The sequence below is a fragment of the Hevea brasiliensis genome, chromosome 15 (genome assembly GCF_030052815.1).
Source record: "Hevea brasiliensis isolate MT/VB/25A 57/8 chromosome 15, ASM3005281v1, whole genome shotgun sequence".
Taxonomy (NCBI): Eukaryota; Viridiplantae; Streptophyta; class Magnoliopsida; order Malpighiales; family Euphorbiaceae; genus Hevea; species Hevea brasiliensis.
The window spans coordinates 54,177,249-54,238,456 of NC_079507.1; the positions used below are offsets into that span (position 1 = coordinate 54,177,249).

General features: G+C 37.3%; 4 protein-coding genes across 7 annotated transcripts; all 4 read left to right on the forward strand.

Moving 5' to 3' along the window:
- Positions 1-25,618: 25,618 nt before the first annotated feature.
- Positions 25,619-26,109, forward strand: LOC131174058 (uncharacterized). Its single transcript, XM_058137101.1, has 2 exons — positions 25,619-26,023; positions 26,101-26,109. Exons 1-2 carry the CDS (start codon positions 25,619-25,621, stop codon positions 26,107-26,109), a joined length of 414 nt encoding a protein of 137 aa, XP_057993084.1.
- A 9,643-nt stretch (positions 26,110-35,752) lies between these two features.
- LOC110656613 (AUGMIN subunit 6) lies at positions 35,753-43,791 on the forward strand. Its single transcript, XM_021813484.2, has 13 exons — positions 35,753-36,068; positions 36,193-36,249; positions 36,409-36,503; positions 37,023-37,173; positions 38,654-38,779; positions 38,873-39,029; positions 39,425-39,485; positions 39,569-39,857; positions 40,522-40,647; positions 41,320-41,481; positions 41,577-41,829; positions 41,952-42,428; positions 43,130-43,791. Exons 1-13 carry the CDS (start codon positions 35,853-35,855, stop codon positions 43,168-43,170), a joined length of 2,211 nt encoding a protein of 736 aa, XP_021669176.2. The 5' UTR covers positions 35,753-35,852; the 3' UTR covers positions 43,171-43,791.
- Positions 43,792-45,621: 1,830 nt separating this feature from the next.
- On the forward strand, positions 45,622-54,592 carry LOC110656610 (serine/threonine protein phosphatase 2A 57 kDa regulatory subunit B' theta isoform). 4 transcript variants are annotated; one of them, XM_058136061.1, is made up of 4 exons: positions 45,622-45,876; positions 46,048-46,169; positions 46,523-47,932; positions 53,673-54,592. In XM_058136061.1, the coding sequence occupies exons 3-4, from the start codon at positions 46,718-46,720 to the stop codon at positions 54,030-54,032; spliced, it is 1,575 nt and encodes a 524-aa protein (XP_057992044.1). In that variant the 5' UTR covers positions 45,622-45,876; positions 46,048-46,169; positions 46,523-46,717; the 3' UTR covers positions 54,033-54,592. The 4 variants fall into 4 exon arrangements, with proteins under 4 accessions (XP_057992044.1, XP_057992043.1, XP_057992042.1 ...); XM_058136060.1 differs by having other exon boundaries at positions 46,064-46,169; XM_058136059.1 differs by having other exon boundaries at positions 46,092-46,169.
- Positions 54,593-55,507: 915 nt separating this feature from the next.
- On the forward strand, positions 55,508-59,974 carry LOC110656612 (probable carboxylesterase 11). The gene is made up of 2 exons (XM_021813483.2): positions 55,508-56,727; positions 59,050-59,974. Exons 1-2 carry the CDS (start codon positions 55,838-55,840, stop codon positions 59,585-59,587), a joined length of 1,428 nt encoding a protein of 475 aa, XP_021669175.1. The 5' UTR covers positions 55,508-55,837; the 3' UTR covers positions 59,588-59,974.
- The last annotated feature ends 1,234 nt before the right edge of the window (positions 59,975-61,208 follow it).

Below are 61,208 nucleotides of genomic sequence, written 5' to 3' on the forward strand. Positions count from 1 at the left end.
CTCTCTGATGGAAAGGTCGCCTAAAGGTCCAAGTGCCACATGCGATTATCTTGAATGGAGGGCTGGCAGGGACCGAGAACACTCAACTGTAGAATTCGAAGACAGCGACCCTCGCTGGAACGTCCTATTAGAAGAAGCTGATAGTCATTTGATAAACTCACTACAAAAGGCAAACACCGAAAACTCGCAACTACAAGAACAAATAAAACAGTTGTAGGACAAACAGCAGATTCTCAAGAGGAAAGTAAGAAGGCTCAGGGAAAAGGCAAGGGCCGAAAAAATGAGTTTTGAAGAGCAAGAGATACGGTGGGAAAAGGAAAAAAAACTCTCTCCACGCTGTAATGAAAGAAGTAGAAGCACAGAATAGTAAGCTTCAGGAAAAGATGAAATACCAAGAGATACTCGTTGAAGAGTATAAACAGGAAAACAAAAAGAAGGAGCTCAAATTAAAAGAACAGACACTACTCATCAACGATATCTTGAAGGAATGTGCTAAGGAAAGGAAGGAGAAAGAAAGACAAGCTGCATTCTATCAAGAGCTGAAAGAGAATGTTGACCAGCTGGAGAGAACGATAGCACAGGGAAAGCAAGAACTCCTACCTGAATCCGAGTATGCTCTAAAAGCATTCAACCCTGCCAAACAAGAAGAAAGGTTATATGAGTATCTCAGAAAATGTCATCTCATTATAAAAAACCTCCCAGAGCCTAGGCCGATGTAAAGAATACGGTGTACAAATTATTCAGTTAATGAAATGATTTTTGGACCATTGTTTAGCAAATTGTGAATGAATAGTATGACTCCCGTAGGAACTCCCTCGCTAGGGTTATGTGAAAAATTGAATGCGCCATATGGACAGGTATCATAAATGCGCATTCAATCCGGTCATTCACAGTCAGACTATTGAACGATGCCATGATAAAAGTGATGCAGTTATCCTTCAATAGATTTCATTTCTGGCTCTCAAATGCCACCGTATCCTTCGTCCACATCAGGACCCTATTTAATTTTGATTAAAATTCACTAAAAATTTCTTTTTTCGACTCATTACAGAAAAACAACATTGCTTCGAACAAGGCAAGTCTGACCAAGCACGCGATTCAACCCCAGCGAGTGTACTTAACAAGATCCCGGACAAAGAAGATAATGGAAGACCAGGAACAAGTACAGAACCTACAAGGGCAAGTGTCTGAACTTAAAGACCAGGTCTCAGAACTTATGAGACTAATGAGGAAAATGTCCCAGAATAAGCCAGCTTCAGACCTTAACCTACCATTACCTCCCCCACCTCCTACAACAGTTGATTCTCACTACGCTTCAACCTCTTTCACTTTCCTGCCATCAATCCCGGATCCGACGGTCACTGTCAACCCGGTTCCACTAAATAATGAACCTCCTTTCTCTTATTATCCAGCCATCCCGAATGCCGAACCATCCCTTTCGGTCCCGAACCCTCCAATTCATTTTGCCCCTCATTTCCCAGTTGGGGGAGTACCTCACACAATAGGAGGAGAAAGTAAGATGAGAGAAAATGAGAAGCTGTCCGCTCTGGAAGAGAGATTGAGAGCTATAGAGGGCCTGAATATGTATGGCTCAGTTGACGTGGCATCACTAAGATTAGTACCGGATGTGGTGGTGCCACCCAAGTTTAAGATCCCTGATTTCGACAAGTACACAGGGAATTCAGATCCTCGCATTCACTTGGCCACCTATATCGCCAAGATGTCCTCTATGACAGATGATGACAGACTGTTAATCCACTTCTTTCACGAGAGCCTCTCTGGAGCAGCCCTGAGGTGGTACGTTGATTAGACAGAGGCATCGGTGCGCTCTGAAAGGATTTAGCGAGGCCTTTTGAAGCGGTACAAATTTAATCTGCGATGTGGCCCCACAAGGAGGGATCTTCAAAATCAGTGCGAAAAGACCTAAAAGCTTCAAGGAGTATGCCCAGAGATGGAGAGAAAAGGCGGCAGAAGTACATCCCCCGGTGACCGATAATGAGCTATGCTCTCTATTTATCGAGACTTTGAAGCCTCCCTACTTCAACTTGATGATTGGAAACACTTCCAACAGCTTCTCTGACATCATCCAGGCGGGTGAGAGAATTGAGGCCAACTTAAGAATGGGACGACTGCAGGAGTCAGCTGAGAACCCTACAAAGAAGACTGCCAATTTTGGCAAGAAAAAGGAGAGTGATGTGCATTCCATCACTCAGCAGAATAATTACTCCCCATTTCCCCAAAATAATTACCGGCCATATCCTTCCTCTCATGGCCAAACCATCGCAAACATTCCGCCTCCTCTCCCAAATTATCCACACCCGCGCCCACAATATCCCCCACCTGCAAATTACCAACCAAGACCACCTCCTCCTCCTGTTCAACCAAGACCACCACAAAACAACCCAAGACCTCCAAGGAACCCTGATCCACCTCTTCCCCTCCCTCTCAGTGAAATATACCGATACCTTATCGGTATAAACCAAATTGTACCAGTCCCCTTAGGCCCAATCCAACCGCCATATCCCAGGTGGTATGATGCCACTGCCCGTTATGAGTACCATGGAGGGGCACAAGGGCATTCAACTGATAACTGCGGGGCACTCAGAGGGAGAGTGCACGCTTTAATCCGAAATGGGTGGTTGAAGATCGAGGGAAATGGTTCCCTCTCCAATGTTACCTCAAATCCATTGCCCAACCATAATGCGGGTAATAGAGTAAATATGATAGAGCCAGATGGAGAGAGGTTGGCACCAGAGGTAGACGAGCTCATCCCTCACTTTGAGGGGATTTTTGCCATGGCAGTAAGAGAAGGCTACCTTTGCCCCCGGATATCAGGGTCGGGAAAAGATACGGGATGTCCTTACCATGGAGGGGCAGCTGACCATGAGCTGCGAGATTGTGAGGGATTCAAACAAGAGGTCCAGAACTTGTTATCCCTCAAAGTTCTGAGATGCCAGACAAAGTCAAAGACGGAAGGGGGAGTGAACACCACTAGATTCAGCCAAACTGCTTCTACCTCCAAACCCAGAATCACCTTCTCACCCCCAGTAGCCTCACCGCGATGCAGTTATCCGAACTCATGACTCCACTGTCACCAATACTCACGCTGTCCCCTGGAACTATAATTTCCAAGTTTTCACTCAGGGAGCGTCAAGCAGTACATCCGCTCCTAATCTTGCCTCACCTCCGGCACCACCAAAACCATGTTTTGCTCCTCATGAGCATTTCAGAATGACTTATCTTTGGACCTACAGAACATTACTCCCCAAACCAGTCCTCGGCCGTTATCGCCACAAAGCCCTCTCCACTGAGCAAGAAGTCGAGTTTATAACTCGAAGTGGGAGGTGTTACGGGAACGAAGAAAGAGAAAAGAGGAAAGGGAAAGTAAAAATGGGAGAGTCATCAAGAAATACAGAAGAGGAGGTTGAGAAAGCAGGGGAAGTAGACCCTGCTGAACATAAAGAAGAGGAAGAACTGCTGCTCCAAATAATGAAACAGAGTGAGTATGATGTGGTGGAGCAGTTGAGGAAGACACTGCCCGAATTTCATCATATCACCGATCCCGAGCTCGAAGTCCACCGACAAGCCTTGCAGAGAATCTGGATCGGGCCTTTGTAAACCCGACATCACACAGGCGGTTTGAGAAGATAGTAGAACAAATTCAGGCATCCAGCTTTGTAGCCTTTTCTGAAGAGGAGATAGACCCTGCAAGCTTAGGGCACAATAAAGCTCTGCATGTAACTGTGAAATGTAAGGGTTGTATAGTGGCCAAGGTCCTCATTGATAACGGATCAGCCCTCAATATACTGCCTAGCGCTACCTTAACCAGGCTGCCGGTCGACCAATCATATATACGTCAGAGTGCTATGGTGGTAAGAGCCTTTGACTGGTACCGGAGAGAAGTCTTTGGGAGACATTGACTTGCCAATCCAAGTCGGTGCATGTACTTTCAACGTCACGTTTCAGGTGATGAACATTGAGCCGACTTACACTATGTTGTTGGGGAGGCCTTGGATCCATTCTGCGAACGCCGTTCCTTCAACTTTGCACCAAAAGATCAAATATATTATGGACGGCAAAATCATCATGGTGAGAGGAGAAGAAGCCATATTAGTCACCAAGCCGCAATCACTCCCTTATGTGGAAGCGGCCGAGGAGTCGTTGGAAAGTTCTTTCCAGGCCCTTGAGTTACAAGACACCGGAAATGATAAGGCTATGGCTATGGTGGCCAAAGTGATGTCAAAGAATGGATATCAGGAGGGCAAAGGCTTGGGCACAGCATTGCAAGGGATCATTGAGCCGATACCGGCTATCTAGAAGATAGGCCATTGCGGATTGGGTTATGAGGAAGATGCTCTCATGGATGGGCGATTCTGGATGAGAAACAGACTTCGAGATCAGAGATTCGACCAGGAAATCGGGAGAATGAAAGTAGTCCCGAGAATTACCGATGTATTCACTAAACCGGTCATTGAAAATCCGGCAGATGTGGAAGAATCACTTGATGAACCATCCATTGATGTCATCCACCTGGATTCCTTGTATGAAGCTCTGGTCTCGCCAATAGCTGAGGAGCAAGAACTGGACAACTGGACGGCGGAGGACATCCCTGTACTCAATTTCGAGTAAAGTACGTTTGGTTATCTACACTTGATCATTTTGTCCATGGTGACAAGTGTAATACTGTAAATGGACCTTTTTCTTATGGCATAAATATTAATGAATTAATAGCGCATTTTAAATCTAATTTTTCCTTTCCTTTTGAATTCCATCCATATAATATGTTCTATTTTCATTAATTCAGGACCATTCATCAATTAACACCTAATAATCCAATAGACTCAGAAATTCCTCTGGTTAATTTTGAAACCCCCATAACTGCCATTACTTCAAGTGATTCTGAGGAAGACCTTACAAAGGAAAGTAATGAAAAAGGATGAACCCTCCCTAGTGCCTTGTGGAGACGAAACACGCACCATAAACTTAGGCACAGAAGAAGTAAAGAGGGAACTTAAGGTTGTGGAGAGTGAGGAATTGGGAGATATGATCAGTTTGCTCAGAGAATTCCTAGACATATTTTCCTGGAGCTATGATGATATGGTTGGTTTGGACCCCCAGATAGTGGCGCACAAAATTCCCCTAATTCCAGGGACAATCCCGGTAAAGCAGAAGCTAAGAAGAATGAATCCCGACACACTGCTCAAAGTTCAGGATGAGGGCAAGAAACAGTACGACGCTGGGTTCATAGAAGTAGTCAAATATCCCCAATGAATAGCTAACGTTGTCCCGGTAATGAAGAAGAATGGGAAAGTTAGAGTGTGTGTTGATTACAGGGATCTTAATAAAGCAAGTCTAAAAGATGATTTCCCTCTCCCCCACATTGATGTGTTAGTAGACAATGCTGCGGGATTGGGCAGGTGCTCATGCATTGATGGGGCATCTGGGTACAATCAAATCCCAATGGATGAGGAAGACAAAGAGAAAACCGCTTTTATCACTCAATGGGGAGTATTTTGCTATCGGGTCATGCCCTTCGGACTGAAGAATGCTGGTGCCACCTATCAGCGCGCCATGGTCACATTATTCCACGATATGATGCATAAAGAAGTGGAGGTGTACGTGGATGATATGATCATCAAATCCCGGGGAGAAGAAAGCCATGTGCAGGTGCTGAGGAAAGTATTTGAGAGACTCAGGAAATATCAGTTGAAACTGAACCCTGCCAAATGCATATTCGGAGCTAGATCGGGAAAGTTGTTGGGATTCATAGTGAGCGAAAAGGGAATAGAGGTATATCCAGACAAGGTTCGAGCTATTCAAGAGATGCAATCCCCAAGAACAGAAAGGGAGGTGTGCAGTTTTTTGGGAAAGTTGAACTACATATCGAGATTTATTTCTAATCTCACTGCCAAGGCCGAGCCTATTTTCAGACTACTCCGGAAGAACAACACCACCCAATGGGATTCAGTTTATCAAGAGGCTTTTGAGAAAATCAAGCAGTACTTGTCAAACCCACCAGTGTTGGTTCGCTTGATGGCGAAGACCTCTCGATCTGTATATGGCGATCGGCAAAACTCCATGGGGTGTGTTTTGGGGCAACATGATGATACCGGCCGAAAGGAAAGGGCTATTTATTACTTGAGCAAGAAGTTCAATGATTGTGAGTCAAGATACTCTTTCTTAGAAAAGACTTGCTGCGCATTAGCCTGGACAGCGAATCGCCTCAAGCACTACATGCTGAATCACAAGACATGGCTCATCTCCAGGATGGATCCTATCAAATATGTATTCGAAAGCCCATTCGTGCCAGGAAGGATAGCTAAATGGCAGGTCATACTCTCCCAATATGACATAGTCTATATGACCCGGAAAGCGGTGAAAGGTAGTGTAATCGCTGACCTCCTAGCAGAGAATCCTATCCAGGGTTATGAAGCTCTGGATTTTGAGTTCCCTGATGAGCACATTAATGAAGTAGACTGCGAAGAAGAGGGACCAGCCGATGTATGGGAAATGTATTTCGACGGAGCTGTCAATTTGTCCGGTAATGGAATTGGAGCTGTGTTGATATCCCCGGATGGGAAACACTTTTCGATAGCCATTAAGTTGAGATTTGACTGCACCAACAACGTCGCAGAATATGAAGCTTGTGTGAGGGGTCTACAGGCTGCAATCAAAATGAAAATCAGGAAGTTGGAAGTATATGGAGACTCAGCCCTGATTATATACCAAGTCAAGGGAGAATGGCAAACCAAGGATCCCAAGCTAATCCCATATCAGAAATACTTACTGGAGCTGATTAAGAAATTCGAAGAGATCTCTTTCACTCACCTTAGCAGAGACAAGAATCAATTTGCTGATGCTTTAGCTACTCTAGCCGTTATGGCTCAAATCGAAGAGGGTCAGATGATTCAGACATTGAAGATTAAAGCAAGAAATGAGCCAGCATATTGCTTCATGATTGAGGAAGAACCCGATGGTAAACCTTGGTATCATGACATCCTAGTCTACATCAGAATCAGAGAATTCCCTCCAGGGGCCAGCAGAAACGAAAGAAGGATGATTCGGAGATTAGCATTGGGATACTTCCCCAGTGGTGAAACCCTATATAAGAGAGGGTCCAACGGTGAACTGTTGAGATGTGTGGATGCAAAGGAGGCAAAGAAAATCCTTTTCGAGACGCATGAGGGAAACTGTGCAACCCATGCCAATGGGCACATGATGGCTAAGCAAATCATGCGACGGGGATATTTTTGGACCACAATGGAAAAAGATTGCATCGAGTATTTCCGGAAGTGCCATAAGTGTCAGATCTATGCCGATCCGATAAATGTGCCGCCTCACAAATTGTTCAACCTCGCCTCACCATGGCCTTTCGCAATGTGGGGCATCGATGTGATTGGTCCCATTAATCCCAAGGCATCCAATGGGCACAGATTCATCCTTGTGGCCATCGACTATTTCTCCAAGTGGGTCGAGGCGACATCATACGCCCATATCACGCAGAACACGTTTCTCAAATTCCTCAGAAACAATATCATCTGCCGACATGGTCTCCCCAATGAAATCGTCACTGACAACGCCAAGAATCTGAATGGTCCGAAGATTCAGAAATTGTGTGATCAATACAAAATCTGACACCTCAATTCCTCCCCATACCGTCCCCAGATGAATGGAGCGGTGGAAGCTGCGAACAAAAATCTCAAGAGAATAATCCGAAAAATGACGGTCACGTATAGGGATTGGCATGATATGCTTCCCGACGCTCTCCACGCATATCGAACCTCTGTAAGAACCTCAACTGGGGCAACTCCATACTCACTGGTTTACGGGATGGAAGCGGTATCACCTTTTGAAGTCGAAATTCCTTCCCTAAGAATTCTGAAGGAATCAGGGATTGATGAGTCGGAATGGATCCAGTCAAGGTTGGATCAGTTAAACTTGCTGGATGAGAAAAGATTAACAGCGGCATGTCATGGGCAGTTATACCAGAGGAGAATGGCTAAGGCATTTGACAAAAGCGTTCGCCCACACGAATTCCAACCCGGGGACCTAGTTCTGAAGAAAGTACTGCCGAATCAAAATGATCCCCGGGGCAAATGGTCACCAACCTACGAGGGACCCTATGTGGTTAAGAAGGCATTTTCTGGAGGAGCCTTGATCTTGACCCACATGGACGGTGAAGAGTTTCCAAGGCCTGTGAACACTGACACCGTCAAGAGATACTATGCCTAAAAAAAAAAAAAAAAAAAAAAACTAGAGGTGAAAACCCGAAAGGGCATTTCTAGTCATATGGACGAAGGGGAAGTGAAAACCCGTAAGGGCGCTTTTCGGGAAAAAGTCAAAAACGGAAGAAGAGCATTTGAAAAGTGGGGTCATAGGTCAAGTCTTGCAACTCGTCCTCCATTAATCTTTGGCCTTCGGGATTCTGTTAAGTACACTTCATTGGGGAAGAACTTCTTGTGTCGAGATTAGGCTTGCTTTGTAAGTGCAATTTAAATTTCCTGTTATCAACCTCTGGTTCCTTGATCTAAGTTGATTTTAATTTCCTGCAATTTACATTTCCTGCTATCAACCTCTGGTTCCTTGATCTAAGTTGATTTTAATTTCCTGCGATTTAAATTTCCTGTTATCAACCTCTGGTTCATTGATCTAAGTTGATTTTAATTTCCTGCGATTTAAATTTCCTGCTATCAACCTCTGGTTCCTTGATCTAAGTTGATTTTAATTTCCCACAATTTACATTTCCTGTTATCAACCTCTGGTTTCTTGATCTAAGTTGATTTTAATTTCCTGCAATTTAAGTTTCCTATTATCAACCTCTGGTTCCTTGATCTAAGTTGATTTTAATTTCCTGCGATTTAAATTTCCTGTTATCAACCTCTGGTTCCTTGATCTAAGTTGATTTTAATTTCCCGCAATTTACATTTCCTGCTATCAACCTCTGGTTCCTTGATCTAAGTTGATTTTAATTTCCTGCAATTTACATTTCCTGTTATCAACCTCTGGTTCCTTGATCTAAGTTGATTTTAATTTCCTGCTGTTTAAATTTCCTGTTATCAACCTCTGGTTCCTTGATCTAAGTTGATTTTAATTTCCTGCAATTTAAGTTTCCTGTTATCAACCTCTGGTTCCTTGATCTAAGTTGATTTTAATTTCCTGCAATTTAAATTTCTTGTTATCAACCTCTGGTTCCTTGATCTAAGTTGATTTTAATTTCCTGCAATTTAAATTTCCTGTTATCAACCTCTGGTTCCTTGATCTAAGTTGATTATAATTTCCTGCAATTTAAGTTTCCTGTTATCAACCTCTGGTTCCTTGATCTAAGTTGATTTTAATTTCCTGCAATTTACATTTCCTGTTATCAACCTCTGGTTCTTTGATCCAAGTTGATTTTAGTTCAACTTCTGTTGCCAATTTTTAGGTCACCAACTTAAGTGTGCTTTAGCTCCCTAACTTCGAACACCTAATCGTCCAAAATATGAGTCTGAATCTTTACATAATTCCTACACGGGAAATTTTCCCTTTAATAGAAATTATGTAAAGAGGGGCAGCTGTTGACACCATATTTTGGCTGATCCCCAGAATCAATAAACCTTGAAACCGATCCCCAGAATTAATAAACTTTGAAACCGATCCCCAGCACTAAATTTTCCTTTGCCAGCCAACTACATTTCCGACCTTTCTTTACCATATTACGATCTCTCTTCACAGAGAATCGAATCAATGCTAAGCCCTCGTATCATCTAAGGTCTTGCCAAGTCGCTCACCGATCTCTCAAGCTAATTGTCAAATTTCCTGACCGGTCGATTATATTCCTGATCTCTCCTGTCAAACAAAATTGAATCAATACTAGATCTTTATGTCACTGGTCTTATTGCCGATCTCTCATTTTAAGTTTAGGAATAATTAAGATTCCAATCCGATGTAATGATGATCTTGATTTTAAGTGGGTTCACCAAATTTCCAATTTTAATCAAGTCCCGATTAACGTTGATTCCCTATCGATCTCATGCTCATTATGTTTTCCGATCTCTCACACTTAGGTTAATAATCTCTTTCAGTTACTTCGATGTACTCAGACAATCAAGTATTAAGTAATTTAGAGATTTTCCGATCACAATCATTCATTGAACAAAAGAGGCATTCCATTTCATTTCAAAAATTGTACAAGTCATTCAGCTGGAGGATCACCCCCAGTCTGATCTACATTTTGTCCGTCTTCTCCCTCACCCTCCTCCTCACTATCCTCACCCTCGCCTCCGGGAGCCAGGTCGGCCATCCAAGAGAAGTCCTCCTCTGGGTAACGCTCGAGCCCGCTAAGAGATCCTTGTGAGCATTCACGTAAGCACCGGCTATTCTGTCACCATCTCTTCATCTTTTGCCTTAAGCTCCTCGGTAAGATGAGCGACTGAGCGACCGTTGGCCGAGCGCTGGACTTCTCTAAGAGCATGATCCTCTCGGCCTGAACATGAGTGCTCGCCAGCTTATCCTCATAGTACTTCATCCTCCCATCAATTTGAGATATGTAATCTTGAGCGGATGAGAGTTGGGATCGGAGGGATGCCACTTCTTGACTCTTCCTTTCGACTTCTTGACTCTTCTTCTCGACCTCCTTACCCAGGCGGTAAGCCTTTTCCCGAACTATGTCTTTGGTTCACGTGCACTCTACATTCAGACTCATGGAGCGGGTTAGGATGTCGTCAAGATTGTCCGGAGACAGTCTGTCCCGATCCTCCCGAAGGCAGATGGAAGACCCCAAGACTTTGGCAAAATCGGGGTTCTCCTGAACAGTCCGGTTGTTCTCTAGAGAAGTGATCAGCACTTGGGCGCCACGAGAAGAGGGCCTCGCAGGAGGTCGAGAATGACCCCCTTCTGTGCTTGGAGCAACTGGAGGAGGTGGAGCCGGCTCTTCCCGTTGAGGAGGAGATCGGACAGCTTCTGTGATTGGTGGCCCCGAAGGTCGGGGCGGGCCTCCTTGCGTCTCCCCAGGTTCATGACCGGGTGTTTGAAGCAGTGCCGAACGCTTCATCTCTTTCACCTTCCGGGAAATCACCCTTTCTTTCTTCAGCTTCCTGGAACCCTCACCACCCGCCATACCTGCACAAAAAAGAGGTCAGTGAGATCGCTAAGGTCCAAAGATCTGAGAAATAGAAAATACCGATGCCAAGATCAGAGAGCTGAAGCCTGCGACTTTCACCCGTGATCAACTCCATCGTCCAATGATGCAGCTCGGCAGTCACCGCATCTAAACAGGAGTACTTTTGAGTGGCAGCTTGATTCTTCAGTTCCATCACTATTAGGTTTTCCTCCTTGTTCAGGGTAATACGCTTCGGAATCAAGGGCCCCTGGTGCCACCAGCTACGGGGAAAGTCCTCAAAGCAGGTCGGATTTTTGCTCCTCAGAATGAAGAAGCGGTTCTTCCAATTCTTAAGGGAGGAGGGCAGATCGGTAAAGAGCCCGCAATGAGGCTTCGCCTGAAAGAACCAGTGCTCGTCGTCCTTTCGGCGAGTTAGCCTGTGCAGTTCGGCGAACACCTTAGCCGTAGGTCTGATTCCCTTAGCTCGGCACAGGCCTCGGAAGGCTACCAAGATCCGCCATGAGTTAGGATGAATTTGGGCAATGCACACTCGGTGAAATTTTAGGACCTCCTTGAAGAAGTCGTCCAGAGGGAACCGAAGACCTGCCTTTAACTGTTCCTCGTATACCATAACCATGTCATTCTCTTCAAAGGAGTGATCGGCTCGGTGATCGCCGTGACACTGGATAAGTTCATATGAATCGGGCTCAATGTTGTACTTTTGGCTAAACGATTGCAGATCGGATTCTTGCAAAATCGATGGCAGCTCGTCCATAGGAAGATTCTCCCTCCCTGAAGTAGGTGCATGCCTTGATGGTGCGATCCGCCCCCGAGCTGGAACGGAGACCCTAGGAGGTTCTGGTTGTGCGCTCGGCCCGACCACCTCTTCTTCTTCAGACGACCACGAGAACTGAATGGAAGGTGGGCTTGCCGCTCTCTGACCTTTGGCGCCGCTCATTTTTAAGGAAAACAAAGAACTTAAAGTTAAAAGAAGGATTAAAACCCTTACCGGAGCTTGAACAGAGTCGGAAGAGCTTGAAAAAACGGGAGAGTTTGGAATTGCTCGCGAGAGACAGAAAATGACATACAGGAGCAAATGGCTAACCCTTTACCCCTATTTATACTCGTCCGAGCATTTAATGCTCACGATGTCCCAGGCAAAGCATTGGTTAACAGGATTCGTCAGCTGTTCTGACACGTCTCTCGAACACTCCAAATTCCATAAAGAGAACGGCTAATTAGAGATCGGCATATTAAGATAAATGTTTCGAATTGCAAATCAGTTAAGGGTTGTTCAGTTAGGAACCAGATCGGATAAACACATCAGAGATCGGAAAATAATCAATGCAATAATAATAAGATGATAATTGACTTTTATTTCCAAAAGATCGGATTACATCATTTGGGCGATCTCTAGGGATCGGAAGATGGGAGATCAGCATGAGAGATCGGAATAGGAGCGTGGGAGGGATCGGAAGGCAAAAAGAATAAGACAAATCCCAAATAACTGTCGTCAGAATCAGAGTCGAGGTAGTTAAAGCGTGGCAGACGAGATCTCCACTGCACGCCTAAGAATCGCCTAATCTTGTGCAGTGCGTGGTATGTCATGACAGTCCTATACATCCCAATCTCCACCGTTGATCTTACTTGTAAGGACAAGCTCGGAGCCCTTGGATCAAAGAAGAAGACGACAAGACCAGCGCCTTTCACTCCCGGCCCTCGGATCGCCTCGGACAAGAAGATTTGGGACCGTCAGATTGAAAGAAGAAAAGGACAAATATTCTGAAGAGTGATCTCAGCCATTCATTTTGATTCTCTTTAATTCCTGAACATCCGATCATGTCCTTCGAAATCTTAACCCTCCATCTCCCTCAAAATAAATCCTGACCCTTCATGAGGAGCACCCGATTCCTATAAATAACTGCATGAAAAACTGTTCAAGGGACGGGCAAAAAAAGGAGAGGTAGTTATTATAGCGGAAGAACTCTGAAACTTCATTCAGTTTTTTACTCTGCTACTTAGAAGTGTTGATTAGAAGGACTTTTGAAACTAGTTTTCTGAAGTGTTTTCTTGAAAAGGATTCTGAATACTGGAACTCTACATTTTCAGTTTGTTCATTATCTGGTCACACTCTCACTTTCAGCCCTTTATCATCTCTGTTTTCATTCCCATTGTCCAAGCTCAACTTCATTCCACTCGGTTTTTATCTTAATCTGATTGCATTTTAGCTAAGCACCCTTTAGTTCACGATTTAACATCACCCTCGTGCTAATCACCATTGCCTTATCACTATTTGTCACCCTGTAGTTATTTCAATAGATTTGGCTCCTTACAGGTAAGAGCTCATATTGCTGTTTTGTTAAGTATTTACGTTTACTTTTCGCACTTTCTTTGTTCTTCTTACGTATGTGATTTTCTCCAAAGTTCATTTTGTGCAAAAGAACCCCAAAGAATGTTACTCTCGAGTTATCTCTTTAGTGATCAGTCCATCATTTTATTAATCTTCATCATTTCTGAATGCAAGTTTTCTAGCTCCTAGTATCGTGTAAGTGGTTGGGTAAAACGTAGGTAACTGCAACTTAAGGGTCTTTTTTAAAAGAGAGCACGAATAACACGTCGGAAAATAGCCAAACTATTAGGCGTGACGTGGCAATTCGGCAAGATGCCATAAAGTGGAATAAAACCAAAGTAAACGAAACAGAATAGATCGGACATTAATAGGTATTGGTAAGATGACTACATGGAAGGTCAGTAAATCAAGTCTAGTATCCCCCGTTTAGTCACAAGGTATCAAGAAGCCTTATCCCCAGCATCTTTGAATGCCAGAATCCTTAGCTTTAGGCTCTTATGACATGTAGCTGAAATGAAAATTCAGGAGATTGGAAAAGTCCCTTTCAGGCTCCTGTTAATCTAAAAGAGATTGGAGGAGAGTTCCTATCCGGTCTCAACTCAAAATTTTAATAAACATTAAATAGAGATCGGAGGAGAGTTCTTATCTGGTCTCAACTCAAAATTTTAATAAACGTTGAATAGAGATCGGAGGAGAGTTCTTATTCGATCTCAACTCAAAATTTTAATAAACGTTGAATAGAGATCGGAGGAGAGTTCTTATCCGGTCTCAACTCAAAATTTTAATAAACGTTAAATAGAGATCGGAGGAGAGTTCTTATCCGGTCTCAACTTAAAATTTTTAATGATTTAAAAGAGATCGGAGGAGAGTTCTTATCCGGTCTCAACTCAGAATTTTAACAAATATTAAAGAGTTCGGAGAAGAGTTCTTATCCGATTCTTAAATTAAATTTTAATAAAATATTCCTTTCAAATAAAATTAACATACAACAGTAACTCACTAAGGTTGTCTCATTTACTTATGTATCTGGGTGATCCAAATTTAGTGAAAAATCAAATGTTCCTTTAGTCAAAAGGATTAACATGTCCATTCAAGCCCTCCTAACTAATGCAAAATTAAATCTGCTTACCCTTATTAAGGGACGAGGTGGGGTGCCTAACACCTTCCCCACCCGTTTACGGACCCCGAACCTAGAATCTCTGTCTTGAAGTGGTTTCATTTCAATCTATTTTCACAAATGGTTTTCTTTAGTTTCCCTCAAAACTAAGGTGGCGACTCCTCACTTTTTCCCACTTCGGTGAGGGTTCGTTCAGGCGACCGCAAAACCCCTTGCGACACCATACTCTGTAGCGTAACTGACTACAAGAGAGGTACTATCTTTACCACATTACCACAACTATACAAGGCTATCTGCTCTCTTTTTATATTGTAAACTTTCTTATAATGTCATTTCGTAGGCTACGAATATTATTCATAACCTCCAGTCTCCCTTAGGGAGTAGAACCGTACTTATGCTCCACTATCACACAAAAGAGATGCTATCTTCATTAAACTTTAGGTAATATATCCACCGTAATGCCAACACTACCAGCGATCTCATACCGGAGACCAGATAATTATTACACTGCAACTATACTAAAAATATCTAGTCTTGTGCTACTTATGCTATAACTCTGCGCTCAAGTTAGGATACTGAGTTATTGGCTTTAGTTATCGCTCAACTACGACCTTTGATGTTCTATTTCTAGGGTCTTAAACCCTAACTAGGAGTTTTCCTAACTCCTCTGTAGAAATAAAACTCTGTCTTGACATAACTATACCAAAACAGAGACTGTTTGCAAATACCCTCATCATGATGCACCACAGAGAAGCACGCAGCTCTACACAATAATCCCATATCGATACTGTAATTTGTAGCTTATAGCACAAACATCGAGAATATTGCATAATTACTACAGTACATCCCAAAAGACCAATTTCCCAATCTTTTATATCTCTCAGATTTACTGATAATATAACATTCTATGATTGGGCTATCCACTAAAGACTGCCAGTAGTGATACCCTCACTCCCATCTAGGACAGTTATATTACCAAAAGTCACCTTTATGTCCTCGTGCCTTGCACTATATAGGCACACTACTTAAATCCATACTAACTGAAATATAGCATTTCTTGGAGTATGTATTCCCATGGCAGACCTCAACACGTCTGCTAACTTTAGTTCACATCACCATGTACTCCACAAAAACTATGACACTAAACTGAAGCACTCTTAATTGCCCAAGGAATAACGCAAAATTTAGAAACAAGGAATTATAGAAGAAAATGAAACAAGGTCCTATACTCTACATGTGACCTTCTAAAAAGACTCCTTTTACACTCCCAATTATAATCTTTCCCATGAATCTAGATCCTAAACTCTGATACCATTATTGTCATGACCCGATCCCATGAACCGGACTGACACTAGGACCTGGGCCAGCATAAAGCCTCTGAGGCCCGTAGCACTGTTCCCAAATCCATGACCAGGGCCAAAAACTGAGGCCCAATATGTGAATAAAATATAATAGAATATTACATTTTTACTGAGTCAACCCAATCCAATAACCATAAAAAAACTAAAGTCAGGGGAGCCCAGCTCAACCCTGATACCACCATTTACAAAAATTTTAAATATCATAAAAATTTGTATTTAATAAAACACCAAAACTAAAATTTATATAGTACTTGACAAGATTATTACTAGTGCTAACTCATGCAGAGTTCTAGATTACAATTTTGGAAAATGATAACACAAATAAATAACTATTAATAAACCTGCGAGGAAGGAAACAGGTTATTCTGAAAAAGAACTCCTCCTGTAGCCTGGAAAAATATGGTGAATAGGAGTGAGCGTTCGACTCAGAGAGTAAGATATTGATTTTAAGTACAATTTTTATAATTATCTAGCACTAATGCATCCCTAAGGATGAGATGCAATACAGATCCTTATATTCAGACAATTTCAAATAAACACTGAAACAAAGAATAATTTAGAGCACTCACGCACCCGTGTGTCACATCAATTTATATATAATATGGGAGCTGATCCCCTATATAACTCTCTTAATCCAATGCCTGCTAGTGAGATCAACTCGAGCCGGACTTTCTCATAATAATCCAAATGCGAGGGTTAGCGAGATCAACTCAAAGCCGTACTCAACCCGACTTATCACAAAAGGGACTAGGCCCCAAGCAAGACTAGCTCAAGCTAATTTGCATGTCCTACTCATATTACCAGTACACCACACATACGCTGACACACATACACAGCTTCAAATTATCCTAAGGCGACACGCACATCCATATATCAAGTAATAATGTAACACAAAGTGTGCCTATGATAGTTAAATACATATATTTATATGTGATGTATGGGTATGCTTTGAATATAAAATAATATTGAAATTATAATTAAAATCAATATCTACTAACTGGTTAACCGGTGACTATGGTAGTAGTTGGGTGGAGGAAGACGGCTGACCCTGATCACCTATACAATTATATTATATTTTCATTAGTACTAGCTTAAAATAGGTCATTAAAGAGAGAAAATACACTCTAATTTATACAGAGTTTCTCTTATAGCTAGGACCTACCCAACTTGTACAAGAGTTTAAATAACACTTCTAAATCACAATTCCCACATCCATATCCCATCAACATCACATGACCCCTACTGGGCCCTCCAAACCAAGCAATTGTAACAAAATTAAAAAAAAAAAATACTTTTCAATCTCTAAAACTAACATTTTGTAAAAATCACTAAAATGAGCTCTAAAAATTCTAAAATTTTGTCCCGCGATCCTTAACAAGGTTATAAATCTATTGCAATAAGAATCATAATTTTATAATCACTTAGGAATATTTTATGAATTTTATTCTAAATCAGGTATTAGGCAAAAGTGGACAACTTGGAGTTCACGTTTATCTATGCCAAATCTGATACCTGGAACACATCTGAAATGTTTGAAAATGTTAGGATTAACTGTAAACATGACCCCTTTCTAGGACAGCCCGCCAGACACTCAGACCGAGTTGAAAACTCGATCCTGAGGCCGGTGAGCTATCACCGATCCAATCGCACCTAAATTAAGTTAAAAAATTGTCAATAATTATTATAATTTTTTTTAAAATTTTTGAGAATTAAAAAGGCTTAAAAATCTCACCAAGCGATTTGAGCCGTCTGTTTATTACCTTTTTCAAAGGGTGTCCGATCAGAGCGGGGTTGTAGACCCTTATTTTGTGATGAGTATGTGCATTGAGGCCGTAGGAAACCCGATGATGAAAAATTATATGACTGTAAGATGTAATTGGAGGCATAGAGCTGAATTATTAATTCCATGGCATGATCTTGAAAAAAATAAAAATAATAATAAAGTTTTGGGGAAATTAATTTAATTAAATTTAAATAAAATTTTATTTTGTTTAAATTTAATATGGGTAGTTCTTAAATAGATCTAATTAAGTTTAATTGGGCTCTATGGGCCTAAGAAAGCCTAGTTAGGAATTTCAAATGGGACCCATTTAATTATTTTCTAAAAATTAAAATAACAAAATATCTCTCTCCTCCTTGGCCCCACTCTCTTCCTCATTCCCTATTGGTGCCTTCCATTTTTTCCTGTCTTCCTATTGGTTGAAACACCTCACCCATATCCCAATCTTATTCGAATTCTGCAATCGTAGTTGTTTAAGTCATCTAAACTTTATCACCCTAAGACTCCAAATCCTACCACACCTCTTCCTCATTTCCTATTGGTGCCTTCCATTTTTTCCTGTCTTCCTATTGGTTGAAACACCTCACCCATATCCCAGTCTTATTCGAATTCTGCAATCGTAGTTGTTTAAGTCATCTAAACTTTATCACCCTAAGACTCCAAATCCTACCACACCTCTTCCTCATTCCCTATTGGTGCCTTCTATTTTTTCCTGTCTTCCTATTGGTTGAAACACCTCACCCATATCCCAGTCTTATTCGAATTTTGCAATTGTAGTTGTTTAAGTCATCTAAACTTTATCATCCTAAGACTCCAAACCCTATCACACCTCTCTCCCAAAACCTTATAAATACCCTACTAGAGAAGAGAAGAAGGGGAGGATGGGAGGAAAGGAGAAGAAAAAATTCAGAGCTATAAGAAATTTAGAGATATTTAAGACTCTTTGAGTTCTTCCTTTTTTTTTTTTTCTTCTTCAAGAAGATTTTCACACAAGATTTCTGGAAGGTCAGTTTTTATTGTTTTCTTTTCAAGATCTATGCCACACAATATTTTAATTCTGTGCTCTTTGTCTTCAATTTATTTTATATGTTCATATAGATTATGTAATCATGTTTAATTTGAGGGGATACACAACTCTGCACATATTTAGTTTCTGTCTCTCGTATTTTTATTATTTTTCTTTATTTTCTTTATTTTTTATTATAAACAAAATTGGTAAGTAGCCCTAAGGTAAGTACTAAAGAGGGCATTTGCGCGGAGCTTATATGGAGCTAAACGGGAGTAAGCCAGGGATATCATTGCCATACTAGAAGAGAAGACCCTTTTTTAAGGGTAGCTTGCCCCAATGGCAACTGCATTTACCAACAGGTAAGTAACTCTAAACTTATCGAATAACCATTGGCATGAAATTGTAGTAATAATAGAACTTTTATTTGGTAAATTAAAATTAACCTTATTTTTAATTTTACTGACTTTTGCATGTAATTAATTTAAATAAATACTTTGTAAATTAAAATTAATCTTGTTTGTAAATTAAACTAACATTGGCATGTAAATAAATTTAATTTAATATTTGGTAATTGTAAAATAAATTTGCATGTTAGAAATCTTTATTAGGTTGTGATTGTTTGGGCCTTATGTGATATTATAATAAATTACACATGTACATAATTAACTTAGTTCAATTATCCTTAGGGTAACTTGGTGAAAATTAATTAATTAGATTAAATAGAAATATAGGGTTATTTGAAATTGAATTTGTTTGTAAATTAAATTCTCAATAATAAATTAATTTTAGTCATCTGGTAAATATCATTTAAATAATTAGCAACCCCATAGATAGGAATTACTTGTGCATGAAAATTGTGTGTAAACAACAACCCTTTTGTGAATTACTTGCTTGTGTAGGATTAGAATTGCATTTTTTAGGATAAAGTTTAATAAAGGAATAATAAACAAGACTTCTAGAAACATTAGTAGAGGACTGGCACTCGAATCAACGAGGTTAGACCAGGCGTAAGGGGTGCCTAACACCTTCCCCTTACGTACCCACTATCCCGAACCTAGACATTGGGCTATGGTAATGACGGTTGTGGAAACTCTGCAAGGAGTAAGTTGCCATCCATGACCCTCGGAAGAAACACTAAATATGTCCCGGTTATTACCCGGGTGGCGACTCCTGTCTATCTATGCCTTCGTGGCATAAATCCTTAGTACCGTGATAGTGTTATGGGAAGACGGTACTTACCAGTGGTTTGATTCTATTAGGATTGTATGAAGTGCATATCTAGGAAATATTGTCTAAGGAGGTGGTATTTAAGTGAGACCATTGTGACTCCACCATCTTTCCTGGGCATTGCCTGGTGCATTTTATATAATTCCAATGGATGATATTTCGCCTCACGCCCCCACCCCCCCAGTTTGGCGACTCCACTGGGGACTAAATGGATAGTTACTCCAACATGTTTCTATTAGTATAATATTATTCATTTGTTTAACTTTTTGCATTGCACTATACTATCACACGGATCACCCTTACCCTTTTAGCCTCGTTAGTACTAGCCAAGGAGACCATGGTTCTACTCGAGCTATGACGAATTGGTGAATGCTAGCACCCCATGCCCGTACCTTCAAGTATATAAAAGAGCCACAGCTCTGGCCGTTGTGCTTAATGGACAAGCTCTCGCATGGGTGACCTTTTTCCTACCCAATAAAGCCCATGAGCCATAGATTTCAACCCTAGGTACCCCATAGATTTTTGTTGTGCTGGATTCATATCCTTACTGTTCAAACCATAAGTTCTAGTGGTAGTTGAGATGAACCTAGGCCTATGCATAAACCCAATGTGTGTATAGGCCCAAGTCCATTTTAAAATCCATGTTAAGCAAGAGGATGCTTACTTATGGTTAAACTTTAAGGATACAAATCATTTGTTTATAGAGGAAAGGTCGTCCTGGACCACCTCCTGTTGGTGCGTCTAGTGTACCATAGCCTAGGATAGAATTTTTTTTTTTACCCTACACATGAGAGTTGAAGGTATAAGGGGGCGAAGATTCAGTTCTGGAGACATTTTTTTCGGTTTATCATTTAGTCTTTGGTCCGATTTTAGTTCAGTTTATACAGTTCGGTTTTGGTTCAGTTTTGGTCGTATTGGTACGGTTCAGTTTTGGCTTTGTAAAGGCAAAGGTAAAAATGAAAGTGCATATTCATGCATTCATGCATTGCATTTGTACATAGCATAAGATGTTAAAACCTTGTATTTTTTTTTCTCTTGTAGTAAACATAGCTTTATAACACATCAGGAAGACTTCTAATCAGGTCACTTGGGTTAGGGAGGGAAAGAGATTAGTAAGAGTTACACCTGCACAAGCTAAAATGGAAGACACTAAGGTCATGTTTAGACAGATGCTTGAAGAAGCTTTGAATGCCAAGATGGCTGAGCTTGAAGGAAAAATCATGGCCAACTTTGAGAAGAAGTTAGAGATGGGTGGGCCTAGTGATGTTCAGGTGAAAAGCCCTAAAGAAGAGACTAGTAAAAAGAAGGCCTTTGATGACGTTTGGGATGAAGAAGATTATCTCCAAGACAAGGCCAAAAAGAAAGAAAAGGGGATAAGTGAGGAGATTAGAGTTGTTACTGAGATGATGGAAAAACTTCAGGCCAGTGTGAAAAAGCAAGCTGAATTTACTGGAATGGGGCTGTTAGATGCAGATGACTTTGACATCTAGTTGGATGGAAATCTACCTGAAAAATTCAAGATGCCTGATTTGGCTAAATTCGATGGTACTGGTGACCCAAAAACCCACCTCAGGTCTTATCTTATAGTCATGAAAACAACTGGTTTGACTAAGAACCAAGTCACTCAGTTCTTTTCTATGTCACTAGAAGGGGTTGCATCTTCATGGTATCATGGGCTAAAAGCCACTGTGAGAAAAGATTGGGAGGAGCTAGTTAGGAGATTTGTGCAACAATACTCCTATAATACAGCTTTAGATGTTACCCTGAGAGACTTATAGACCACTAGGCAAAAACCAAATGAAACCTTTTGAGTATCTATTGAGATGGAGGAAAAGGCCATGAAGATGACCAATAGGCTGTTGAAAGGATCAAGTGCGATTGGTAGTGAAAAGTCTGCAGCCTAGTTATTATGAGAAACTTTGTTATTATCCCTTGGCTACCTTTGAACAGCTATATGATGCTGGGGTATTAGTGGAGGATGTATTGAACAATGAAAAGAAGAGTTATCAGCCCAAGAGGGGAGGATACCAGTCAGCTGGCAACATTACTGGGGAAAACAAAGTCATTAAGGTTCAAACCGTGTCCCGCACCCCTAGAAAGTTCTCTCAATTCAACCAACCTCTATCTAAAGTCTTCGAGCGACTCAAAGCTCGGGGTCTCCTCCAACCCTTGGCACCTAGACCACCACCAAACCCACTGTCACCCAATTATAATGCTAACCTATATTGCCAATTCCATCAAACTCATGGCCATGACACTGATAGATGTTTTCAGCTAAAACACGAAGTTCAGGACTTGATTGATGCTAAGAAAATAGCTGACCCAGAAAATCGACCCAACACACACACCAACCCAATGCCCAACCATAATGTTCCACCTCCACCAGGGCTTTACATGATTTTCACCACCTCAATTGACCCTGACCAAATTCTCAACCTTATCCAACCTATCGAAAAGCTTGATGAACCTCGATCTGTAATGACAATTGATATTTGGGATAGTTACAGTGATGAGAAAGGCTTGTTAGATGTTTGGGTTGACTCTGACGAAGAGGAAAAGAGTAGGGTGAGCCACATGACCAAGAGTGGTAGATATTATCCTGATCCACCCATGGAGAAGGACAACGTGAGAGGGAAAGCCAAGGTGTTGGCTGAAGAGGACACAGATGAAGAGGATGATCAGTTCCTTAGGCAATTGAAGAGGACTCAGGCTAATGTAACGGTCTGGGAATTACTATTGGCATCAGAAAAACACAGAACCGCACTGACCAAGGCCCTGAGTGTACTTAAGGTCTCCACGGAGATAACTCCATAAGAGATTGCCAAAGTTGTGCTTATAGAAGATGGGGGTCATATTACTTTCTCTGATCATGATCTCCCAGCTGAGGGGAGAAACCATAGTAGCGCTCTGTTCGTGACCGTCGAGGTTAGAGGGTGGAAAGTGCCTTGTGTGATGATAGATGATGGGTCAGCCATCAACGTATGCCCTCTGAAGATTTTGCCAAAATTAGGAATTTCTATGTCTGAACTAACTGGTTCTGATCTGGTTATCAGGGCCTATGATGATTCAAAGAGAAACGTGATAGGGGTATTCAAGACTATGGTTAAGGTGGGGCCTATAGAGACTGAAGTTGAGTTCATTATGCTAGACATCCCCATGACATTCTCCTTACTGTTGGGTAGAATCTGATTCCATCCCTTAGGTGGAGTCCCCTCTACACTCCACCAAAAGATCAAGATCCCGCACCAAGATGGTGTAATCACCGTCAATGCTGAAAGAGATGGGGAAGTAGCTATGCTGCAAGTGGATGGTTTGGTACCACTTTTGTGCAGTTTCCAAGTTCTTTGGGATCTATGGAGACTGGATGGACCCTAGGGTGGCCACTATGATGAAAGAGATGAAGTTTTTTCCTGGTATGGGTTTGGGAAAACGAGCTAATGGCTTAGTGACTTTTCCAGAAATAAAGGGGCAGATCACTAGATATGGGCTGGGCTATCAGCCAACTGAAGATGAAGAGGGACTCAAGCCCACCAAGTTTATCAGGGAGGGCGCAATTGCATGGACTGATGACCAGGAGCTGCCGCATGTTGAGGAATTAGAACAAGAGGTCAGTGCCATCAAGTTAAGGTCTGCATGGAAGCCAAGCACTTGGACCTACACCCCTAAGTTTGAGTCTGTCTTTTGTAATGCTCACAGCGGATAATCGATATTGTTATTTCTGATGTACTTGATGACAATTTTGAGGCAAAAATAAATAATATGACTAGTCCTTTTGCTTACTTGTTTGATGTTCATCCTAATGGCTACACGCATGGCATTCATAATCATTTAGAATCTATTTCTGTTAATGCATTAAAATCAATCTCTATTAATTTGGGTACACCAGATGATCCTAAAGACATTAAGTTAACTGAAGATTTAACCCAAAAAGAAAGAGATAAATTTATAGCCTTATTAATAAAGTACCAAGAAGCATTTGCCTGGTCTTATAAAGATATACCGGGAATTGATCGAGACATAGTACAACACAAGATCCCCACAGACCCTAACATGAGGCCAGTAAAACAAAAGAAGCATCGCCTTAGGCCATAATGGGAAGAAAAGATAACTCAAGAGGTGAAAAAGCTCATTGAGGCTGATTTCATTGAAGTAATTGAGTATCCCAAGTGGTTAGCCAACATTGTGCCAGTCCCTAAGAAGGATGGGCGAGTTCGGATGTGTGTAGATTATAGGGACCTGAATAATTCTACTCCTAAGGATGATTTCCCATTGCCTCACATTGATGTGCTTGTTGACAGTGCTGCTTGCATGGCCATGTACTCTTTCATGGATGGTTTTTCGGGATATAATCAGATCCTCATGGATTTGATAGATAAAGCAAAGACAGCTTTTATCACTGAATGGGAGACTTATTGTTATAAGGTCATACCTTTTGGGCTAAAAAATGCTGGTGCGACTTATCAGAGAATGGCTACTATGTTGTTTCATGACATGATGCACAAAGAAGTTGAAGTATATGTGGATGACATGGTAGTAAAATCCCCAACTAGGGAGAGACATTTTGAGGCATTAGAGAAGTTCTTTCAAAGGGTCATCAAGTATAAATTGAGACTGAACCCTAGCAAGTGTGTGCTTGGGGTCACTTCAGGCAAACTGTTAGGGCATATAATCAGTAGAAAAGAGATTGAGGTTGACCCAGATAAGGTGAAGGCAATCCAGGAGATGCTAGCCCCGACAACAGAAAAAGAGATTAGAGGTTTCTTAGGAAAATTACAGTACATTAGTAGGTTCATAGCTACGCTCACAACTACCTGTGAACCAATTTTTAAGCTACTAAGAAAGAATCAGCCAGTAGTGTGGAACGAGCAATGTCAAGAGGCATTTGAAAAGATAAAGCAGTACCTGAGCAATCCACCAATTTTATCACCACCCATCCCTAGCATCCCTCTAATCCTCTACCTATCAGTGGAAAACATGGCCCTGGGGGCAATGTTGGCACAAAAAGTAGAGAATCTGGAGAGAGCCATCTATTACATCAGTAAGAAACTCCTTGCTTATGAGGAGAATTATTCACTAATAGAAAGAACTTGTCTGGCTGTAGTATGGGCAACTAAGAAGTTAAGGCACTACTTTCAGACCCATCGAGTTATTGTAGTATCCCGGATGGATCTTTTAAAGTATCTATTTGAAGTACCGATGCTAGTTGGAAAATTGGCCAAATAGTTGGTCCTACTGTCTGAATTTGATATTGTGTATGAGACTCGAAAAACCATCAAAGGGCGTGTAGTGGCCGAATTTCTTTTTGAAAACCCAGTTAATGAAGAGGAAAAAGTCGAAACAGCCTTCCCGGATGAGAGTCTCAAGCTAGTAGAGGTCCAGCCATGGAAAATGTACTTTGATGGGGCCATGAATAAGAGCGGAACTGGTATAGGGGTAGTTTTGGAAGCACCGAATGGAGAATAATTATTAATGTCAAAAAGGCTATGTTTCCCAACCACTAATAACATTGGAGAATATGAGGCTTGCATTTGTGGCCTAGAGGCATTAATAGCTGTTGGAGCTAAAAAAGTGGAGGTGTTCGGAGATTCAATGCTAGTGGTTTCCCATGTTAAAGGTGAATGAGAATTGAAAGAAGAAAAGTTGAGGCCATACCTAGAGTATGCTAAGAAACTATTATTTAGCTTTGAGGAAGTGACAATGAAACACATGCCTAGAGCTCAAAACCAGATGGCTGATGCTCTAGCCACGCTGGCATCCTTATGGGAGAAGGGTGATCATAAGCTGACCCTGCCAGTTATCCTGATGAGGAGTAGAATCCCATGCTATGAAGGGTTAATAATAGCACATTTAGATCTAGAAGATGAGATGAAATGGTATGAGGACATAAGAAGATATTTAGAGGTAAGAGAATACCCACAGTCAGCCAATAGTAGGGATAGAGCTACAATTCGTAGATTAGCCACTCAGTTCACTTTGGCTGGGGGGCAACTCTACAAAAGGTTCTTCGATGGACTATTGCTCTTGTGTGTGACAAAAAAGCAGTCTGAGCAGATAATGGAGGAAGTACATGAAGGAGTGTGTGGTCCTCACATGAACGGAAGGGTATTAGCTGGCAAAATTTTAAGATTGGGCTATTACTGGTCTACCATGGATACTGACTGTGCTAAATTTGTGAAAAGATGCCATGAGTGCCAAATCCATGGGAATTTGAATCACCTACCGTCTAGTGAACTCTACAGTATGACTTCACTGTGGCCATTCTCAATATGGGGCATAGACATTATTGGGAAGATTTCTCCCACGGCTTCTAATGGCCATAGATTTATCATTATGGCAATTGACTATTTCACCAAGTGGGTTAAAGCTGAATCTTATAAAGTAGTAGGGGCCAAGCAGATAAGTAAGTTTGTTCAAAAGAACTTGAATTGCAGGTTTGGGGTACCCCATGAGATAGTATCAGATAACGGCAGCCAGTTCAAAGGTGATTTCTTAGAATTAATTACCGAATTCAAGATTAAGCATCACAAGTCCTCACCATACAGGGCACAGACTAATGGAGCAGTAGAAGCAGCAAATAAGAATGTGAAAACCATTCTGAGAAAAATGGTTGAAACCTATAAGGATTGGCCTAAGAAACTCCCTTATGCTCTTTGGGGTTATCGCACTACTACAAGAACATCCACAGGGGCAACTCCATTCTGTTTAGTGTATGGGACTGAAGCAGTGCTACCCATTGAGCTAGAGGTCAAATCCTTGAGAGTGATACTAGAAGCTAAGATTCCGGAAAATGAGTGGGCCCAGAAAAGATATGAAGAACTAGCTTTGATTGATGAGAAGAGGATGCGAGCCTTGTATCATATGCAGGCTTATCAAAGGAAGATAGCAAGAGCCTTTAATAAGAAGGTGAAGCCAAGAAAGATCAAAGAGGGAGACATGGTTTTGAAACAAGCTCGGCCCATCCCTTTTTATCCAAGAGGAAAGTTTAAGCCAAACTGGGATGGTCCATACATAGTCAAAAAGATCTTGTCAGGAGGTGCTGTAAGAATATCAGACCTGGATGAGAATGAATTTCAAGAACCAGTCAACTTAGACAAGCTCAAATGGTACTTTGTGTAAGATAGGCTTGCTAGGCTGTAAACTTACAAAAGACGGTCTAGGCAAAAGTAAGGGTCAAAAAAAAAAAAAAAAAAGCTAGATTGAAAACTTGCGAAAGGCGGTCTAGGCAAAAGGTGAGATGAGAGAAGATCTGGATGGAAAACCTGAAAAGGTCATTCAGCAGGTTATAAAGCTTATTTCTAACTTTGGAAGGTTAGAAATTTGGCAAAACTAAATGTAAGAGGGAGTAATGGTGTACCTGAATAAATAAAGAATTTTTTTATTACATTAACTAGGAATGAATTTTATTTAATTATGATCGCGAATGTTTGTGTCTTGAGGGATACATCAAATGATTAAGTAATTGAACTACATTGTTTTGATTTAATCTATGCCTTCTGAGCATGACAAGATAGGTACTTGATATGAATGCCCTGATAATTATCTAAAAAAAAAAAAAAAAAGGGGAGCTTGCTAGGTGGAAAACCCGAAAGGGCCGCTTAGGCAAAAGTTAAAGCAAGCCCGCTGAGATGAAAATCCAAAAGGACATTTCAGGCAAAAGTTAGGGCACAGATAATGGAGTTCATGAAAGAGAAATGAGTTAAGGCAGAAACCATGGGGGGAGAGAAGAAAAAGAAAAATCAGAGGGAAATTGTATTATGACCTTAAGGAAGTCTTTTTTGGTGAACAATTCTTCTAAAAAACTTTGAGGCTATAAGAAAGTTTTTGCAAAAAAAAAAAAAGAGGTCCCTAGAGGACTAAGTTTTTTTTAGAATCTCTAATAAAATCAGCATGCTCATGATAGGAAGTAGCATACAAAAAGCACAAAAATCACAAAAAGAATTTTGAGACCCAGTCATCTCAATTTTTTCAAATCATGAAATAGATATTTTTTGGTAAGTCCTTAGATGTTGTTTAGGGCACATGGCATAGTTGTGTAAGGCGTAGAAGAACATGCATCAACATGTCACCTGTAGGTGCGTAAGGCGTAGAAGAACATGCATCACCACAGTTTCAAGTGTCGAACTACGAGGGGGTCTGATTCTTCCTCAGGATAGTAAGGGGGATACGTAAGTAGTTTAGGACCGCGGTCCTAAATACGAACCCATAACATTTCATGACATATATTTTTTGGTAAGTTCTTAGACGTTGTTTAGGGTATATGGCATAGTTGTGTAAGGCGTAGAAGAACACGCATTAACATATCACCTGTAGATGTGTAAGGCGTAGAAGAACATGCATCACCACAGTTTCAAGTGTCGAACTACGAGTGGGTCTGATTCTTCCTCAGGATAATGAGGGGGATACGTAGGTAGTTTAGGACTGCGGTCCTAAATATGAATCCACAACATTTCAAATCACACAGTTATCACTGTTATGAGACCGTAGCTAGTTTCATGACGCAGAGTGTATTGACAGAGCAAGATACACTCATTTTTCACATGACATAGTTATTACTGTTATGAGACCGTAGCTAGTCTCATAACATAGAGTATGTCGACCGAGCAAGATATACTTGATTCTCATAGCCAATGTTTCATAGTTATTAGAAATTTGAGTTTCACTTTGACGAAACTTGAGCAATGCTTTCGCATTGATTTCAACTTTCGCCAAAGTGGGGGGCAAACTGTAGACCCTTATTTTGTGATGAGTATGTGCATTGAGACCGTGGGAAACCCAATGATGAAAAATTATATGACTGTAAGATGTAATTGGAGGCATGGAGCTGAATTATTAATTCCGTGGCATGATCTTGAAAAAAATAAAAATAATAATAAAGTTTTGGAGAAATTAATTTAATTAAATTTAAATAAAATTTTATTTTGTTTAAATTTAATATGGGTAGTTCTTAAATGGATCTAATTAAGTTTAATTGGGTTCTATAGGCCTAAGAAAGCCTAGTTAGGAATTTTAAATGGGACCCATTTAATTATTTTCTAAAAATTAAAATAACAAAATATCTCTCTCCTCCTTGGCCCCACTCTCTTCCTCACTCCCTATTGGTGCCTTCCATTTTTTCCTGTCTTCCTTTTGGTTGAAACACCTCACCCATATCCCAGTCTTATTTGAATTCTGCAATCGTAGTTATTTAAGTCATCTAAACTTTATCACCCTAAGACTCCAAATCCTACCACACCTCTTCCTCATTCCCTATTGGTGCCTTCCATTTTTTCCTGTCTTCCTATTGGTTGAAACACCTCACCCATATCCCAGTCTTATTCGAATTCTGCAATCGTAGTTGTTTAAGTCATTTAAACTTTATCACCCTAAGACTCCAAATCCTACCACACCTCTTCCTAATTCCCTATTGGTGCCTTCCATTTTTTCCTGTCTTCCTATTGGTTGAAACACCTCACCCATATCCCAGTCTTATTCGAATTCTGCAATTGTAGTTGTTTAAGTCATCTAAACTTTATCATCCTAAGAATCCAAACCCTATCACACCTCTCTCCCAAAACCCTATAAATACCTTATTAGAGAAGAGAAGAAGGGGAGGATGGGAGGAAAGGAGAAGAGAAAATTCAGAGCTATAAGAAATTTAGAGATATTTAAGACTCTTTGAGTTCTTTCTTTTTTTTTTTTTCTTCTTCAATAAGATTTTCATACAAGATTTCTGGAAGGTCAGTTTTTATTGTTTTCTTTTCAAGATCTATGCCACACAATATTTTAATTCTGTGCTATTTGTCTTCAATTTATTTTATATGTTCATATAGATCAAGTAATCATGTTTAATTTGAGGGGATACTCAACTCTGCACATATTTAGTTTCTGTCTCTCGTACTTTTATTATTTTTCTTTATTTTCTTTATTTTTTATTATAAACAAAATTGGTAAGTAGCCCTAAGGTAAGTATCAAAGAGGGCATTTGTGCGGAGCTTATATGGAGCTAAACGGGAGTAAGCCAGGGATATCATTGCCATACTAGAAGAGAAGACCCTTTTTTAAGGGTAGTTTGCCCCAATGACAACTGCATTTACCAACAGGTAAGTAACTCTAAACTTATCGAATAACCATTGGCATGAAATTGTAGTAATAATAGAACTTTTATTTGGTAAATTAAAATTAACCTTATTTTTAATTTAACTGACTTTTGTATGTAATTAATTTAAATAAATATTTTGTAAATTAAAATTAATCTTGTTTGTAAATTAAACTAACATTGGCATGTAAATAAATTTAATTTAATATTTGGTAATTGTAAAATAAATTTGCATGTTAGAAATTTTTATTAGGTTGTGATTGTTTGGGCCTTATATGATATTAGAATAAATTACACATGTAAATAATTAACTTAGTTCAATTATCCTTAGGGTAACTTGGTGAAAATTAATTAATTATATTAAATAGAAACATAGGGTTATTTGAAATTGAATTTGTTTGTAAATTAAATTCTCAATAATAAATTAATTTTAGTCATCTGGTAAATATCATTTAAATAATTAGCAACCCCATAGATAGGAATTACTTGTGCATGAAAATTGTGTGTAAACAACAACCCTTTTGTAAATTACTTGCGTGTGTAGGATTAGAATTGCATTTTTTAGGATAAAGTTTAATAAAGGAATAATAAACAAGACTTCTAGAAACATTAGTAGAGGACTGACACTCGAATTAACGAGGTTAGACCAGGCATAAGGGGTGTCTAACACCTTTCCCTTACGTACCCACTATCCCGAACCTAGACATTGGGCTATGGTAATGACGGTTGTGAAAACTCTGCAAAGAGTAAGTTGCCATCCATGACCCTCGAAAGAAACACTGAATATGTCCCGGTTATTACCCGAGTGGCGACTCCTGTCTATCTATGCCTTCGTGGCATAAATCCTTAGTACTGTGGTAATGTTATGGGAAGACGGTACTTACCAGTGGTTTGATTCTATTAGGATTGTATGAAGTGCATGTCTAGGAAATGCTGTCTAAGGAGGTGGTATTTAAGTGAGACCATTGTGACTCCACCATCTTTCCTGGGCATTACCTGGTGCATTTTATATAATTCCAATGGATGATATTTCACCTCACGCCCCCACCTCCACAGGGGTAGGTCCCATTTCAAAGGTTTCATCGCGCTGAGTTTATCGGTAGCCTCGAATCGTCGATCCGATAGCTGAATCGTCGGATATGAGCATTCAAAGTTTTGAGACCCATTTCTCTCTCTTCTCAAAAACCATTGCTGCCACCACCTAACTCCACTGGTTTTTGGCTTCCCATGGTCACCGGAGCATGCTGGACATCTAGTCTTCATCGGTCGATGGTGGGCTGATCACTGGCCAAAGCAAAAGAAGAAAGAAAATATAAAAAGAAAGGGAGAGAAGGAGAGATGAGAAAGATGGAAGGGTGGTCTGCTCAACGTTTCAAAATTTTTGATTTTTTTTTTTGTCAAATCCTGCGTGCACAGGATCTTTTCAACTTATATATATATATATATATATATATATATATATATATATATATATATATAATTTTTACTTATATTATTATTATTATTTATTTTTTTTTTCAGTGTACTCTTTTTCCTTTAATGAAAAATTACATTTAGGTCCTTCAACTTTCAAAATTTTTCAACTAAGTCCAAAATTCTCTTTAACTATGTCCAAATCTAATTTATCACATTTAAAAATTAAATTTGACTAAAACCTTAATAATAATAATAATAATAATAATAATAATAATAATAATAATAACAACATGTTTAAATAATTTCTCAAAATTTATAATTAAATTATAACATTAATTTAAATTTCAAAGTAATTGTAATTTTATTAAAATAACATCTAATTAAACTATCTTATAAAAAAATAATATTTTAAATTTAAGAAAAATCGAGATATTACAATAAACGTGGATTTTTATAATGCACCAGTTTTTAATGCACTAATTTTTAATAAAAGTTATTGTAGTCTATTTAGAGTAAAACAAATATGTTTTATTACTTAACTTTATCCTAATGCAATAAGAATATTACGATTAATAATTTTCTATTTTTATTTTATTTAAAATATATTAATTTTCAATACTCAATTAAATTTTGCCATTTATTTTTTTTTTTTTTCATCCTATTTATTCCCCTCTTCCCACTTTTATCAATATTATAACTTGTCCAAAATATATAAACATATACAAGTGATGAATTGAAGGATATTAAAACTTTATAATACATGTATTTTCTTTATTTTTAACCCCTCTAGTCTTAGTGCGACTTCGGTCCCGAACTTCATATCGTAACATTTTGGATTTTCATTCTAATTTAGTTCGTCTATTTTCTAGTGACCTAAGTGACCTAGGACTTCGTGGAACGAAGGCAAACTCAACAAAACTTGATTAAGGCATTGTCCTACCTACATTATCTTTAACAAAGTCGCTTGAATATGTTCTCCTAACATTAATAGATAAGAAATACAAGCATCTTCAATATTTTATCTTTTTATATAATTTTTAAGACTAAGATGTGACCAAATTAAGCATTGTTTGAAATGGAAAAACTTATTAGCTAACATGTTGATGTTGTATAAAACATGAAAATTCGCAGTACCCACACTTGTAAAACTGACAACATCTACATCAACTCAGCTTTAAATCTCTCTTAGATAGGAAACTTAGTACCTATTTAAGGTTGAACTCTTTTTTTTTTTTTTTTTTTTTTTTATAGATTATGTATCTCTGTTCAGTAGGTTGATTTATACGTATTATTGATTTTTATTTAAAAGTTTATTTTGTTTTCCGATTAAGCTTTTGACGAAGATAATTGGTTTGGATTGATTTAGTTGTGAAAACTAAGAGATATTATATAGTACAACCGTGATTTAATGTCAGTATTTGACATGAAATGACAAATCAATCATGAAATAATAATTAAGCATAAAATGGTAGTTATCATTTAAAAAAAATTATTTTTAACACATGGAATGACCCATTAATGACCTCTCTCTCTCTCTCTCTCTCTCTTATAAACGCAAGAAAATACTTTACTCATCTCCTAGCAATTTCAACAAAAAAAAAACAAGAGATACATCAACGTATCACAAATAAAAAAAAATAAATTGAGAGAGATTAATCTTAATTTAAATTATAAAAGAAAAATTGAAAATTTAGTCTAAAACTTCATTTGAAATAAATTATTTACAAAAAAATATCAATTTAATTGAATTCTTTCACAATTATATTTGATTTATATTTTTTAAAAAATATTATTTATTTAAGTTAAAAAGAATTAAATTTTTTAATTCTAAATATGAAAATTAGTAAAAAAAATTAAATTAAATTTTTATAAAATTCTTATTTTCAAATAAGGGATTTATAATTGAATTGTATTGGAGCGGGTCTCCAAAATTATAAAACATCAAGTTCAAACTATAATCAAAATTAATTGCATTGTAAAATAAAAAAAAATAATTTAGATTCTATTAATTTATGTTTTAAATCTATATGCTACCAAGAAACTTAATATACTCTTTTTTTTCTTATTTAAAAAAAAACTTAATACACTCTTAAATCAAACAATATAAAAAATAATTATGCATAATTATTAATGAGGATTACGAGGAAATATCTAAACACTAGTATAGAATATTATATCACTCAACAATATAAATAAGAGAAGTAACATCTTAATTATGATCAAAATAATAAATATTATCTTAAAAGTTGTTATCAAGAAGAGTAGAGAATAAGCTTAATAATCGTTAAATTAAATATTTATATCAATATATGTGCATAATTAATTAAAATATTTATAAAAAGTATACAAATTTAAATATAAATATTTAATCAAATAATTATTAAACTTATTATCATATTTGTTCGAGCTTATAATAGCTACACCCATAAAGCTTATAATAGCTACACCCATAATATTATATTATGACAAATGATAAGTGTCTCAACTCAATTAATGTATGTTGTGAATTAATTTTAAAATTAAAAAATTATTATTTAATCTTTATATTTTAATAAAATTAATTAATTGATTCCTGTATTTTGAAAATACATTCTTTAGACTCTATATTTTATTTATATTAAACTATTTAGTCCATTTATTAAATTTTTCATTAGTTAAAGGATTTAATGCCAATCAAACTACCGTTTAATCCCTTTATTATAGTATAAGTAATTAATTAGTTGGTCTGAATTTTAAAAAATACCTTAGCTAGTTTATGTAATTTGATTTTATTAACTTTTTAGTTACACCTATTATTTATTTATATACAAATTGTCCTAATCCTTTATGCTCTTGTCTTTTCTCCTTTACACCAACATCATTTCCTCCCTCATTCTCTATCTATTTTCTATCTTTTGAAAGAAAGTGATACAAGTTGTAGGTGAAAAAAAATATAATTAATTTGCTAGAATAATCAAGAGGATAATTTAGAAAAACTATTTTTCAATAGAGAAAATATAAAAATATACATATGAAATTAAATAAAAGTATTTAAACAATTTATAAAAAAATGTAAATTTACCTTTATTCTCCACACATCAAGTTTTTCATTTTCATTCAGGGTTATATTTTTCAAAATATAAAATTAATTAATTAATTTCAATAAAATAAAGAAATTAAATAATAATTTAATATGTGTTAATTAATAAAAAAATTTAATAAAATAACTAAATAGTTTAATAAAAAAATAAAATATATAAACTAAATAATATATTTTAAAATATAAAGATCAAATAATTAATTTTATTAAAATATATTAATTAAATAATAATTTTCCTTTAAAAGTTTAGTTGATAAAACAAAAGGAATACCCACCTCCTAAGTATGTTAACCTCTTTAGCAATATTCCTTTTGTCTTCTTTAAGTGAGATTATTTAGCACTCAAGTAAAGTAACAATGCAATAGTCAATCACCATCAAATTCAATGCCACTAAAAAATTTAATTTGAAATTTTTTTAAAAAATAATAATGGAATGGAATCAATTATCGCATTAAATTTAATTTAAATAGAAAAGTTAATTTCGTTTAAATTAAATTAAATATTATAATTCCACTCCAAATGGTTGTATCATGTTCTAATCATCAAAAGCTAGCTTTTCAAAGCTTAAAACTAGTGATTTTTTCAATATAGCTAATTTTTAATGATTTTATCTTTAAAATATCTTTAAAATGAATAGATTACTAAAGTTAAATAAATATAAAATATTAAAAATTAAATTAATAAAATTAAAAACATTAATCAATTATTTTTTTTAATTCTTAACGGGTAAAAAATAGAAATCATCTAGTTAGAATTTTCTAACTATCTATTATAAGGTATTATAATAAAAAATAAAATAATTATTTTTTATTATGTAATTTATTAATTATTATTTGATTTATTATATTTTTATGAAATTAAAAAAATTAAAAATTTTACAAAATTTTAGATTTTTAATTCATAAAAAAAAAATTCAACTGAATTGGCTATGAGGTGACGACACCTAAACGATTTGAAGCTGGCCGGCATTCGGCAACAGTATAACAGGCGCACGTTAGCATCAACCGTTATTTCCTTTTTTTTTTTTTTTATTGCCTGACTCTTCCGTTTTTTAAAATTTGCCAAAACGTGACTCCCTTGATGGCTTTATTATCCCTCCGGGCCCCATTTTCAAAAACTAAAACTCCCAAATGAAGCCCTTAAAGTTTTAAAATATATAAAACTTGCCCCAATTCGCTCTCAATTACTTGGGTCCATCTCGACATTAAGAAACTCCTCAGGGACCTTCATTTTTTAAAAAATTTAAATCGAAATAAAGAAATAAAAAAAAAAACAGAACCAGGAGAAGCAAAGCAGACAGGAGAGAGAACGACGGAGCAGAAGGAGAAATCTGAAGAGAGAGTGCGGAGGTCGAAATTTAGATGACGATGGACAGAGATAAGGAGAGAGAGATAGAGCTAGAAAGCGCAATGTACACCAACTGCTTGCTTTTAGGCCTGGATCCGAACATTATCGGACTTGGAGCTTCCAACGGCACTCCTCGAGTCGGACTCTTCCGCCACTCCAATCCTAAATTGGGCGAGCAGCTCCTCTATTTCATCCTCTCATCCCTTCGCGGCCCCGTTCAATCCGCCAAAGTATGCATTTTCCTCCTTGCAATCCTGCATATGTGCAGGAATATTTGTTTTAATTCTATGCTTTTCTGTTTAGTACAAGTGTTTATTCGTTTAGTTTTCTGTTGCTAATGCTGCGATCTCTCAGGATTTCGATAAAGTATGGCCGATTTTCGATTCTGCGCAGTCGCGTGATTTTCGTAAGGTAAGGTTAAGGTTTTACTTCAAGAGTTTGATTCGATTGAATTGTGTTTATGTTGGTTCTGAAGATTTGAGATTTGTTTTTGCTGATTGATTTGATTTTGATTTTGTTTTGGAGTTGTGTTTTGTATTGGATTTGAATTGGAAGTTTTTTGGTTGTTAGGTTGTCCAAGGGATTATCAGTGAGCTCGAATCTCAAGGGGCGCTTCCACGGAGCAATTCGAGGGTTTCTTCGCTTGCTACTTGCTGTGGACCGAGGTGGGTTCTAGTGATATATGTTTTTGTCTTCTGTCTGGAAGTGAATTTACATTTAGTTTTTGGGAAGCTAGGGTATATAAATGCAAATGCAGATGTGAGTGTTCAACATATCTTAGTCTTCTTCACCAAGCCAATTCATTTGAGTAGAGGGTTTAGTTCTCATACTGCAAGATGGGAAGTTAAGGATTGTGAAAATTGCCTTTATATATGAATTCATGAGAATGCTATATGAAAATATTTCTAGCATTTAGTCCAATTGACTATATAAAACTAATGTTTCTTCATGAAATGCAGTAACAAAAGTCGTGGTTTAACATGTGCACTGTGTATCTATTTTGCTTGGGTTTTGCATGTGTGTGAATGTGAAAGAACTTGAGAAATTTGAGGGCTATATAAGTCATTAAATTTGAACCTGGATGCTGATTGTTGTGAATTTTTTAAAATTCACAAGTAGTTAAATTATGCATGCTAGCTAATTTGGTATTTTATTTATGTATTGAGCTTCTGATTTCACGGCAGGTTTGTTGAACTTTTATGGCAACTTTCTTTGCATGCTCTGCGGGAGGTTCATAGACGGACATTTGCTACTGATGTAGCTTCCAACCCATTGCCTGCATCCCTAACTGATGTAGCCTTTCAGCACGCAGCTACACTGCTTCCCGTAACGAAGGTAATACAAATTATGTCATTTTGTTTAACTTATGTTTAAAATAGCCAAGCGTCAGAAATCTATTTTAGTCAATGGCATGTGATGTAAAATATTGTAATATTTTAAATTCACCAATGAGGTAATTTTCATTTGATAGTACCAGCATAGTTGTTTAGTTATTATTCTTTTCAGTTACACATCCTAAAAGCTTTGGTTTAGGATAGCACTTCTAAAAAGGTGTTGAAACATCTCTTTTGACCATAATTATAATGCCAATCTCAATTTTAAAGGGTACTGATAATAGGCTTTTGGAGTCCATAAATAGGTCTTACTTGAGTAAAAGGGTAGTTGAGGTCCTGATATGGGTGACAAGATGAGCTGCACCTCCTTGTCATCCTTTAAAATTCATAAATTAAGAAAAAAAGAGGATGATAATATAAGTATGATTTTGATATCTAATGTAGACATGAACTAAAGCACCCAAAAAAAGGACTGACATCCTGAGTGTGCAAGTTCTTGTTTTTCTCCCTTTGAAGTGTTATACTTCTTATTTTTATGTGCTTTAATGTTATGTGGCTTTTTGAATAGAATTAAGGAGACATACGCTTTTTCTGTAGCTTTATATCTGATTGATATCATTGTTGTCAAGAGGCGCCCGGCAAGGCAAAATCCCGGCACCTCGCTTGGGAAGACTCCAGGCAAGTTGCCTTCAACTAGGCGTTGCCTTGGCACCTAGGCGGAGCCAGGGGAAGTGCCTCCAGTCGAGAAAAAGGCAAGAAATTTTCAAAGGAAAAAGAACTTGAGAAAGAACGAAGCTAACTTGATCTATTTTCATCTATTTTCACCTTTTGGCAATTGGCATCCATATGATGACTAGAGAATCAGGATTTTTAGTTTGCATGACATAATGAAAGAAATTAACAATGCATCTAGAATTTTAAATTATATTATGTGCTTTATGGTTTTTGCTTTAACATTTTGTGTTATTAGAGGAATGTTTTTGATCTTAAAGCTCAAAACATATAATATATTATGAAACATGAATATGAAATTTGGCAATTTATTGATTGTGTAATATGTTAGACTTTTTTACATTGTATATTCAATTATTTATTATTTTAGAATAAATTAGTACCTCACTTCACTTGGGCAAGTGCTAAGGTGAGTGCCTACCTCCTCGGGCAATAGAGGACCTTCTCGCCTTGAGGGCGCCTAGTGCTTTTGATGACACTGATTGCTGTGCAAATTACCTTTGGTAGAAGTTATTATCCATATTGCCTTCTTGGTGCTGCTGCATTAAATTTCCATGGTACAGTATACAATCATAGACTGGACAGTGTTTAGGAAAATAGTTGGACTATTTATTATGAACTTTTGACTAAATTCTCTTTTATTAACAAAATTACATTCACTGTATCTATATGTTTCCATTTAGTGGTAATTTCTAGAAGTTTTTGCTTGAATTTCAGTAGCGATGATTTGAAACTCCTATTTTAAACAGGCTAGAATAGCCCTTGAAAGAAGGAGGTTTCTTAAGAATGCAGAAACAGCTGTGCAGAGACAGGCTATGTGGTCCAATTTGGCTCATGACATGACTGCAGAGTTTCGTGGTCTTTGTGCTGAAGAGGTAAAGGGGAAACTCCTTGACATTTTTGTGAAAGTTTCAGCAGACAACAACTGAGTTTTTGTTCACTTTTTTCTGTGGAAACCTGGATGCCAGGCTTATTTGCAGCAAGAACTTGAAAAACTGCATGATTTGAGGAACAAAGTAAAGTTGGAAGGAGAATTGTGGGATGATCTTGTATCAAGTTCTAGTCAGAATGCTCATTTAGTTTCAAAGGCTACTCGCTTGTGGGAGTCTATATTAGCGCGTAAAAGTATGTTGAAAATCATTATAGTTTCTTTTTCTTGTTACCTACAAAATTTAACTATGTTAGTGTTTGTTGGGCATTGTGGTGTTTTTTTTTTCTTCCTTAATACAACCATTTAGATGTTGCAAACAGCAGCTTAACTTTAGTGTTTTGAAGTTTTTACTATGGAAACATGTCAAACCTATTTTAAAACAAATGAGAGAGAGGGAGAGGCTGTATATGAATGCCGATCCTAATACAGTGACAAAATGGTATTTACTCTACCTAATAAACTTAGATTGATTTTAACTAATTTTTTTTTTTTAAATAAAAGAATGAAATTTTAGCTGAAATGATGATATTATGTTTCATTCCCATGACTTCATTGAATAAACCAGAATATATCGTGTCTCCTTTTACAGGTCAACATGAAGTTCTTGCTTCGGGCCCAATTGAGGACTTAATAGCTCATCGGGAGCATAGGTAATTATCGTTAGATGTCATTTTGGATGCTTTAGATGGTATTTATCCACCTAAAATCTTCATGCTTAATGTTTTCTTTATAGATATCGTATCTCTGGATCATCTTTGCTCTCGGCTATAGACCAAAGTTCTCAAGGTCCCTTTCCAGATACACATTTAGGTGACAAGGAAGAAAATGATGGTTCAAATATAAATGTAAATAGGGAAAAGCTGAAGAACAATTTGGATTCATCCCATCTACAAGCAAATGGTGACACACAGTCTCTGGTGGATGATAGAGGGGGAAGAGTCCACACCTCTGTTGATGTAGCAGAAATTATTAGGCGTTGGACACATGCATTGCAACGTATTCATAAACAGTCGCTTCATCTGGTATGCTATTTTCTTTTTGTGATCATAACCATTGTTGTGTAATTGCTAATTCACTAATTTGTAAAAGTTGACTTTTCTGTGGTCATAAGCATTGTTATGTAATTGGTAATTCGCTAATTTGTAAAAGTTTACTTTTCTGCATGCCATTGCATGTCCTCCATGAAATATGTTTTAGAGCCAATAAAGGGGAAGAGAAACAAATTCTCAATTTTCTTAATTCTTAATTTAATTGTAAATCATAGAAAAAAGGTCTCTCCAAAATACCTAGAAGACTAGTATTTATAGGGTATTTGTAATCCTACTATCATTAGGGTTTGGAATGATAAACAAGAAATGCTAAGCAAATTCTATTTAGGACGTTTTGTTATATCCATTTTGTTATATCCCTGAATGTTTTGTCAATTTTTATTTTTCCATGCATAATTTATTATAATTGAAAAATTATCATTAACAAAAGTTACTAAAAGGTGAAAGCCATTGCAGTTTGGAAAGCAACAAGTAGATATACTGTCTCCAAAAAATGTTAACAGAATTTGTGTAAAAAAAGGGGGGGTGTAGTGAACCGGTTAAGTCAATGTATATTTAAGAATTATCAAATGCTTATTGGAACTTGCTAAGCATTGATGATATAATTAAGAGCTATTGTGTAACAATTATTTTGCAGGCCAAAGCTAATGATGGAGAAGGTCCAGATTTATTACGAAGTGCACATGAGGCTGGTGCAAGTGGACATGTTGAGTCTTTAGCTGCAACTCTTGCTGAACATCAGCAACACCTGGCTAGTTTTCAGGTAAAAGGATAATCTTTGTATATCAGTGAAGAGCTTCCAGTAAAAGCTGAAGAACTCCAACATGAAGTAGGATGATTTCAATTTTCTGATTCTGTTGGATTGAAACTTTTGAACATATTTGACATTTCACAGACCTATTCCCTGTTGTGTTTTCGTGTATTTGTGTTGATAATGTGATAGTCAATGCTCATTCTTTGAGCTTTTGCCCTTGCATTCATGGATCAAGGATGTCATGCAATGATTACTGCTCAAACTGTGAGGGTACTTCATGTTAGTTGCATGTTGATTATTGTCCTAAGATATTGTTATAGATTTTAATTCTAGAACCTCATAATTAAGATAGCTGATTCTCTTTGGTCATTATAGTCAAGAATTAGGCTCTACTGCTATATATTATAACAGTAATATTCATGCTTTATGCAGATTCCTCCTTGGAGATGCAAAATTATTGTATTATTTATTTATTTATTTTATTATTATTGTGTGGTTCCTTTGAGTTTCTAGTATTTTGTGAGTAGGACCTGATATCTGTTGTAATAGTTTGTTTTTATGTTATGATTCTAGATTGCACTTGAAGTGCAGCTGTGACTCCTACATTAATGTTCTTTAGATCACTATGCTTTCTTATATTTACTTGATGCCATGTTCATCCCATTTAAATACTTCTGTCAGGTGCTTATTAATCAACTTAAGGAAGTTGCTCCAGCAATACAAAAGTCAATAGCAGAGTGTACAGAGAAAGTAAATAATATATCCTCCAGCCTTCCACCAATGCCCCAGCATCGTGGTCGAGCAACCTCACCTATACAGGCTCAGAGCAGTGGAAAGACCTTGGTAATTGTTTGGCAGATGATTTTTTCATGTAAAGCATTGTGCCCGACCTTATGAATTCCTTATATGGAATTGATTTTTCTTTTTGGAATTATTAGGAAAGTAGCTCAGATGATTTTGCTGAGGTGACTTCAAAAATGTCTACTTTTCATCTTGACAAGGCGTCTGCTAGTCCTCCAGCTTTAAAACTACCACAGTTATTCAGTTTGACCCCAAATTCTTCAGTAAAAGGTGGAAACATGCAAAAGAGGCACACTTTAGCTCCCCAAACCAATCAGATAGAAACTATGTCTGAAAGGAACTCTCTGGACCAGCCTTTATCAAATAGTCGCTTAGATAATACATCACAAGGTTTGATGCACTTCTTTGCCGCATATCGGTCTGCTGAAGGCATTTGTTTGTTCTGTTACCAAAAATTGTTGTCTTTTCAGAGCTTCAAGTGGAGATTGACTCTTAATTTTGTGTGTTTGTAGATAGTGATAATTCTTATGTACAAAACTTAAAAAGATCTGTAAGAGAAGCAGCTCTGTCTACCCAATCCTTGAATTCGGAATCATCGCGAGACAGTCACACCGATGAAAGTTCTGAACACTTCTTTTTACCTCTAACAGCAACTGGGTTTTCTCGCCTGGGCCTGGAAAACAGAGCAGCTTCAAGGATGTGTAAAAGATGGATTACATCTCAAAAGGACACTGCCATGCTTGAGAATCATGCTCCTGATAGTAAAGTTGGGAGCAATTATAATGATGTACCGGACATTTTAAATAATTTGGATTGTCTTGCTGATTATGACCACATAAATGGCTTTCTTTCAGCTGCTGGCTCAAATGGTGCAATGTCTGATGGACATAGGTCTTTTTATGATATTGAGGAACCTCATGATCAGGTCTTCTCACCACTTTTGCTAATGGACACATCCCTGTTAGCAGAATCGTATGAGGATTTACTTGGTATGTTACTTTACTGCAAGTCATCCCTGTTATACGTATGTTTCATCATTGTTTAAGACCTCCTCACAGTCAAATCTAGGTGTATTTTGTGTATAATTTACAGTGATATTTTTATAGCTTTGAACACAAATTCTTTTTGTTCCAAGCTAGCGGCAGCAAGTTTCTGCATTGGCATGTCAGGTTATTTACTTCATAGATCAATTATGTTTAGATTTTCTTTGATTTGTTGCTTTTTAAAATCTATGGAAACTTGGATAGTTAATTTGTGACCCCTCTCTCTTTCTCTTGAACCTTCCCGTGTGCACATGCAAAATGGGTTGGTTTGTTAGTATTAAGACCTGCCATGTATGGCCAAGGATAATTTGTTGGTCCCAACCTTGAATTTCTGGGCAAAGTTGGTAAGAGAGCTCCATGTAGAAATCTGAAGATCTGTACTAAAATAGAAATTTGTTCATTCTTTAATTGGATGCTTCCTCCTCCCCCCCCAAACCCAACAAAAAAAAAAAAGAAAAAGGAAAGGAAAGAAAGAAATGGAAAATTTGCACATCCTTCATGAGTCATACTGATGGCTGAGAGGAAAAATTTTTTTTTTCTTGTTCTTTGCTTTATTGCTATTGTTTCTTTTCTTCATTTTCCCAATATCCTTTTTAAAATAAAGACATGTCACAACTCACAGATAAGTTTCTTTAATTTTCTTGCAGCTCCATTGTCAGAAACCGAAACTGCCTTAATGGATCATTGAAAGTGGTGTTTAGGAAGTGTTGCTCTCACAGTCCTGAGAAGATGATTGGTCATTGTGATGGTTTTGTTTTCATTCAGTGATTGGGATTTTCTCCATGCCTACTGATTTGTTGTACGGGTGATGGTTGTGCGTTCCTCCTTCCACTTCTGTACCTTTCTGACCTCATTTTTGGCGCAGTTTATATTTTATTGTTTCGGGGAAAATGTGGACCAGTCCAGTGCTGTCCTTAATACTGGACATCACCTAGAACTCAAGCTGGCCTTTTCATTTGGCAACTTGTATGAGGATCTTGTAGGCCACAATTGAAGCCAATCAGATTATTGTGCTTATTCTTCTGGATAATTGTTTAGGGAGAAATTATTGCCTTTGAGATTATAAGATGACAATCTTGTGCATTTCCATTCTTAATCTGATGGATATGAGGCCTTACGTCTGCACTCTGTTGTATGGCTGCAGGTAACTGTCAAGATCGATTGTTGATTAACTGATCCTTCTGTATTTGATAGATGTGTATATCGGATTTGATTGTGTATTTAGGTAATTGATCAAACACAAGGAATGAATCTTTGCTTTTTTATTTACATTTTTATGTAAGTATAATTTCCATTCTTTTTTTCCCAAGTGATCCAATCAAGTAGGAAGATGTGGGCTGCTGAATTCGAATTTGTGCCTTGATGTGATATTTTAGACATTTCCATTTGTTCTAAACAATCATGTTACTCTTAGTATAAACTTAACTATTATTGTTGGCATTAACCGCGATTTTTTTGTATGACTTTTGTGAGTTGGCATTGATGCAAAGGTCACCACAAGATACCATGCTCACTCATATATGCTCTCTGAATTGATCGTATCTAAATTCAGTTTGGGGCATGTTAAAGAGTGTTTGGGTCAGGTTTTGTAAAGATTGTTACTTTTGTTTAAAATTTCCAATACATTTGAAATGGTTACCGTTGAAGTTGATTAGAAAATGGGGCTTGCGTTGATTGGCACTGAAGTCCGATGAGTTTATTAATTTTTACAGGTTCTTTTAGGTGATGGTAGGTTGTTGATATGGTAACTGTTGACATCTCCAATTCATGGTCATATAGCTCCATGGGGTATTGCCGTATTGGGTTTTATTGTTAATAAGTGATAGTATCACTTTCACTAATTGCAGGGAATTCGTATCTTTCCATTCTTTTTGAGCATGAGATTTCTCAGTTTAGTGGCCCAAAGGGATGTTGGACTAGCATTTCATTTGTCAAATCCAGTGTTGGATTCTGGTGGGATCCTTTACCGATCCCCTTGGAGTTTATATACACTGCAATGATTCAGACAAGAAGAAAAATAAAAGAACAGCATTGCAATCTCAAACTATTTTTGGTTATGATGGTGATCCCTGTTTAAGGTCAAGTTTATTTTTCATTCTTGTTATGTCACTCATTTCTTCTCTCCTCATAGTTTACCCATATACAGAAACTTGCTTCTTTACTAGTTTGCCTCAGTGAATGTCACTTGGCTCATAACCCAAAATTAGTTATGATCAAGATGTTCCAAATGGAACTTAAGAAAACAACATCATGAGCGCAAATTAGAACTTGTTGAGAGTAAGTTTCTGGCTTTTGAGTTTTTAATCATTAATTTGGGATGTTTGATTTGCACAATTGTTGGCTTATAATTCTTTAATTATTAATAGTTCATGTTTGATTGCTGATTGACGAGTGTTGATAATTGATTGCTAAACTTAGTAGAAGCTTAATTCGACGCAGATGTGACATGAAAGGTGAAGCACGAGGCAAAAATTGAGATCGTTGCTAGAATTCTCAAGACAAGTGATGCAAGAAAGTGTAATTCCATCGTTAGAAGTGGAAAACAATTTTTTTTTTCTAATAATTGTATTTAATTATATGTACAATTTTTTAAGAACTTATTATTCCACGAATTCTATCTACTTGGAATAATGGGGTTTACTGTATAATTACTAAATGAGGGTGGGATGTTTATTTTGGTAAATTAAAAAGCATCTTTGGTTTTGATTTGCTGGTGCTATTTGTCATTTGTATAATTGCCTCCAGAAAATATAATTAGTAATTAATGATGATTAGAATTCAAGATTCTAATGATTTTACAACTTAAAAAAAAAAAAAAAACTTGAAATTCAAGCAACTGCACTTAGAGCAATTTTCTTCAGTGATTAAGATAGTACTTCACGCTCCATGAAGCGCGTGGGTGTTTACACAATCTCAGCGAAAATCTCTGCCAACGAGAGGTTTTGGAGCTTTCAAATCTGTAAAGACTAAACGAACAGAGGGCATACATGCTTTGCAAGATTGAAAAATCCACTTTCGCAGACGACTGGCGCGTGTAATTATAGTTTATCCAATTCCAGTTGTGACCTTTTCCTTTCTTTCGTAGTATAAAATGGGAGGTGAAGGGTGTTTTGGTAAATTGGTTTTGTATCTTTATCTGGGGAAAAAAAAAAAAAGAACTGAAAGGAATCTGACAAACGGAAACTACTGTGGGTTTGAGGTTGAAATTCCTGAGATAGAAACTTTAGAAAGAAAATGAGAAAAGGAAGCAAACCAAGAACAGTTAATTCAGCTACCACAACATAGCAGCAGCGGCAGCAACAACCACCAGTGATTGTTTTTTTCTGACTGTTTATTTGATCCCTCTTTTCTTCTTTGGCACCCTACACAGGGAAATGGGCAATTGAACTTTTCTGTAAGTGTGGATATGGATGATAGTCATCGTTTTCTTTTTTTCTTTTTGTTCTTTTATCTTTTGTATTAAATTTCCCTTTGCCTTTTTTTTTTCATCGTTTTCGTCTGAATCTATATCTGCTTTTAGTTGTTAATGCTAGTTAAATGTGTAATTTGTTCATCGCTTTTTCAGTTTTTTATATGTGTAGGTTACTTTTGCTTATTTTGGTTCTCCAGATCAATACCCAGATCTTGTTACCTTTTCATCGAGCTAAATTATTCTCATCTTTGAAGGAGAGAGAGACAGTGATAGAGGTGAATATCCGTTATCCCTTCCTCTTTTCAGCAAATTGAATGGACGGGTTAGATTGTCAGGAGTTTTATCACATTGTTTAAATCTGAAGATTTATCAAGTAGTTCCTGATTTGTTAATGTTTAATGCATCTGGGTTTCTCTATTCAAGCCTAAGGATTCCATTTTCTTTTTTTGTTCCCTTTATGGGTGTAGAAGTGTAAAGCATCGTTCTAATATTTTGGAGATGAAAAAGGTTAGAGGTTTTGTTTTGTTTGTGTAATAGATTCAAAATTAAATGTACTGTAACTTCTGGCTTGGAATGGCATTTTATGTTCCCCTTTCCTATTTTTGAAAATGAATCTTGTTTTGTGCAGTGACAACAATATGGGTCGGATTATCTCGGTGGTGGAAAACTAGTTCTGGCTTGAAATTGTTTTGCTGTTTTCTCTTCATTTTGCCTCCACAGATTGTCTCTCTTCTCTATTGTTGTCGCTGCTTTTGCTTTTCTAGGAGTGTGTGTTGGATAGGTTCAGGTGTCTGAGCAGGAGATATTATACGCCATTTAAGTAATGATCAAACAGATATTCAATAGGTTCCCAAGGAAGCCATCAAAGTCATCTGAGAATCGTGAGGGAGGTGGAACCTCTACCTCCTCATCAAATGCTTTTTCTAGCTCAAGAAACAATGATTTATCCGGCAATCGTTATGCAAGCCAAGGTGCTACATCATTAGCAGGGTTTAATTCAACTTCAAATTTAGGATCAAATTATGGCAATGAGCTTTCCCAAGTTGTTAATTCAAAGCTGAATGGGAGTCAGCCTCCTCCTTATGAAGCCTTGCCTAGTTTTAGAGATGTTCCTAATTCTGAGAAGCAGAATTTGTTTATCCGAAAGCTGAACTTATGTTGCTTTGTGTTTGGCTTCAGTGACCCTACTAAGAACTTCAAAGAGAAGGACATCAAGCGACAAACACTGGTAGAGCTTGTGGATTATGTTTCTTCTGCAAATGGGAAATTCTCAGAAACTATGATGCAAGAAATGATTAAGATGGTGTCCATAAATTTGTTTAGGACACTCTCTTCTCCACCACGGGAGAACAAAGTCTTAGAAGCCTTTGATTTGGAAGAGGATGAGCCCTCAATGGACCCTGCATGGCCTCATTTACAAGTTGTGTATGAATTTCTTCTGAGGTTTGTAGCGTCACCTGAGACAGATGCAAAATTGGCTAAGAGGTACATTGATCACTCTTTTGTTCTCAGGTTGTTAGATCTTTTTGATTCGGAGGATCCTAGAGAGAGGGAGTATTTGAAAACGGTTCTGCACCGTATTTATGGGAAATTCATGGTGCACCGTCCATTCATCAGGAAGGCAATTAACAACATCTTTTATCGTTTAATATTTGAAACTGAGAAGCATAATGGGATTGCTGAGCTATTGGAGATTCTGGGAAGTATAATTAATGGGTTTGCCCTGCCTCTGAAAGAAGAGCACAAGCTTTTTCTTGTTCGAGCACTCATTCCATTACACAAGCCAAAATGCTTACCCATGTACCACCAGCAATTATCATACTGCATTACACAGTTTGTGGAGAAAGACTGCAAGCTTGCTGATACAGTTATACGTGGGATGCTAAAATATTGGCCTATTACAAATAGTTCGAAAGAGGTTATGTTCTTAGGTGAACTGGAAGAAGTTTTAGAAGTGACTCAGCCTGCTGAGTTTCAGCGCTGCATGGTACCATTGTTCCGCCAGATTGGCCGTTGCTTGAGCAGTTCACATTTTCAGGTAGGTTGTAAAATTTTTTCATCAATTTTTTACCTATAATCTTTTCCTGTTCATCTTTGCTTTTCATGAGAGTCTTTGAACAAAGAGCAGACTGAGCTCTAGTTATTTGAACTAAATGATTAGTCTTGTTTCTGCATTTTATTACAAGTGAGAAACAACATTCATTTTTTTTGGATAATATCCTTCATTTTAATTTTTGTTGTTCCTTTTCCGTATTTCTTTTTTTTTTTTCCTCTTCTTCTGTTGTCTCGATTTTAATTTATTTTCCTCTTGTCAATGCGATGCCAAGTCACACGCTATTGCATATTTGAGTTGCAATAAAATGAACTCTCAAATCCTATTAATTCTCAATTGTCAATATCAATAATAATAAACTTTACTAGAACACCTACATTACATAGGTATTTATAGTCTAATAACTAATCTTGCTAGAATAAGGATTAGGAATTCCCAAAATAAGAAAACATTAAATCAATACTAACTAGGAAAATACTAAAAATATAAACTTTTGAATAGAAATTGTACTAGAAAATCTGAACTAAAGATCTTAATTTTATAATGAAAAATTAAATTGTAATAATTCCTAACTTGTGTTTTCCTTGACTGCATCACTTTCCCTCGATTGGAGAAAACTCGACCTCAAGGTTTGTAGTGCCAAAGAATCAAGAACCGGATTTGGAGATCAAGCAACGGTATCTTCTTTGATGGTAACAATATGATCTAAACGATGAATTTCATTTTTTCCCCTCACATCCTTGGGAATATCAAAACATATTGAAAGACTCTTCAATTCACCAGCAACAAGAGAATTAGTTAAATCTTCAATTTCCATTGTCTTCGCTATGGTTTGTTTTTCTTCTTTCCTTATGATTGATTCCTCAAACTTTTCTTTCTCATTCTCATTATCTTCTTTCTTTGGAATAGGTTATTCAAAATTTTCCAACTTAGGCTTTTCATCTTAGTTTTTGTTGTGTTTCGCGGAAGCGTGTAAACTATCCTCTCAGCATACGACTATGTCTATGGGCATGCCATATTCCACCATCTTTAGTAAAATAATCAACAATTATAAGCTCAAACTAACTACCCATCATGTATTCAACTACATAGGAAAGAGCTCTTATCAATATACTAGAATTCTTTCCTTTTGGATTCTATGCCTTTTCTCTACCTTAGGCCGAATCCCCTTCTCTTCTATAGGACTGCAATGGACAATAGTCTCTACTTCTTGGACTATGCTCTTTCTTCACCTTAGACTGAAGCCTCTCTTCCACTATTTAACTACAATAGACAAGTACCATTCTCCTCAACGGAAAAAAACATTTTCTTTCTTAGGCAAAAGCTACTCTCATCAATGGGTAAAACCCCTCTCCATGGGCAGAAAAACCTCTATCATCAATGGGCAGAATCCACTCTCCTCAATGAGTGAAAGTCACTCCTTGTATGGGCAAATGCCCCTTTCTTTAATGGGCGAAAGCCAAATAATCTCTCTACAATGCTCTTATTTGTAGTATTAGTCCTCTCAGTTCTAATCTAATTAGGAGTCCAACTCAATTTAGGAATAATAAAATAAGAGTTCTACATAATATAGAAAATAATCTTCCATCATATTGAAAAATATCTCTCACTCTAAGTAGGAAAAGGTCTCTTTCAAAGTCCACTAAGATTTTGAGTCACAAATCTAGCAATTCTAACAATTTTCAACATTTGAAGGGCTCAACAATCAAAGTTTCAGATTCTTCAAGCTGCTTTTTTTGTTCATCATTGTGAAACTTTGTTATTGCATGCTTTTGAGGTATAATGACACCTTCTAAAACTCACAATAGTGCTTCCAATGTTGCTTCAATCATATCCAAGCATATCTCATCTTTTTCTTGAGATTTTTGTTCTAGTTGAAGATTTGAGAAAGCATCTAAGCCAAATAGTTAGAACTTATTGGTGGTTGAATAAAAAAAGTTTTCCAATAAGCTTGTTGAAACTTATATTCCTTCTTCCGTGCTTTGAGTTATCTCTCCCTCCATCTTATGCATCTCTTAAATAATATATATGTCATCTAATTGTACATTGTAAGAATCGATTTCAGCTTGTAATCTTTGGATTTTGGTCCACATAGCATCTAGTTGCAAATTCTGGCACTGTGGGAAAGAAATCTGCCGTTGCTTTTAAATTTTGGCACTGTGGGAAAGAAAATCTGCCACTGCTTTGTTGACTCTGCCCTCTCATTGTTGCAGAAGTTATCCCTTTTTTGTCCTTGTGAAAGAAAAATCTGCTTCCCCAACTTAAGATTCGTGTTAAGTTGGTTGAAAGGTTGAAAGGTTGTTTTAAATGATGTGATTTTGTCTCACTTGAAAAGCGTTACTGTTGTTTTTTAGTTGCAAAGTGACTGGATTTCATGAGGAAAGTTGTATCCTTTCAAATTCTAAATCACGTTAACTCTAGGCCATAAAATCACTTTGCTATGTTCCAAGAAATCAACGCAACCTAACTAGCTGAATGTGTTTGGTGGATGAAAAAATGACCACAAGACTGGGGGAGAGATTAAGAAATCTCAGCCGAACTTGCTATGATACCAATTTGATGTAGTCATTGTGAAATTTTTGACCCAGATAGTGAGGGTGACTGTTGGCAAGATTTATGTGTTGAGCTTGAGAATGCTTCCTCCAAATGGCTATAACCAATTTGACTTGGCTTTCCATTTGCTATACACTCTCTCTCTCTCTCTCTCTCTCTCTCTCTCTTTTTTCTTATTTGTTACCGATGTGGGGACATCCAACTCTCCCCTTCAAATGCTACTGGAATGGACTTAACTTTATACATCTAGTTGTTACTTTTACTACATGCGTGATCCATCCACTGGAGTTTAGTCTTTTCTTTTTGACTCGCCCCTACTGGTCTAATTCTCTTTACTAACCCATGGATCCACTAGGTCTGACTCACTATGATATTGCCCATCATGCTTTTTAAGTCTCAGAATATAACCTGCCTTGATACCATCTAAAATTCATTTGCAGAGCTGTATTAGAGATATAAAATTATTCTTTAGGCTTTCACCTACAAGTTTAAGCTTTTACATTGAGTGGTCTCTTGACATGGTATTAGAGCCTCTTAAACAAAAAGGTCTATAGTTTGAATCCCTGCAACCCTCATTTATTGATTAAATATTTCAACACAAGGCAAAGTGGGCTTATGCCTGTTCGTGTTTCAAGTCTAGTAGGTATTTGTGTGCAGGGATGTGTTAGAGATATAAAACTATTCTTTGGGCTCTCACCTACAAGCTTAAACTTTTAGGTTGAGTGGTTTCTTGATAGTCACAAATAACAATCAAATGAAAAAAGAAATAATCTCTCAAGTTCTACTAATTTTCAATTGTCAATACCAGTAATGATAAGCTCTACTAGAATACCTAGAATATATAGGTATTTATAGTCTAATAACTAGTCCTACTAGTATTAGGATTAGGAATCCCAGAATAAGAGAAACCAATACTAACTGGGAAAATACAAACCTAATAGAACTTTTTAATTATTCCTAAATAATAGGAATCTAAAACTTTTTAACTATTCCTAAATAATAATAAAATTCCTAAGAAATGGAAATCTAAACTTCATAATAGAATTTACAATGAAAAATTAAATCAAAATAATTCCTAAATTGAGTTTTCCTTTACTGCATCAACATGGGACAAAATCAAAAGAATCAGATATGATGAATCAATTAAATGGCACAGTATCTTTTGATGGTGGCAGGGTGCAGTGTACTTAATAAAAGACAAATCAGATGGTAATGACAGAACACAAGAGTGATAAAGTAGACTGAGCGCACCATTTTGTAAATTGCTTTGTTTCCGTACTGGTGCTATTTCAACCATTAATAATGCTAGATGCATGGATGAGCCAGTAAAGGCCAGAATAATCTTCAAGAAGTGAAAGGATCATTATCTTTTAATTCTGACCGAAAACTCTTAGTAGTTTTTGTCTTTGTATGTTCCATTGAGAATTTGTAGCAAAAGCCTCAAATTTATGTGTATTGGTAATTAGGCCTCGGAGTTGGGTGATTTGGAAAATTGGATTTATAGATGTTGGCTGCCTGAATATATTGGTTTCTTAATTTTGTTAGGAATGTGCTCAGTTTGAGTATTATGTATACAAATGGACTCAAGCCTGTTGTTCTGATATCGATCACCACACTAACTTGAAGCAAACCATCTTTGGAATATGGGTCAGAGATGGATTATTGGGGGTCATGTTTTCTGTTTATTATTATGATGGAGCAATTTACTTTTGTGATACCTATTGATGGTGATACTTGGATTTCAGGACCATGATTTCACCTGTGAGGATTTTTAGAACAACATGAAAGAAAAAAAGTACCTATTATATAAGGTTTAGTATGTGGGTAATGTGTTGGTCATATTTGAATACTGAATAATTTTACCAGACATTGCCCTTGTTTTGTGTCCCCTTCTTTTATTTATTTTAGTATGAGCATGCATTGATGTAAAGCTAGAAGTGTTGATAGCAGTGGTAGGAAGTGGCAGTCGTGTGAATCAGAGATAGGGGGTGGCAGTCACTTGGATTCAGTAGGAAGGATTTTCTTTAGCTTATAGCTTGTATTTTACGAATATGGAGTTCTTATGTCACAGTTCAGTTTTTCAATTAAACTTAAACGAAAAGCTGTTGTTTATGCAAAGAGTGTTGAGCAATAAAGAAACATGCCAAACAATGATTGTTGCAGAGATAAGATGGGTGGATATTGCAGGAAAAGCTATGAACTTAAACATGGAGAAATGGATTGAACTGAGGACAGATGAAGGAAAAATGGCTTGTTACGAGTGAAGGGCATCAAAGACAAGTGGAACCTAAGGATTCAAATTATGGAAGATGGTAATATTGTGGACTTGGGCCAGGATCTTACTTCTGATGGATAGGAATGGTGCAAAATGAGTGATCATATATTGGCACCCATGAGGTTTGGTTGAGCTCTATGCTGGTTGAATGGGCTTTCAGTTATCTACATTCTTTTCTGAAAACAATCTCTGATGAGAGAAATCTGCAAGTTTTGAATGTCCTTGGCATTTCTTCACTGGGCTTTTGGCTTTTGGCTCTATTTCTTTTCACTACATGGCCCAAAAACTTCCTGGCTTGCTCATTTTTTTCCTTTTGTTTCTCCTTTGTCTTCTTTTGCATGCCCTTGTGCTGCAGCCACTTCACTTTTTTTGCCTTATTTTTTGTTTACATTATCTCTGGAAGTTAGTTGATGTAATAAAATAGGGTTGCTTGTTTGCAGTTTGGTCGTATTGGATTGGTGCACTTGTTTCTAGTATGATTTGATGGCATTTTTTTTCCCTGTAATTGGGTGCTTTCATAGAATCCTGATTAAAGTTTCAAGATATTTGACAGTGATTAAAATGAACATTCAATGGTAGTGTTAAGCCTTCTAAAGGCTTTAAAAACCCCACACCAAAAAAAAAAAAATGGCAAGCACATACCCAATATTTGCCCACACAGTCAATCATTTTGTGGTATGCATGCTGTTGGCTAATAGCCAGAAGTAACATTGCCTTTTTAATGGGAAAAACTTCTGTTTTTGGTGCTACCTGTGGAATCATGTCAAATGAAAAGACTTGAATTTCTGTTCAAAGCCAGGGGTATAGATAGACTTAAATTTCTGTTTATAGTTTGGGTTGTAGTATTATAAATTTGTGTTGCTTTCTCCACTAATTTTTCATTCTTTTTATTTGTAGGTGGCAGAGAGGGCTTTGTTTTTATGGAACAATGATCACATTGAGAACCTGATAAGACAGAATCGCAAAGTTACACTGCCAATCATCTTCCCTGCCTTGGAGAGAAATGCAAGACAGCATTGGAATCAGGCAGTACAAAGCTTGACTCTAAACATTCACAAGATCTTCTCTGATATTGATCCGGAACTCTTCGAGGAGTGCCTGGTCAAGTTTCAGGAAGATGAAACACGGGAGAAGGAGACGAAGGTCAAACGTGAAACCACATGGAAACGCTTAGAAGAGATTGCTGCAGTGAAGGCTGCAAGTAATGAGCCAGTGCTCGTCTCCCCGAAAATTATGCCACGTGCGCCCTCTGGCTAGATAGTTGGAAACTCTCACCAGTCATTGCTGTTTCTTTGGTTCGGTTGGTGGTTGGTTTGCAATGCGAGCGATGGATGGGGGTGGTGAATGAAGAGCTGGATTGTGAAGCTAATTGTTGATTTTCTTGCATATTCACCTAAACCTTCTTCAGAGTTTTTGGTTTGCCATCTAATTAGGACACAATGTGGGGAAGGCACCATGATTGCAGTGGGACGAAATCGCATTTTGCTTAATCCTGGAGGACAGCATGCAACAGATAGGATGGAGAAACAAATGGGTAAGAGAATATCTAAAGTTCAGTTCTGTGACTAAAAATGAGCTTGTGATGTTTAATGTTTTGAGCAGGGTGACAAAGAAAGCTTGAACTCAATGTACAATTGTTAATTGCTTCTGGTTTAATGAAAAGTATGCTCATGTACTTGAGCAAACAATGAAGTTCAGAAACAACCCAAAAAAAAAAAAAAACTTTTGATTGTACAATTTTAATTTTGAGGATAGTGTTGAAAAAAAGAATGTAGCCAGGTCAGAGTTGATTGCAATTATTGAAGGGATTTTTTTTTTCTTTTTTCTTTTTTCTTTCTAGGAACAGGTACAAGTTGCAAATATAAATCTTGCTATTATAATTAATTTTACTGGCATGGTAAGGTGTGGATCCCCACACCACACCTACTTGAAATAAGCCTATCCTTTAACTATTGATGAGAATTACATAGGAACATGCCATTCATGCAAATGTTTGGATTTTTTTTCTTCCTCAGTATCTCAGTATTAATATATGGCCCTATTTGTAATGAAAAAAAATTAGTGATTAAAAAGTAAAATAGTGATTGAATGCTTCTATTTTATCAAATAAAATTAAATCTTGAAATATTTTAATATGAAAAAGGCAGGGGTTATAATTTAATGATAATGATTATGGCATTCTAAAATTTTAAAATATTATATCATATATCTTAATTCACATAAGTATTTTATGATATACTTTAATTTTTATAAAAATAAAATTAAGATATTTTTTTATTTGTCTATATAATAATTTATTAATTAAAATTTAAAAATATTTTAATTTTATTTTTATAAAAATTAAGATGGTTTTTATAGAAGTTCATATGTATTATTAAACGTTTATAAGAATTAAATTTTTTCATGAAAAATTTTAAAAATTTAAGAGATTATAAAATTTTTTTAGTGAAATTTAAAAGTAAAAAAATATATATTTTGCATTTAAAATAAGCGAAAATTTAATTAAAAAAATTTAATTAAATAAATATGTAATATTGTACTATATATCCTTTTATATTTCCAACGCAATCTATCAAGTGCTTGTAGATGTTGTACCTTTTGAGTATCATCAAGCGTGGCTGACCTGACTCCAGGGGTAATGTAGTCTCAAAAGCACAACTTACAAAAGCAAATAATATCTAATCTCACAGTCGCAACATCACGCCTAGCCTTAAAAAAACTTATATATATTAAAAAAAAGAAAAAAGAAAAAACCAACAGAAAGCAGCAGCCCACCATTATTCATTGTCATCATCATCCATCGACCGTCATCTCTCTCAGTTGCCCTTGAAATCAATCAGATTCAAAAAAGCCAAAGCAAACCATAGTTTTATAAAAACCCTAATCCAATGTAAAATCCCCAATTTTTAACTTTATCCTATAATTAATCTAACCTTGCATTCTTCTTAATCCCTGAAAATACGTACAAAAATCACCACCTATCAATCCTCCATTTCCTCTCTATCCGGACCCAGTGAGCACAAGCACAAAATCTGGAGAGAGAGAGAGAGGGAGAAGGAGAAATGCCAAGCGTGGCTGTCAAGTTATACAGTGTCTTCTTCAAGTTCCTCTTGAAGCACCGTTTGCAGAATCGGATCCAAACCCCCCATGATGATACTAATCCCTTCGGCGTTACCACCCGACCCGAGGAGTCTGTCTCCGCTCCTAATCCTTCCTTTGCCGATGGCGTCGCCACCAAGGATATTCATATCGACCCTTTTACCTCTCTCTCAATACGGATCTTCCTCCCTGAGTCCGCTCTTAATCCACCTGAACCTGATTCTAAGCCCCAATCTAAAGTTAAATCCAAGCCTAATTCTAAATGGCTTAATCCCGATCAAAATGACAACCCCACTGCCTTCATCGCCAACCACCACCTCCAGACTCTACGCAGTAATGGCCTTGGCCCCTCAGCTACAAATAGCAGTACCGTATCATCGCCCAGGGAAGAGTCTAGAAGGCACAGCTACGGTTGCGGCTATGATATGGAGGCTTTCAATTTGAGATCGGACGGTGTCGGTGGAGTCTATAGAGGGTACTCACCGTCCTTTGATAAGTCGCGGAAATTACCAATAATGTTGCAGTTCCACGGGGGTGGATGGGTGAGTGGGAGCAATGATTCGGTGGCTAATGATTTTTTTTGTAGAAGGATTGCGAAACTCTGTGATGTGGTTGTGGTGGCTGTTGGGTATAGATTGGCTCCCGAGAACAGGTATCCAGCTGCTTTTGATGATGGGCTGAAGGTTTTGAATTGGTTGGGGAAGCAGGCAAATTTGGCTGAGTGCAGTAAATCCATGGGAAATGCCAAGGGTGGCACGGAGTTCAAGAAGGCTGATATTCAACGCCATATTGTGGACTCCTTTGGAGCATCCATGGTGGAGCCGTGGCTTGCAGCACATGGTGATCCATCCAGGTTAGTAGATTAGCTTCTTGTTTTTCTTCTTTCTTTTCTTTTTCTTTTTGATCATATTGTATATACATTCTTCTGTTTGGATTTTGTGCTCTTCTGGAACGTTTTTGTAAAAGAATATATGCTAAAGTTGCTATACCATTAATTTTCTTTGAAATAGGAGACAATTATGGTAGGATTCTGGATTCTGGACATTGCTTCCATAATGTTGGAAGTGAATTCCTGATCTGCATTTTATGTATAATACATTGTTGCCTGAATTGCCGATTTGGTGAAATAGGAAGAAGTTGGGAAATAAACATGATTAGCTTTGTAGGAAATGCAGGTGGTCAAATGGGAGATGGCCATAAAGTTTTAGACAGGATTGATATTGTTAAGCTAACAAATGGATTAATTTTGAGCGCTGTTTGCTTTTGACAAGCATATGATTATATTTCAGTTTATTGGTTTATGGGTTTGTATTGATTTCTTGGTTGGTCCAAAGATTTTTTGTCCTGTCCTTAAATAGACAACGTTGGATGGGCTTCAAGTGCATTGATAGTTAAGTTTACATCCTTTTTATTGGATTTTTTTTAATTTATTTTTAGTAGAATTTTCAATTAGCTTATAGTGTCTAGTGAAACAGCAAAACTTCTGCATAACTATATCAATTATCTCATGGGGTCTAGTGAAACATTAAAGCTGAAATATACAAGTAATTCTTCAGCATACTGAACGTCTGAACTTGCTAAACTTCAAAGTTCCTTTTGGTTCTTTCACTTGAAATTTCATCCTCAAGGCTTCGAAAGAATTACTTGTTTCAAGATTCATCTAGTCAATTCAAAAGCAGAAGTAATATTTCATTGTGTCTTTATTGTGGAGATTGGTTATTCAAAATGCACAAATGCATTCTCTGTTTTAATTATTGTTTTTCTTATAAAATCAACCATTGGCTTTTTATCTACCATTTGTGCCTTCAATACTTCATTTCCTCTTAAAAGATTGTGCCATAGTGTGGTACTTTGCTCAGGGCCTATTTCAGATACCATGAGGCATTATTAGCAGGAGAGCGTGATGAATTTAATGGTTCAAAGAATTAGACATAATTTGTTAACAACCCAGTTGTGGGGCAGAAGGGCGGGGGTGTCATTCATGTAAGCAAAGAGATAAGTGAGATGGTAAATTTTAGCAGTATGTATACTTTTCTGAGAATGTGATGAGCTCAGAAAAAGTTCCCTGTCCCCTCCTCCCCTTTCCCCTTGTTTTTGTCTTGTTCGGTTCATTATTGCCATTTAGTAGAGCTGTTATAGTTATAGATATTAGATAGTCACTTTTAGACAATGGTTATGTCTATTACATAAGTGCAGTGGTAGATGGTAAAATATGAGCTTGAGAGACCAAGATTTCAGGTGAACACTTTGGGAGTCTTGTCCAAAAAGGGTGTATTCTTGAAATCAATGCCTTGTTGAGTGTGATTGGGCTGCCTCCTGACTAATTTGAGATTTTGGGTAGAAAGCTTATTGGTTACTTCTAGAGGGGGGGAAGCACAAGAAGAAGATTTTTCAAAATATTATATGATGTTAACATAAAGACCTTGATCTGGGCATCACTAATTAAAATATTTTTGTGATCAGAATTTAGCTGATTCTGGAAATTGGAATAACTTGATAGAGATTATAATCTCTAAGCTTGAGTAAAGGAAGAAGCAGTTGAAACTAAGCATCTTGAAATGGCTACAGTTGTTTCCATTAATGGATTTTTCCTAATTTTTCTAATGTATATTGAACAGATAATTTTGCTGCACTTGCTCCTTTTTATCTACTTGTCAATTGTGTATTCATTCATTCGTGTTGAGTTCTATTGCTGGGCTTCTATGTGTGTGTTCTAAAGCTAGTACAAATTTGGTAACCTGGTATTTTTGTTGCATGATTACTGATAAAGGTAGAGGTGGTGAAGTAAAAAATTTAAGATGTTACCCATGTTTATGTGGGTTAGAGAGAAGCACTGAACTCATTTAGTAAACAGGACCTTGTTGTTAATAATGGGAAAAATAAAATAGGATATATTTTCCCAATGAGCAGGGTGCCTGAAGCAGGCTAAATTTCACTGTGCAAACTTTTTTTGTTACCAAAAGTATGTACTGAGTGAAGATGCTTTTACTAAGCTCTATATTCTGTTTTCAAAGTTTATGATTTCCATTTTTTTCCTGTAATTAAAAAAAAAATGTGTATATGTACTTATAGATATTCTTTTCATTTATATTTAGCTTTTTTTTGTGTTCAAAATCACCATAAGAATAAAGCATGTTCGTCTGTTGTGAAATTTCTAACTTCATTATTCAAACAGATGTGTTCTACTCGGAGTGAGTTGTGGTGCAAATATTGCAGACTATGTTGCTCGAAAAGCTGTAGAGGCAGGCAAGCTATTGGACCCAGTTAAGGTTGTAGCACAGGTTTTGATGTATCCATTCTTCATTGGGAGTGTCCCCACACATTCTGAGATAAAACTGGCAAATTCCTACTTCTATGATAAGCAGATGTGCATGCTTGCATGGAAACTCTTCCTTCCAGAGGAAGAGTTCAGCCTTGACCACCCAGCTGCCAACCCCCTTGTCCCAGGCAGGGGGCCTCCTTTAAAGCACATGCCCCCAACATTGACAGTGGTGGCTGAACATGACTGGATGAGAGACCGAGCCATTGCTTACTCTGAGGAGCTTAGGAAGGTGAATGTTGACGCACCAGTTCTTGAATACAAGGATGCTGTTCATGAATTTGCAACTCTTGACATGCTTCTGAAGACCCCACAGGCTCAGGCTTGTGCTGAGGACATTGCCATCTGGGTCAAGAAGTACATTTCACTTCGAGGGCATGAGTTCTCTTATTAACGGGATAGCATGTCAACAAAAAGGTTGCAGCAAGAGAATCATTTGCCTGTGTTACGTTACACAGTGAGAGAGCACTGAGCTGCACAATTACTTGGGGTTGTATAATGACGGGGTTCTATAATTATTTCATTGGTTGTTTCGGGGAAATGTAACTGCTGGGTTGTTCCTCACCTTTTTTTTTTTTTTTGACTTGTCCTGTCAAGTTCCTTTTTTTGTAAGATATAGATCTTTTTCTGAGATTAGGATATAGAGTTGTGAGATGAAATTATCTCCTGTTCGAATTTGGCCACATTAGGACATTCTCGGATGGAATTTTTCCCCCATGTATTAAAATGTACTATTGCACATGAACAGAGTTGATCAATGAAAATCTCTCTGTTTCCTCTAGTTTGAATTACCTTTATTGTGTGGCAGTTAGACTAGGGGGAATGGAAGCTAGGTGGGAGATTTTCAATGCTTTTGGAATCTCTTATTGACGGAGTTGGATTGGTAACATCACCATCTATGATCCAATGCTGATAACATGTAATTTTTTACTGTTCTACAAGGAGCATTTCTTGGACCTCGGTTAATTCACAATAATCAGACAAAATGAGACAACATATTATGTCCATCTAGGGTGGAAAGAGTTAGGTTGGCAGACAATATGTGAGTCAAAATTGGATAACAAAGAGACTTGTGATAATCTTGTATCTAATGCAATTCATAGTGCATTTTGTATTGTTCTATGTGATACAGCCTCTAATTTAATTTTTTCTCCGTGTAGATTTTCTGTTAACAGGTAGCTGATAGTCCTATTCTCGTGTATAAATATACCCCCATTGCATTGCACAAGAAAATTGTGGGGCTTCAGTGCATGTGAACCATGCCTCACCATGGTTCTTGCCATTCTCCGATCGGAGTAAGCAACTAGGAACCACCAAGAAGCCAAAGAGGAATTTTGAGCTGAGATGGTGAAAGATGATGAAGAATCTGGCTGTTACAAGAGATGGGAGAGGCTGCATTTCTTGGCTGCCTGCAAATGCAACCGAGCACAGCACCGTCTCAGTAATATATGCCTCAATATTGGAAGCACTTTTGAGGGGATTGAGTTCATGTAGAGGACATAGTAGGCCATGGTCTTGGGTCTGCTACTTATGCTACCTTGCTGTTAAACACATATGACAAGGGCTATGGTGAATAAGCAATCTATTAGGCAAACTTAAGAGTCCTTTCACTTGTGGAATAAAAGATAAAAGATTTTGCACCTGAGGCAGCACTTTGGGTTGGGGGCACATGGAACTGCCTATTTCTGCTACTTCATCTATGTTACATATAGCAGGAAAAGCAGTTTGTGAAAACATTAGGGTGTGCCGTGTAATTGTAAATTACCATGGTGGTTGTAGCCTTTTGCAGCAACTGAAAAGAAATAAATCTCATCTGCTTTTTATATTCCTTACTAATCATCACTTTTTGTTGATTTCCCATAATAACTATATTGTTTCATGGCATCTTGTGTGATTTTGCTTATTTCATCTTAACTTTTTCTTTTGAAAAATTCTAAATTAGAGGATCAAAACGTATAGTCCTTATGAATATTACTGTCAATCAAAATACCAATACAGAAATTAGCTAGGATATT

What these genes read in the sequence shown, in the direction of transcription:
- LOC131174058 (XM_058137101.1), top strand. Translation starts at nt 25,619, where the DNA reads ATGAAACACATGCCTAGAGCTCAAAACCAGATGGCTGATGCTCTAGCC.
- LOC110656613 (XM_021813484.2), top strand. Translation starts at nt 35,853, where the DNA reads ATGACGATGGACAGAGATAAGGAGAGAGAGATAGAGCTAGAAAGCGCA. An exon ending in GCTACTTGCTGTGGACCGAG is followed by an intron (nt 36,504 to 37,022) that starts GTGGGTTCTAGT and finishes ATTTCACGGCAG; the next exon opens with GTTTGTTGAACTTTTATGGC. An exon ending in CTTAGATAATACATCACAAG is followed by an intron (nt 41,830 to 41,951) that starts GTTTGATGCACT and finishes GTGTGTTTGTAG; the next exon opens with ATAGTGATAATTCTTATGTA.
- LOC110656610 (XM_058136061.1), top strand. Translation starts at nt 46,718, where the DNA reads ATGATCAAACAGATATTCAATAGGTTCCCAAGGAAGCCATCAAAGTCA. An exon ending in TGAGCAGTTCACATTTTCAG is followed by an intron (nt 47,933 to 53,672) that starts GTAGGTTGTAAA and finishes TTTTATTTGTAG; the next exon opens with GTGGCAGAGAGGGCTTTGTT.
- LOC110656612 (XM_021813483.2), top strand. Translation starts at nt 55,838, where the DNA reads ATGCCAAGCGTGGCTGTCAAGTTATACAGTGTCTTCTTCAAGTTCCTC. An exon ending in GCACATGGTGATCCATCCAG is followed by an intron (nt 56,728 to 59,049) that starts GTTAGTAGATTA and finishes TTATTCAAACAG; the next exon opens with ATGTGTTCTACTCGGAGTGA.